This window comes from Parasteatoda tepidariorum, chromosome 1 (assembly GCF_982258835.1).
Source record: "Parasteatoda tepidariorum strain Cologne lab strain chromosome 1, Ptep-v5.0, whole genome shotgun sequence".
Lineage (NCBI taxonomy): Eukaryota > Metazoa > Arthropoda > Arachnida > Araneae > Theridiidae > Parasteatoda > Parasteatoda tepidariorum.
In genome coordinates, this window is record NC_141755.1 from 77,012,078 (window position 1) to 77,083,329 (window position 71,252).

At 29.4% G+C, this 71,252-nt stretch overlaps 1 protein-coding gene across 2 annotated transcripts; it reads right to left on the reverse strand.

Annotated features, from left to right (window-relative positions):
* Window positions 1-2,780: 2,780 nt before the first annotated feature.
* On the reverse strand, window positions 2,781-20,835 carry Prosalpha5 (proteasome alpha5 subunit). Of its 2 annotated transcripts, none has more exons than XM_043044161.3 (9): window positions 20,699-20,835; window positions 19,802-19,898; window positions 18,135-18,261; window positions 14,675-14,742; window positions 14,341-14,448; window positions 11,539-11,600; window positions 9,811-9,913; window positions 5,577-5,663; window positions 2,781-2,943 (listed from the first exon to the last, which is right to left on the reverse strand). In XM_043044161.3, exons 2-9 carry the CDS (start codon window positions 19,895-19,897, stop codon window positions 2,866-2,868), a joined length of 729 nt encoding a protein of 242 aa, XP_042900095.1. In that variant the 5' UTR covers window position 19,898; window positions 20,699-20,835; the 3' UTR covers window positions 2,781-2,865. The 2 variants fall into 2 exon arrangements, with proteins under 2 accessions (XP_042900095.1, XP_087023258.1); XM_087167132.1 differs by having other exon boundaries at window positions 20,589-20,727.
* Window positions 20,836-71,252: the final 50,417 nt, after the last annotated feature.

Genomic DNA, 71,252 nt, shown 5'->3' on the forward strand with positions numbered 1-71,252 from the left:
TTGACGAAATGTTTGCTCAGAGCGTTTCCTAAGAAATGGTTTCGACACAAACAAAGATCTGGCGAATTTTGAATATCCATAAATTTTAGTGCAAAGGTTTCAAACCAAGGTTTTTTTTCTTCTTTTTTTAAGGATTATTTTTGCATTGCAACAAAACTAACGACTGTATCGGGTTTCTAATCTAGCAAATCATTGAAATCAAAGCGTATTTTTTTACTGGTACCAATCAATTTTGTTACAAAAATACCGTAACTGTACTTACTATAATTTTTTTTTTTAAATCTCCTTCTTGAATATAACTAGTAGAATTTAAAAGCTAATTTAAATACGCTTGCAAAAAAATAGAGAACAGATCATAAAAAAAGAAGCATTTAGTGTATAGATTAATACCAAATGTGATAACAAAATGATTTACAAAACTATCATTTGGTGAACTAAATAAAGAATTGATAGAAAATAAATGCAAAAAACAAGAGGAAAAATCAGGTTTTTCTATGAAAAACATACAGCAGGAATTATTTTTACCAAAGGACATTGAGTAAAGAACTACTATTTCATTCCACTAAAATTAAAATAAATGATAAAAGGAAATCATAATTATTAGTGTGAGTGTAAAAATGTTGTATAAATCCCTCTATCGTGAGAGTAAAAATCTGTGCCATCAATGGAGCATCTACTTTTTCCAGAATTTTGTGCAGCCACCTTATTTGTGGTTCTACTAACATTTCTTTTTCAAATACTAGAGTTTACAAGTCAATTTTCATTTCACTTTAATTTTTTTACAGAACATATTTCCCATTTGTCTTCTGAAAACAAAATTGTAATACGACTAATAACTTAATCACAGCAAATTTTTTATTACAGTAATTATCTTATTTAATCACAGTAATTTTCTTTTTCCTTCTCAACTTGGATATAATACATTTGATATTAAATATATAAGCAAAACAAAAGCAAATATTTAATTGCTTAATATTACAGCTCCAATTAAACAGATAAAAAAATGAAAATTTTAGATTTCCAATCATACTTACAACTACAATAAATAAGAAAGAAATAATTTTTGACACATTTTTTTTACCTCTCTTAAATAAAGCTTAACATTTTTTACTTGTCATTTTTGATAACTTATTTTTGCATAACAAGTGTTATAAGTTCACTTTTCAAACATTGTAAAAATGTATCTAATATAGCCCAAGTGAGGTGAATATCCTCCTTACTTTTTCCACCTAAACTACTACTTAATAGATTGCAAAGTGCTTTCGTAGTGGAGTTCCACGAGTGTTTTAGCACTCTAATGACGCATTCCATGAATTGAATTCTAAAACTTTGTACTAAAATCAATAAACCCAGAACTTACTGAAGTTAGCTTTCTCAATTTTTAATGTGTCAAATCACTTACAAACAAATACAGTCGGACCTCTATTTAACGAAGTCGCTAAATCCGATAACAAGTTTCGTTATATGGAAAATTTGTTAAAATAGAAAATCACCTTCTGAAATGCTTAAACACAAACTAGACGTAGCTAACATAGCAATGGATGCACCTTTACCTTGTAAACTAGTACATATCTACCATTTATTTTATAAATATTAACCATAAAAGAAAGCTGCATGGAAAACAAGAAAAGAGCAAAAACATTATTCAGTGCTACATTCTACATACATTTTCATGCTACATACACTATCATGTTACATGCATGTTCAACTAAAAATAAGCTTAATTTATGTTTAAAATTACAGCTGAATTTATTGTAAAAGTAATTTTAAGCATACATTAACACATGCATTCTTAAGTTTAATTGCTACAAATAAAATCCGCTAAATAGGTCTGAGTTTTTCGTTTGAAATGCTAACAAAAAAAGGAAAGGGGTTTTACTGCTTTCTCTAAAAGTTATGCAGCTTCAAAAATCAATTCAAGGTCATTTCCCCCATAAAATGAGTTAACAAGTTTCAAATGTTCTGAAATATTTTGGGAAATAGGGAAAGTGGATCTCAAAGAAAAGTTCGTTAAATAGAAAATTCCCTTCGCTATTGGGAAGCTATTTCACAAAGAAATTTCCAAAATGTTCTTGATTCCTCGAAAAAAATTTGCAAACTAGAGAAATTCGCTAAATGGAAGTCCAGCTGCACTCACATTAGCATCATTCCTTGGGGCTAGTCTAAAATAAGGTTCAGCTTATTTACCCGAACTTTCTGGAGTTGCGGCACCGTTACGAAAATTGAAATTGTCTCAAGGCGCTAGTCTATGATATTTATCTGCAGTATATTATCCACATACAAAAATGTATGTTTCATTTGTATAAGACTATAAAACAGAAACTAGGATATAAACACAATGAATATAACTCTTACTTAAAATTTATAGAAGTACTCTAATTGCAATTAAAAAGGTATTAACTCTAATGCATATTATAGACATTAATAATATTAAAAAAAATATGATTAATAATTAGCCACATTTAAAGTTAAAGTGAATTTATCTAGTGCTGCGGGTGAGCTAAATTTTAAAATCATAGAGTCAGCTATACAAAACTGCTCGCATTGTTTTTCCATTATGTTAGGGGTTTTTTAAATTCAAAACAGATAAAAACTCAACTTAGCATTAGTAACTCCCCAACTCCTTTTACTAAAAGCTTTCTTTATTTAAAAAAAAGAAAGATAAATTACAATTTGAAAAAAGAATTTAAACAAATTTAAAATAGATTTTTTTTAAACATACCTTTTTAACAAATATTAATACATTACTAAAATACTTGAACTTAAAAAGAAAGACAACATTTGGTAGAAAAAGCAGAGCTATTTATTAGTTGATCACTTTCTTAACAGACATATTACTAAAAAAATAAAACAAACACAAAAAAATTAAATTCCTTTAATAACTTCTTCAACTTCTTCTTTTGTGAACATATGATAACCTACTGTTTTGGTTACTGTAGCAACCTGGAAATAAATGATGAAAGTATGTAAAAAAATTTCACATCTTCAGCATAAACATGTTTAAGATAAATTTGCTGTAGAAAAGAAAGTTGGTTAACATGCTTACATAGTCAATTCGAAATAACACTCAGTCTATCTCACTTCTGCATAAAACTCAATCTCTTTATTTTTATTTCCTTGTAATTTCACTGTTTTCTATTTATTTTGATTATTTGAAGTTTAGAGCTTGATTAATTTGGTCGATTTTTCATTGAATGTGACAAGATACTTCAGAAGCAAAATTGGACACTTGCTGAAGGAATTACGCATTGCAGAATCTTTTATTTGATAGCATTTATATTATTTATCCTCACAACTGGTAAGGTAATCAATTTTAATCACTAAAGATTAACTTTAAAACTATATTAAATCAATTAGTCCTTATAATTTAAAAAATAATAAAATATTGATATATATTTTTATAACATTCAATCTGTACCTCACTTCTGTTTAAAACTCAATCTCTTTATTTTCATTTCCTTGTTATTTTCGTGTTTTCTTTTTATTTAGATTATTTGAAGTTTAGAGCATGATCAAGTTCTTCATTGAATGTGACAAGATTCTTGAAATGAAAAATTGGGCACTTGCTGCAAGAATTACACATTGCCGAATCCTCAATTTGATAGCATTTATATTATTAATCCCCACAACCAACTGGTAAGGCAATTAGTTTTCATCGCTAAAGATCAACTATACAACTACAATAAACCAATTAGTCCTAATCAATGTGGGTAAGTAACGCAATTTAACATGAAAGGAAATTGCATACATTTTATATACACTTATGATCCTGTATAAACAGGAAATAGTTTATAAATGTTAGAGGAGATTGTTAAATATTTTTTTAATGAGATTTATGAACAAATTATGATGCATTGCAATTCATTGAAAAATGCAATAAAAAAAACAAGAACAAAAAACCTGAACAAATGTAATTGAGCAGTTTGTTGCTGTGATCTACCAAAGGGAAAAACAAGTTATTTTAGGTGTGAGGTGAGGACTTCCATTTGATGTTGTAGTTCATTGACGTTGCACTAGAGTTGCACAAAGGGGTATTGGCTGGGAAACATCCCTGAGGATGATTCAAAGACATGCTATCAAAATTTTGATCCTCTGCAGAGGGTATGGACCCCAGCTTCGGAAGTCCGACGACTTGCGTGCGAAGTCTAGCACTTTATAGTAGAACAGTTTAATGAGGACCAATATACTGCACACCCTCGGACCCTACACAGACTGAACCAAGTGGTCACCCACCATCACACCGACCGCAGCGAGTGATGCCCGACTTCAGTGATCTGCTGGGATTAATCAGTCCACTGTTGGACGATTTCCTTTTGAATTCACATTCAAAGAGTAATGGTTTCCCTCACAAATTATTCAATCTTTTATTTTTAAATAACATATTTGTAAGCAAGTTATGATACGATAAGAGTAATGTTTTCAGGGGTCTGTCTAGGTTTTTCTGTGAGGTACCTATTTTGTAAAAATTTAGATATAATGTGTAAAAATTAAAAATTATATCAAAAATTCAACACAAAAATTTGGTAAAAATATAGATTTATCGTTTCTGACGGGATACACAAATAAAATTTTAAGAAAAAGTATTTTGTGAAATTTTCTGAAGTTGAATTTGTGGAGGTACTGCTAAACGGCAGTAAATTTGGCCTGGACAGACCCCTGGTCTTCCATCATGGACCAATCTTTATTTTCACATTTGTACTCAAGGCTGGATACAGGTTTTACTGGTCCCTTCCTTATAGCACAAAAAGTCTTATTTTTTATTAATAAATAAAAACTAAGATTATTCAAAATTGTAGTTTTTATTTAAATATATATATAAGTAATACTCAGACATTTTCTTTCAAAAAAAAAAAATAATTTAAAAACACCGCATTTTTGTAAGAAACTTTTAACCGCACTCCTGGGCCTTGAGACAATTGTCCCAGTCTTCCCCCTTCAGAATGATCATGTTTGTACTCATTTTAAACACATTGAAACAATATAATAATTTCAGACACATAATAAAGTTTAAAATGAATGTCAAATTAAAAATTCAAACTTTTCAGAAAAACAATATCTAAACACAACTAAAAAATATGAATGTCAAATTAAAATTCAAACTTTTCAGAAAAACAATGATAGCTGAACACAACTAAAAAAATATATCAAAATCACATCATCAATTTCCCTTTTTATTTAGTAAAAAGCGTGACAAGACAAATCGTGAGCTTGAATTTGTAAAACTGGTCTACAGCTTTAATAGTATTTAGATGTATCTAGATATTTAAAAAAATATAATATATATAATGCATTCAATAACTCTATTCATCAATTTAAATGTACATACATTTCTGTTAAGTTACCTAACTAATAAATAAACAAATAAATAGATAATAAACAAATAAATGTATAACAAGATCATTTGTATTGACAATATAAATTTATATTTTAAAAAACATACTTCCAACACAGTTTTTTTACAAAATTTTTTAAAAAAAAAACATTTTAATTTAAACTTGCTTAAAAATATATGATGAAATCAAATTAGCAATTCTAAAATACCATTTTAATAATTTTTTTTTAAGACGAGTACTCACTTCAACATTAGAAGAATTCAATTTTTCTTCCATTACTTGCTTCAGTATAGTAAGAGCTGCTTTTAAGGCCTCATTTAATGTCATGCGCTAAAATAAACAATATTCTTTGAAATATTAATCATTATACAGGGTATCTGTTACATTTTAGATTTTCAAATTCATGACTTTCTATGACTAATTCCAAGAATTTTTCATGACTTAACGAAGTTTCTATTTTCTCTGACAAAAACACAATAAATTTAAAAAAGCATTATAATAACATTAATTGAAATGATAGGTATAACCAAAACTGTTATACTCTGCATCTTCATATTTATAGATTTTAAATTTAAAAAACAGAGTAAAGAAAGAGTTGAAGCAATAAGATAGATAAAAAAAATACAAAAGCAAAAAAAAAAAAATTTCTGCAGAATTATATTCTAAAGATACTTTTCTTGTTCATCGGAAAGGAAAGAAATACTCCTGATTTTTCTATTCTCATTTCGGAATTTTAAAAAATTCACCAATGACTGGCTTACTTCAGCTAGAATTTTAAATTTATAAAATAGAATTTTTGTTATTATTTATTTTTTCTGAAATCACAGAAGTTTAAAAGATAATTTTCTTTAGAAATGTTTTTGCTTTCATTTTTGGAAAGAACATAAGTTTTAAAGAACATGATAAAAACATTTTATATTTTAATAAAATATAACTGTGAGTGGAGATTTTGTTACAAATTCAGATATTCAGAACACCATGAAATGGGGGAGGGTAAATTCCAATCTAAAAATTAGATTTTTCGGCAACCTAAATCCATGACTTTCCTCGACTTTTTTTTTAAAAAAATAGTTAAAATCATGACATTTCATGACAAATTTTGTTCAATACCAAAATTCATGACTTTCCATGATTTTTCATGACTTTCCAGGTGCGCAGATACATTGATTATAACTCCTTTCAGATAGTTTTATTTACAAGAATTCAAAAAATTTTAAACCTCCATTATTTCTTGATCTTTAAGGCATTTTAAAAAAGAATCAGAAAGCTTACGAAAATAAAGATCAGTTATTCTCTATTAGCCAAGTCAATGTTGCATCTGTCTTAGAAAATGAGCTAAAATATATCTTCCAAAGAAAAACATGAACAAAAATTTTTTGTTTAAAAGATGACACGGTTATAGAATCTGATGCTGAATCTTTAATGGGAGCAATTTGTACAGTACCAATATGGATTCCCAGATATACAATTGATAATAGTTTCAGTAGTTCCTGCAATCAAGTGAAAAAAGAATTTTTTTTAAAAAAAAACTTGGATTTTTTTTTTAAAAAAAAGAAGTTACTCAAAATTCTTTTTGGTTCTTTTTTTGCAAAAAAAAGGAGAAAATTGTAAATCTAAATATAAAAAATCGCTAAGTCGTAGCAAAATAAAAATACGAGGACTCTCTTTTGAAAAATAGTAGAGTATGCACTGATGAGGAGGGAGTAAAGAGATAAAACTTTTTTCCCCACCATCCAATGCTTTTACACCATCAAATTACGAGTAATTGTCTTTAATACTGAAAGTAGATTAATATAGTACCTGGACACGCTAGGAAAACTTTATCGTTCATTTTGTTATTTACTTTGTTTCATAGCATATAACATGATTTTTGAATTTGAATTTTCTTCAATTCTTTTTTAGATAATATTTTCCCTTCCTGTTAAATTTCAACAAAAGTTTTGGAAAATCAAACATTTCCGGACATTTATTGAAATGCTTAATAATTGAGGACATATAAGGACAACTTTGAGCCCTGGTGATAAATCAAGAAATAATGAAAACCAGAATGCCAGTAAACAAACATTCTCCTAAGACAATAAACTCAATATTATAATAATGGCTAGGTTAACTATTAAATATACCTAGCATTTTAAAAACATCATAATTACATAAACAGACGTGCCAACCTAGCAAAATTAACATTCAGGAGTTTCCCTAACAAGAATTCAGGAGATTTCAGGAGGGGTAAAAAAAGGTGCATGGTATGCAACATTTGGCACTTCTAAGGAATTTTAAGTAAAAAATTTATTAAATATAAGAATGCAAGAAATTTTACACACTAATAGAGCAATAATTGTTTAAAAATATTAAATGGAAATAAAATAATTAAACACAGATTTAGCAACACAAAACTATATTAGGTAGATACTCTTTAAATAAATACCATTTCCTTAATAAAACATTATTCAAAAACCATTGACACTGTAATAAAAATACACAAAAACTTTTAAAAAATAAACAAATTGAATAAGTATTTTATTTTAAAAAACCAATTCAATACTAATGTCTGTACAATAAAGAACCAATTATCCGGGATGCTCGGGACCATCGCTATCCCGGATGTCTTAATTTCCCGGTTTCCTGGATCGACAAAAAAGTGTCGTTAATCGATGTTTTATCAAACCCAAATTACAAGGATAAAATGTAAACACATTTTAAAGTAAGAAAAAAAAAGAAAAGCACTCCTAAATCTAAAAAGGAAAAAAATTGTAGAAAAATAAAATTTAAAAGAATAAAAAAATTTGCAAGTTTAGACAAGAAAAACAAGTTTAAAAAATAATTACGATTCCTAAATCAACTAATAAACAAAACCAATGATTAAATAACGCAATATATTTCATGGGGGGGGGCGAAAATAAAAGGAAAACCTATTAATCTAAATAAAAACAACACTTGAAAATTATCGAACCGAAACGATAGTTAAAAAACGGCACTAGCATAAATATTAAAACCTAGAACAAGGCAAGATCAACGGACTTAGAAAAAAAAATAATGAAAAAATTTGGTAATACAAATAATTTTATTGAGTGCAAAATTTATCATGAAAAAGAAAAAAAAAAAAAAACGTAGTGGAATCAGAAAAACGAAACTGCAATCTGCTTCATAAAATAATTTTATGCTTAAATTAATAAACAATTCTCCTTTTTCTTTTTTTTTTATAAAAATGCGATTTTTAATTAAAGCAGGTGTGATTCCACATCAAGAAAAACTTGCGAATGATACCGCACTTCCAAAGAATCAGAATTTATTCAAAAGAAAAACATTTTATTTTTATTAATCGATGTCAAATAGATAAATATATTTTTCTCTTTCATCTTCTGTTCACTGATATGCATGTGCAATGCATTTTCCCCATCCCTTCGTAAATCAAACTAGCTAACGGAATCATCATACCACTCCTTTGAGTTTAACGACCTAAAAGAGAATAAAGATCTAAAATCTTCAAGGTCGCGGAAGTAATGACGTTTCTCTGGGTAAACGGGGAAAAAAATTCTTCCTCACATTTTCCTCTACTCAACTTCAAGGATTAGTCCAGTTTCCGCTTTTTTTTTCATATTGTTTTAGTTCAAAATGGCGGGAGAACCGAGCAAATTTTTTTTCCGGATTATCTGGATACCAGATAAATGGTTCTCTACTGTATGCATGAAAAAAAGAGTTGCAGACTTAGCTCTCCGCAATTAAGTCTTGCTAAAGTCATTGGTACATGATTTGTTGAAATTGATCCATACTTCCGTTTCGACTTAAGACATCCTTGAAATTTTTTTTTTTTAAATATACGAAGACTAAACGAATAATTGATACCACGTTGCTAGTTTACGAGCTTGTTGCCAACCGTGGAAAAATACGCATTAAAAACTATAAAAACAGCCAGATACAATATCAATTCCAACTATCGAGAGTACGAGTTTCCCCACTCCTGAACGGACGTCACTCGATAACGACATGTGACGTCATTGCATTCAACTCCACACGAAAGAAGAGGAAGATTTCACCCGCCCCCAGTGTAAGGGGGCGGGTGAAATAGGAGTGTTAAGAGGTAACGTTGAAGAGGGGGGAAAATAAAGCATGTTCAGCTACGCTTCAGGCAGATGGTAGTTTGATAAGAAGGGATGGAATTCAAGCTGAAAGAAAAACTTACCTTCGCACTCGCGGAAAAATTAGGTATTTTTGAGTTTGGCCGTCGATCGCAGTAAAATTCGGGAGTTTTTCAAATCAATTCCAGAGGGCGGGAGAATAACTCAAAATTCGGGAGACTCCCGCAAAATGCGGGAGAGTTGGCACGTCTGCATAAATATTATAGCTGTTTCTATTTATTCAGCTGTTTTGATTTATTTCTCTAATGATAAGATTGATTCTAAGCCAAATAATAAAAATAAAAGAATTGCTAATAAAATACAATTAATCTAACAACACTAACGAAAAACATTTTTAATACCTTATCATAGCGTTCTTGCAAAGCTTGCTGTGCTCCTTCAGAGCCGGAACCAATTGCTTTAGCATCGTATTGAACATAAGTACCAGAAGGATCCATATGAAATCTAGGCATAATAAAACAAACACTAAATTACAAAATCCTTTAGATACATAGTATAATAATTATAACATAATATATAACACAAAATATCTCACAACTGATCCTTCAGAAATGACACATTTCATTAAAAACAATTATTATATTTACTGCACTGATGTGAAATCTATTTTTAGCATAAAAATTTAGGATATTTCTAAAAAAAGCTCCAAATGAGAATTATAAAAAATTAACAAGAAACCAAGCCATTTATAAAATTGTAACAGCAATTATATGTGTCATTTTCCTCTCTTATTTTTTTCTTTTTTTGAAAATCTGCCAATTGCAAACTGTTGAGAGATTTAAGTATATGTTACAAAATAAAAAAGTTTTAAAAAGATGTAACACATGCTATTATATAATCTTTAATGCATCAAACTTTATTTATCTGTATAATATACATGCTTCTGATAAGACGAACTATTTTCAAAAAGAACACCATGAGTACATATTTTTAAAAACTACATCAAATATTTCTTTTGGTTATTTTTTTTTATTTTACCTTATCATTATACATTTGATTTCATTAGCAGATTCTCTTCAAAATTAAAAATTTAACACTCACATTAAACTGTTGTAGATTAACAAGACACAGAAACTGAATGCTGGTAGGCCACATACAGCCCTCCAGCCATGCATTGTGCAGGCCAGATTTCTGGGGCTCGTGTATCAGTAATTTATTTATGATTAAAAACGCAGGCCAAAAAGTGCACTAGTCTTAAAACCGCAAGTAGGAAAACGGTGCTTACAAACAGTCTTTCTAACAGTTACATCTCTAATTACCAACTGCTGCATTGCCAACTTTTTAGGACAGCTTTTTTACCTGCCACAATTTTATAACATAATTTTACTTCAATTTTTCATTTTTATTTATCTATCTTTCATTTCTTTTTTCATTTAATGAAAATTGATGACAAGCTCTTAACACTCATTTGCTTACACATGTAACAATCTTTTCATTCAACTATAGCCAAGCACACATCCCATTTTCTAAAACTTAGCAATCAAAAATTTAGAACTTGGTAAGGTGACATGGTTGGTGTCTGAATTAACCATTTTCTAAAGACATTTGGTGACTATAGATTTATAGATTTGATGAATACACATTCCAAAACTAGTAGGATTTTAATATCAATGAAAGATATGAGCTAAACTCAAAAATAAAGAAAGGCTTTTGTTTTTAGATTTAGGACAACACTTAAAAAATGCTATAAATTTGAATATAACCCTTCAAAACTTTGAATTTTTTTTTTTTAAGTTATGCATTTGAGCAAAATTTAATGATTAATTTTAAATTTGTTAAAATAGTATAAAAACTGAAAATTTGAGTAACACTGACTGCATCTGTATCAAAAAAATTTTTATTAAACTTTAAATTAATCTTTTTTACACTCTGAACACAGCACATTAAAAAAAATCCTTTCTTCAATGCACTAACTTTCTTTAATGTGTATTTTAAAATTTTTATATTTATTAAACTTTATTATGTTTTACTTATGTTTTTTGTTGCTTTCACATTTTACTTACAAAGGAAAAGCAATAACAATAGAGAATATTAACTGAAATAAAAAAAATGCAATGAAAATTACATACAGCTGTGGATCTGACTTAGCATCTGCTCCTCCAAGCAATATAGCTACACCAAAAGGACGGCTCTACAAAATAAAATTTAAAAGTCATCAGAAAAAATAAAATCAATCAATAAAGATATGCACTACATAGAAACAAATCTCATTAAGACAACAACATTTCTTATTTTGAAAAATTGCACTTTTTTTGGAAAATTTGAAAAATTATCTTTTGTTATGTTTTCTTCAAATTGAAAATAAATACAACTGAAACATTTAAATATGTAATGGTATGAGTAACAATTGAGTAAAAATTAATTTTATCCTCAACATTTCGGCAATCAAAAAAGCTAAGTGCTGAAGAGTCAATTAAGGGCACATTAACAAAAAAAAAAGATAGAGTAGGGCCTGCCCACAGTGAAGTTCCCCTATAATTAAATTTTTAATTGGAGCATAAAATAATGTTCAAAATATTCGCCATCTGATGAAGTGGTTATCGTCCTATGATTAATTTTTCAGAGTTTTTTTTTTTTCGATTTTCATCCAGTCTAAAAATATTTCAGGACTGAACTTATTTTTGAAAATTAACACTGCCTAGCATCATTTAACAGAATTTTTCAGAAATCAACAGCTTGTGTGTCATGAGAAAAACCTAGATATTACACCAAAAACTTGTTTTTTTTTTTTGTTTTTTTTAAAATAATGATTTTTATTAGTCTATTTTTAAGAGTAAAGCAAACAAAACAAAAACTACAGCTAATCTTGTATATTCTTTTAAACCAATTTTTGAATTACATAACAAACTTTTTCTTGGAGTTATTAACCCCTTCCTTTTCACTCCCGTTAAAATGACGACGGGGTGAGGTTTCGCCCTCTATTTCTCGCTCCTGTGATATTCCCGAGTTGGAGTGTTCAGTAGTAACGCGCCAATAAGAATAAAACTAATTCATTTCTTTTGCCCAGAAAACATTTTATTTCTCATTTTACACACCAGCTTGCAGTACCAGGATATTTTTAAGGTAATTGCAAGTAGTTAGTCTATTTTAAACTAGATGTCAGCACTAATCAAATACGTGTATAAAATATAGGCACTTTTACGATTGCTTTCTTGAAAATTAACCGATCGTTAAGGGGTTAATATCTTCACTTACTTTTCACTTCATGATCATTAATGTTTTGTCCTAGATCTATAAATTTCATTTTTTTTAAATGATCTTAATTCATTTATGCCCAGTATCTCATAATGTCAGGAAAGAATACAAACTTACTCCTTGTGGCAGAATCGGGGCAAACATGGCGACATTGTCGCAGAGCGTTACTGAGTTCTTGCAGAAAGATCATTCCCTTCGGAAGAAAAAAACTTTGGTTTTCGTTTTGGCAGAAATAGTCGAAAGATTTTTTCTTTTCTTCAGTATTATATTCAAAAGATTACTTTTCTTGAGCATAGGAGTGGGGGGAAAAAATGCTTGTGACTCTTCTGTTCTTATTTAAGAATAATGAAAAATAAAGAGTAATGAAGTAAAAAGTTTTTTTTTTTTTCTGCAGAAACTTCCGTTCTACTTTTTTATGCAATTATCACTATTGATATCCACATAGCTTTTAAAATCAAATATTTTTAATACTGCATTATTTATTACAATAACTGGATCTCAAACTGAAAACAAGCATTTAATAACCCCTTTTTGAAGAGTCCGATTTGTGTGATTTTGCAGCCGATCTGTTTTTTTTTTCAGAAGTTACTGCTACGGATTTCAAGATTTTATTTAATGTGATTATGATTTACTAAAGACGAAAAAAAATTTTTGTCTTTTCCCCTACAAAATGAAAGTATATCAACATAATATTAGAATAAAAACGCTTCTGTTACTTTAAATTAGTAACATGTATATTTGTCATTTTTAAAAGTGTCTTGCAGAAAGATATTAGAATTAGAGAGGTATGTCGTAGAAAGCTCGAAAAAATCTGCCACAGGGCTTAAGCAAATTTAGATTTAACAATACAAATTTTGTTTATCCAAAAAGATGTTAAAATTTAGTAAATTCTATTGTTTCACTGGGGTGTGGCATCATTACTTGATCATTTTTCATAAATTATATTTAAAAAAATTCATAAAAAAAATTCTTTCTTCTTGATTTATTTTAACAGAAAATAATTATTACATTGCTATAAAGAAAAGAAGAATGTATTTTTCTTTTGTTAAACTTAACTTAACAAACAAATTGAAAATGAATTTTATTTAGCTCTTTTCTCAAGACTAATTTCAGCCCTCAGGACTGAAGAGTGGTACCCAGGATCATCATTAACGAAGAAAACTGCAATTAAAAGTTTGGACTTTGGAATCAGTATAGATATTAAAAATGACAGGAAAAATAACAGTGGTGAACAAAGAACTGTTAACTGCCTCATCACCTATAGATAAAGAGATTTTGAACAGTCTAGAGGACAATATGAGCCTGACTCTATTTTTTAAGCTCATAAATTTTCATAAAAATTTAACATTTGACAAGTAAAATAAACTACATGTTAGAACATATACTCTAAATAGATAAAAATTGTCTACACTTTTGAACTTTTTATTTACAAAATAAGTATTAAAGGCCTTAATGAATTTATAATGAGCATTAACTTCATTATTTATTAAAAATCGTAATTATATACTTTCGAATTTATCACATTAACTTAGGATTTTGTACCATCAACTTATATAACTGCAAAGGTCTCTAAACCTAAAATAATGATATTTTCTCTATGGCAAATTTTTTAACTGGCATCCATTCATCTTAGAATATAAGGACTTCTTTGGTATATTCAAAATAACAAGACTTACCATAGCATTACCATCATCATCACTGTCACCAAATTGAATAGCTACATTAGATACAGATTGTGCAATACTTTCAACTTCCATTGGTTCCTCATAAACAAACACATGGTTCTGCATAGAAAAAAATAAAATATTTAAAAAATTATGTACATTCAGAACTTAAAAAAATTAAATAACACTAAAAAGTGGGAAATTAAAAACAGTCATAAAAAAATTAGCACTAAAATTATTCTTCCTCATAAATTGTCCTTAAATGTTGAAAATGGACATTAACAAGATAAATTCAAGTTTAATGACTAACATAGCAAACAATTATTATCAACTAACAGATACTCACTTGAGCTTCAACTCTGGCTCTGTCAATCAAAGTTCTTGAATCAGCCATCAACCCACTTACAGCACAACCTAACAGTAAAAGAATTAAACATTAAGACATAAACTTATGATTAACGCAATGAAACCTCACTTTACAGACACTCCTCAAAGATGGATACTAAACAAATTTTTTTTTAAACCTAGCAGCCTACTATGCATAAACAATTATACAAACATTCACAAAGCAGACAGTGTCTGCCTTTTAATGTGATCTCTTGGTATCCAAAAGTTTTGATTCCAATAAGTGAATATATATTTCGATTTGGAAATGAAATAATATTTTTGCAGTTTTTCACAGCATTAAGAGTAAGCGCACACATCTTTTTTGAGTAAAGGGCTACACGCATATTTAGGCACATTGACGGCAAGTATGATAATTTTTATAAAAACATAAGCGCTCATAGCACTATTTTTTTTTCAGGAAACTAAGTAACATATTTGCAGAAAATTTAAATATATTTAATAATTAGAAGGCACCTAAATATAATCATATTTAGGCACATTGGCGGCAAGTATGATAATTTTTAAAACAACATAAGCTTTCATACCACATTTTTTTTCAGGAAACTTTTTTTTTTATTTCCAATGGCAGATTATAGACAGTAACAGCATACATAAACATTTAAAAATAAGAACAGAAACAAAAGATGCTGCAACAGAGTCTATTAATCACAACATGTCTCTAGCTTCCCAATAGCGCTCAGTGATATAATTCCCGCAAAGTGCAGGGCAGTTGACAAGGTGCGTGGAGTCCATGTCCTCACCAGAACTGCAAAGAGTGCATACCGGGGAAGGAACGATACCAAATTTAGACAGATGTTTCCGCAGACAGTCATGACCGGTGGCCAAGCGGAATTCAGCCACCACTCTTTGTCTTGGGCCATTTCGCAAATTTAGGATGGTAGTCCTCCAAGACTTAGTAGCAGTACGGTCGATAAGTTCTTCATGAGCACAGGTCTTAAAGGTCCTCTTAATAAGCTGTTTGATGAAAAAGAAGGCTATAATGTGCGCAGAAGTTTGAATAATAAGGGCCCCCTTTTTGCTAAGTAGTCTGCATTTTCATTACCCGTAACCCCGCAATGGGGAGGAACCCACTGGAGAACAAAGGTTTTCTTAAGGGATGCTAGGTATTCAAGTTGGAGGCGGCAATCCAAAATGTCTCAAGTTAAGGGATTATTTAAGGATGCAATGGCAAGCATAGCAGCTCAAGTCACAAAGAACAACAGCTTTTTCAAAAAGATCGATATGACACTGTATCGATCTTTTTGAAAAAGCTGTTGTCCTTTGTGACTCAAGAGCTGCTTGCTTTTCAGGAAACTAAGTAACGTATTTGCAGAAAATTTAAATATATTTAATAATCAGAATTTATTCAAAAATGAAAAAACTGATACTATTTTTTTTAAAAAAATTGTTTCTTAACAATAACTGATTTAGCAAAAAATATATATATAAATATTGGGGAAAAAATTTAATGCTCATAGAATGAAAGTGTAGAAAGATACATACATACATATTTTAATAAATAATACAAATTTGAATTATATACTTTAATTAAAGGAAATTTATAGGGCTTAAACCAAAATCAAAAATTAAACAAAACTATTATAGTACAAAATAAGATTCAATATATTCATTTGGTATTATACTTCAGATATTATTTCTATTTCTTGAATTATTAGAGATCTTAGGCATTTTAAATGGGAAATCTTTTTTTTTTTTTCCTAGAAAATCACATAAGATACAGAAAAATAACAGATTAACAAAAAGTGAGCAGTTTAAAATTTCGAGTTTTTCTCCACTTTTATTTCAATTTCTTCAAATAAAAGTAGAGGAACACAATATATACAAAAAAAAACATTTTAAAAATATTAAACTATTAGAAAAAAATATTAAACTTCTGAATACATATATAATTTTTTTTTTTGTAATTGTAGAGGCACTTATTTGTGTCAGCTTGCTGAGTAATAAACGGGGCACAGAAACATGAAAAGCACAGATCAAAGAAACCATGAAAGTCCGAGGTAGGTGGATCAAGGATTGTGGTTGAGGTTCGGAAGTAAGAAGATCAAGGATTGTGGTTGAGGTCCGGAGGTAAGAAGATCAAGGATTGTGGTTGAGGTCCAGAGGTAAGAAGATTAAGGAGTGTAGTTCCTACGCAGAAGGATACTGGTGGAGGAACGAGACTGATAAGCTACAGATAGGAGTGAACAATCTTCTCTCTGCTATTTAAGCAGTTGATCTTTTGCTATCATTTGCTTTTACAATTGTTACAAAGCTTTGTCGATTTGCTTTTACAGTTTCAGGAATCTCATCCCGATACTCTGTTTTCCTGCTGACACCCACCTTTAGAGGAAATGCTCGCAGTCAACCAGTTTAAGTTTTTAATCGCTTTTAATAACCAGTTTTTAAATGTTTTATGAATAACCTTTTTAGAGTTTTATTAGTTGTTAGATTGTTAGCTTTATATTAAAGAATGATGCTCCAGTGCACTAGTATTTTTATTGACATCTCCCAAGCTACCACTAAACAGTAATATATCAAATTAAAAACATAAATTTTCTTAAAATTGACTATAATAATTAAGACAATTAAATGTTTTAAATATCACTTAAAATTGGCTTCCAAAAATATTTGTCCTGATCCCCAAGTAAAAATAAAGTAATCAAAAGAACAAATTTTTAGAAGAACAAAGGAGAGAGAATAACAGTGCAAAAGCAAGGCATCTTTACATATAGTATTTGAATTATATTTGATAGCATAGTAAATTACAACTCATCTTTAAAGTAAATATACAAGAGCCCATAAAGACCTTTCACAAAAATCCAAGCACTTGGAGAAAAAAAACATTAAAAAGCTTTTAATAAATTAGGTTTTTCGGCAAAAATCCTAAGACTCTATCAAAATGCAACAGAGCTGCATGCATAAAGTGCAGGAATTCCCAATAAATTCAGTTCAATGCATGCACAATTAAATTACAGCGACAGGTAACAGTAAGCCAAAACAAACTGCAGATTAGTGACTCATGACATGATTATGGAAACTATGCTTTTTGGGTAATTCATGGTAACAATCGGCTCGGTAATGAAGAAATTTATTTTTGGGAAAAAGAAAATTAAGCACTTTTAAAAAACAAAAATAAGTATTTTTGCAATGCACCCTGCTTCTGTGGAAATATCTTATTCCCTAAAAATAGGACTTAAGACTTTAACAGCTTTCATGAAATTCAAAATTTCAGACTGTGGCATGAAAACTAAGATACTGAATGTACATTTTGCTTAAATCAGAATTTTGGATATATCACATTATTTTTCCTTCCTCTTCGTGTTTAAATTAGCAGACATGCAGAATGTATTGAGCAAAAATAAGAAATATTTAGACAATAAAAAAGACAATATTGACAGTAAAAAAAATTATATACGAACCAATGTGTTTATCTATTTCAACAATTTTTTCAATAGTAACTGGTTTCATCAAAGGAGATGTCACTCGCTTTTCTACAGCTAAAACAATACCTTCACTTGTTTGAATTCCAATAGCAGTTGATCCCAGCTAAATGTAAAATATCTTTTAGTAAAAAATATTGATTTATCAAAATTAGATATTTAATTCTCTGTATACACTTTAACAAATGAAGCATCAAAACAAATATTTATTAAAAATGTGAATGATTTAAAAAAATTTTTAAAGTATATACTATTTTGAAATACAGTAGAGAACCGATTATCCGGAACGATCGGGACTATCGCTATTCCGGATAACAGCTTTTTCCGGTTTTCTGAATCACTACAAAAAGCCGTTTTTTTTAGTGTTAAACCTAACTAAAAAATATATATATTTGAAAATAAACTTAAAAATAAGAAAAAACGATGAGGTAATACATTAATGATTATTTCTGAAATGATGGTAATGTAAACATCTTTCAAAAAAGACAGAAAAATCCTAAAATCTTATGAGGAAAAAAATTTTCTTTTTAAAAATTGCGGGAAAATTTATCGAATATCGTTCCGGTTTTTTGGTTTTCCGGATAACGGGTTCCGTACTGTAGAACATTTTAAAACAAAATTTAGCCTGGTTTTTAGCTGTGCACAATTGCAATGTTACAATTTAAAAACACCAGCTATTAACAGATTAAATAAACCCAATATTAATTACGTATAGCATTTCTTTTTCTCAAAATAAGGTAAACATTACTAGTGTTATTTCTAAAATGAAAGAAAAATATTAGAAACTTCATGAAATAAAGTAATTTAAAATAACTGCAATAATTCCATACTTACTGAGAAAAATAATAAAATTCCCATACAGTGAATATTCAACAACAGTAATAAATGAGTGATAACTAGCAGCAATTGTTTAATTGGCCACCAGACTTCGATAAACAAAAAAAACTTTTTTTCAAATACAAAATCTCAATCAAAAAAATTTCTGTAAGTAATATATTGACTATTGTATTTAGTTTCAACACTTTTGTTGACAAAATTTGTTCAAAAATCACTGTTTTTTTTTATTTCTTTTATTTTACCGAAACTATTTTTATAATCATAATTTAGTTTATTTGAAACTTTTGAGTGAAAGGACCACTTGCATAACAGGTAGATTAACGAGGAGCGGCTCACATATTTAGTCTTGTTAGCGGCAAATATGATAATTTTTATATAAACATTAGTGTTCTAAGCACTAAGTATTTTTTTATCAGTAAACTTAATAACATATTTGCAGAAAATTAAATACTTTGAATTAGTTGAATTTATTTAAAACTAAAAAGAATTGATACTTTTCTAAAAAAAAAACTTTTTCCATTTTTCACAATAATTATTTGACCAAATATATGTATATATATTAACATTGGGGGGAGGATATAAATTCTAACCAATAAGATGTTTACAGAATGAAAGTGCAAAAAATCAACGCGTTATGTAGAGTGATATAAATTTGAACTAAGTGTTTTAATTAAAGAACATTTATAATGTTATTAAAACAAATTAAAATAAACTTTTTAATTGCTTTCAGAAGCTCACGCGGGCCACACATCAACAATCGGTGGGCCGCATGTGGCCCTCGGGCCTCAGGTTGCGCAACCCTAACTTACCTTAATAGCTTCTATAGCATATTCTACTTGAAATAAACGTCCTTCAGGTGAAAAAGTATTTACACCTCTATCGTATTCAGAGCGTGTCATAAACATTCTAGAAATAAAAAAAATTTCATTACTCAATGATGAAATCATTAGATAAATAAATGTATACAATAATTACAATTCAAAATTAAAATCTTCATAATTTATTAATTAGTACATATTTCTCTCAATCATGCAGAGTTTAAAATAGACTAATAATAAATAATCCTGATTACGAAAGAACTTAACATATTCTTAACATAGAAACTTAACATAGTTTGTTAGATTATGTTTAAAAAATTATAATAGTTTAGATTCGAAAAACACTATTAAAACGTTTTGTTTACATTTGCCTTGATGCATCATTTTTTAAATTTTAGAAATTACTTTTTTTAAACATCAACTCCCTCAAATATCAGTTTTTGCAAACTATGTTTCAACACTAGATAATCTTTCCATAGGTAAATCTCTCAACTTCTAACCAAAGTATTTAAACTAAATATTGATTCAATTAGAAAAATTCAGTCATTCAGCAAATTAATGACAATAGTGGTGTATCGATACATTTCTCATAAATCAACAAGTTTCTACAACAGATTAAGAAAACCAAAGTAATGTATTTGGAAGAAACACATTCTTCGTAACAAATTAAACTATAGAGTTGAATAAACTAAACCAAAAAATATAAGCATGCACATGACACAACACTTAAAATTAAAAAGAACATATTAATAGTAGTTTTAGAAAAAAAAAATCACACATCAAATTTTAGTTAAACTAATTCGTAACATCAACCAATTTACGATCAATTAATATCTTAAAGAACTTTTTAAAAGCACTCTTCAAAATTCATTAGAAATTATAACATACTTTTACAAATATTAATAGAACGGGACTATAAATATGAAATATTTAATTTCTAAAAAGGTAAACTGTAAACTTAAAATGACACAACAATAAAATTCTTCACAAAATTACAGTTAAAATACCGGTGTTCAAAAAAAAAATTATAAGAAACCAATAAATGGCATCATGAGTTACAGGGTCAATTCCACTGATGTGATAAGGAACATTCACACTGTATGGGAAAAACTCACGCATGCGAATTCCAAATAAGAATCTCATTAATTAAATTATTAATAGTGAGTGCACTGTGTTAATTAGGATTGGTCAATTAGGATAAGTGAACACTGAGTGCTTAATAGTAAGCTCTATTTACCTGATTGATTAAACAGTGAAAAAGACCATTAGTTAAACTAAGGAATCATTCTCACTGGATGCAATTTATTTGGCATGCGAGAGGATGGGCCATTTACACTTAATGCGACTAGCGCACCTCTGATCGCCATCGGAAGATGGCAATAGGAATGAGCTATATTGTTGTAGTTCATTTACGTCGCTTTAGAGCTGCACTATGGGCTATTGGCGATGGTTGGGAAGCATCCCTGAGTATAATCCGAAGACATGCCATCACAATTTTGATCCTCTGCAGAGAGGGTAGCACTACCGCTTCGTTAGTCCGAAGATCTGCACGCGAAGTCGAGCACTTTACGGTAGATCAGTTTAGCGAGGACCAATACCGCACTCCCTCGGTCCCTACGCATACTGATCCAAGTCACTGACAGCGGCCAGTGATTCTTGACTTCGGTGATCTGCTGGGAGCCGTGTCTTAACGATCAGTCCACTGCGGGACGATCATGGGCTACATGCGGGACGAGAAATGGGCCACAGGTAGCGTGCAGCAGACCTCGTTACTTATGGCAAAACTTCGCATACTTTCACCATTAGCGTGTAGAGAGTCATAGAAGAAGGAAGTACATTAGTTTCTGTATTGATTTTCGAATATATTAAAATCGTTTAAGTTAGGAAACTTCATGGAACTGAAAGCTACATCAAACATGTTTCTAAAACAGTGGTTATCAACTGGCTGCGCGCGGACCACATCTGGCCCGCGAAGCCTTTTTTTTGTGGCCCGCGAACTAAAATATATTATTTGTCATTTTTGAGGGACAATTTTCGTAAAAACTCTATATGGGTTTAAAAAGAAAAAAAATTTTTCGTTAAAAAGAAAAAAGAAACTAATTTCTTCGTTTCTGTGAAATTTAACATACCAACGGTGCAAAAAAGTTTATTTCTGTTTTATAGGGTTTACATCCGAGAAAATATTTATTCAAATACAAAATTTATCCTGCATGTTTCTTAAAAATCTACTTCTTATTTTAATTTGTAATTCAATGCGTTTGTTTTGTAAAACTTGATAAAAATCTGATAGTTATATTTAATGTTCCTTCAAACATACAACAGTCCCATATAAAATGTTGATAAAGTTGCTGCCCGCCATTTGGCTGGTGCTTTAATTGCGGCCCCCGGCCTCATGTAAGTTGGAAACCCCTGTTCTAAAAGAAAGCATCATGGAAATTTAAAAAATATTTTTAACAATTAAATACGAAAAACATCAACAACAAAAATTCTTATACAACTGACAAGAGGAGGAGAGGGAAGGGCCACAGGCCCAAAGGCATGGAACCAGTCTTCTCCCCAGATGGCGAATTCAAGCGTTGCGATCGCCTATTTCATACAAATAAACAAAATTTTTAATTCAATTTAAATTTAGCCACGTCAAAAAAAAAAAAGAAGAAAAAAAAACAGAAAACTTTGGAAAGATTAATTATTTTTAGGTACTTAATAAATAGAAGAAAAAATTTTCAATTTTTGAAATTTTGAGAACTAATTTAGTTGAATCCCCCTAAAAAATTGAAGACCTGGGAAGCCCATAAAAATTTACCTCCCATATACGTCATGCTCCCTGCTCACTGACTCAGTGCGCAGACAGCCTTAAGTCGCTCCCTCAAAGTGCAGCTAAACCGCAAAATAACTCAAATATTTTAAAAGTTATTAAAAAAAATTTAAGAAATCACCATTTTTTTAGTATGAGAAAACTAAAAAATTGGAGAATTAAAATCAGTTAAACTTTCAGAAAATTGCTTGATTTCAATTTGATTTTCAACGTGGTTTATCACGATATAACTAGTACAAGCTCTTAAAACCACAATATTAAAATAATTTCATTAATGGTAATTGTCAAAAGTGTAGCTCAACCTCTGGCTTGAATATCCTTATTGATTGAATGATAATAGTCAAGTGTTATAATTTAACCTCTGACTTGGACATTCTTATTAGCATTCAGTCAATGACCTATTGCTATTGTTACTGACAAGAAGTTCTTTACACTATTTTAGTTTGTTTGAAATGAAACGTATTCCAATAAGTCACTTGTTCAGTAACTGATTGATGATTGATACATTTTCTTTAGGCAGGTAAGTGATGTGACGTCAGCTAGGACATCTCTATCAATCATTTTTTATATATTTTAGTGTAAATAGAATAAAAATTGAAGAAATTATAGGGATCGAAGTAGGGGAAAGTGAACAATACTATGAACAATTTTTATGAATCTGAAAAAAATCTTACTAACTATTATTTTGGTTGGTTGGTTCTAATGTCACTTGTCACACAGGCAAGCCTGTTTGGTGAAACCGAGCAAGTTTAAGGCAGAGTATGCGATTCCTGTTTTTCAATGGCGCCATCTATGGCCAAGAATTCGACTTCGCCACATCATACGTCACACCTGCTTATAAGGCGGACCCATTCATATATCCATTCATTCATCCACAGATCGTAATTTTGACCTGAATCAGAGAACGATCGATCCAGTACCCCCAAAGGTATTGATTTGCTATGGGAACATGGAGGACTTTTGCGACTCGACAAATTTAACGCGCATCAGTCACTTTACTACACGGGGAGTCTTCGGCTTGAGGGGTTCGAACCCACGAACTCTCGGACATGGGCCTAGCGCCCTACCGACCAGGCTATCCCGGCCTCACTATTATTTTGAACCTACCCAACAATTTTTGTAAATCAAAATTTGAATGTTTGACTTAAATTTGTAGGATACATAAGCTAATCTGGATCGATATTTTTTTGATAATTTTTTTTTCAAAAAATATTCACTTTAGTCCACACTGGCCTCATATAACGGGACTAAAGTGGACATGCCTTGAAGCTAGTGTGGACGAGTCATAAAGTCAATTATTAAATATATTAAATGTAAATAAAAAGTAAAGATGTGTATTAAAAATAAAATTAAAAATGGATCTTATTTTAGTCTAAAAATACTGTCTTGAGTAAATAAGCTTTAAGTGAACGATTTTAATTCATGATTAAGCACTATATATACGCTGAAATACCAACTTCACTCGGTTTAACGGGTGATTTTACTTGAATATATAAAGTGGTAACCAATGTTAAATAAAGTGGAAACCAATGCTATGACATTTCATTTTAATAAAATTGATATGAAATGATTTTTAATCCATCATTACTTATGAATAATTTAAGCAAATATATAAGACCTAATAATAGTTCGGTGAAAATTATAAGCACTTACAAAGTTTGCTTGCTTTAATCGTTATTATGCAACGACTTTAAATATTGTAGAAATCTACAACTCTTCAGATTCATAAATATTAATTTATACTTAATAACAGAAACTATATTTCAACTATGCAAGAAAAAAAAACTGTTTTATTAGCAAATGACAGCGTTAAGACTGTACATTTTATATTTATTTAGTGAAAAAAAATATTTTTATTTGAATTGAATTCGGAATTTATTTTGATAAATCAATATTAAATGTCGGCTGAGAGTTGCAAAATTATCCATTTAACAACTTATAAAAAATTTAATAAATTCCAAATATATATTTTAATTAATATATATTCAGCATGTATTTTTTAAAAAAAAATATTAAAATGTGTAAAAGCATTAGTTTTTCCTAATTTTGTAATTTTGAAAGTAAATAAATTGAATATAATACAAAGATAGCATAAATTAGTAAATAATAAGTGATGCGTTCAAAATTGCCTCACGATTTTGTTATAGAAAGATTAATCAGGGTGTTATCTTTAAAAAAATTCTAATAATGGTACCGAATCTGCGACGAATCACGCTCATTTAATACCATTTCTTATTATTAGAGCCCGGATTTTGATGACCTAAAAATTCTCAATTAATGCCCTTAAAAAGTGCAAAAAATGCCCTTATGAACTGCAAAAAATGCCCTTAAAAGTGCAAAAAATGCCCTTAAAATGCGAAAATTGCGCTAAAAATGCCTTATGACATGACTTAAATAGAAGTAAAAATATTGAACTAAAACAATGTTTTACTCTTCAAAATTATTATGAGTCGTTTCAAAAAATATAAAGCAATGCAATACTTGTTCTACGTTCATTAAAGTTCGACAAATATGTTTCATATCCAAAAATAACAAAAAAAGGAAAATATATTGACTCCAAAACATTTTCATTTTGTATAGAAACTTAAATTAATATAACAACTTCCATCTCATAATATTACTAAATATCAGAATTACAGTGGATTATTAATTTTTTTTTTTAATATTTTGAAATGTAAACGAGCGTCTCTTGTCTGAAAGCAAATTTTTATAACAGGAGAAGCTTCTTTCAACGTCTACTGATGTTATTGGTGCATACTTGAAAAGGACGGTCACACTTACTGACAATTCTTCTTCAATTTGAAAAGATGTTGCTTCACCTGTTAATATCCTAGAAATTTTCTTCATTGTTTGGAAGGCAGTGTAATATTAAAAAATTATAAAAAATAATGAAAATTAGAAAAACTTATCAAAAAATTTTAAAAAATGCTTAAAAATGCAAAATACGCCCCAAAATTTTAAAGAAAATGCCCTATCAATCTCAAAAAATGCTCTAAAAGACAAAGAATGTCCAAAAATGCAAAAAATGCAAATGTCATCAAAATCCGGGCCTTACTTATTATATTGTTAAGAATACGAATGAACATTATCCTAACAAATATACGAACGTTATCCTAACAAACACTTAAACGTTAAAGTGGTATCTTGAAAATTAGGAGCTTATTCATTTCTAATATATTGTCAAAAACAACGAATAAAAATAGTTTAACGTTGCAATTAAAGCAAAAATTTCTACCATAAAAACTACTTGTTTTTTATTTGCTTCAGAACAATTTACTGTTTTGTCCTGTAACCACATGTGAAAGTGTAGTGCAATTTTGCTAAATTTCCAAAACGTACACAGAATTTTTGAGTGATAAATAAAAGAAATATCATATTTATCTACTTTAGCCCTCGCCAGCATAAAAGGTAAAATATTTTATTTATTTCTAATTATGCATGAGTTTGGCACCCCTCTGAGGCTTTGCGCTGATAGATTCCCTCTATAACCCCTTTGGCTACGAAACTGGCCACAACTACTTAAACAGTCAGCTGTCATTAATTTTAAAAAAATTTCCCAAATAAACAGTATTTAAGTAATATTAAAGTAATTCTGAATAAAAGCCTATACTTTACATTGGAATCTTTTTAAATTGAGTACTTTTTATATACTTTTCAAACTACGTACACGTGCATAAAAATAACATGCATTAATAAATAAAAGCTTGCAGAGAATAAAATTCTATTCATTTTCAAATTTAAAAAAAAATCCAAAGGCATAAAACAAGTTCACTAGCCTAAATAAAGTCCTCAATAATGTATATATTTTATTCTCAAATCAAATCAATTCCGATTCCAAATGTAAACGAATAATAAAAACATGACCTTTTGTTATTGAAGTTCTCTGAAAAAGAAATTACATTTGCAAAAGACGAATTTAGAGAAGGGGGGGGGGGCAACAAATACAAAGTTGAGCGGTCGTCATGGCAACATCTCTCATTCATCTATTTTTGGTGAGAAATCGATAGTAAGCGACAGACCACCGTACTCCGCCCCATTTCACCGTTGCCAAAAAAGAAAATTGCAACTCTCCAGGGAGTTTTTCCTTATCCATTTTTTCCGGGAAGGAGAAAGCTGGATATTTTTGTTTTTGTCATTCTAATAAAGTCTGATTTCACTTGAGATTGATCGACAAAGGAGAGTTTCGTCTTTTGATGTTTTTCTCTTAAGGTCATATTTTTTTTATTTTTAATCTTATTATTTTGAAGTAATATAAAATTTTATTTGAACATTTTAAATTTCTGTAAAATAATTATTTAAATTGGGCAGAAAATATTTGAAAAAAATTCTGCGCAACATCTATTTTTAAATTAATTTTAGCACGACAACTCTAATACACGACAATTAAATAACTCACATACAAATTTATTCCATTTATGCCAAACCACAAACATTAAAATGATGTGAAAAATGCTTTAACGAAATAATTTATAGCACATATCACATGCAACATACAAATTAAGTGAATAGTTCGTGCTATTAATTACCACTTTAACCTTGAAAAAGTACTTTTTACTGCAGTAATAATCCAATACAATTAGGGCTGAATTATATATATATCTGTCTCTCTGTGTGTAAGGAAATTATTTCATAATTCATGATAACTTGTTTTCGAGAACATTCAAATAACTATTACGACCAAGATTTTTTAAACAATTTTAACTTATCTATAGGGCTTTTTTAAACCTTAAATGAACAGTTTATAAATAAGAATAGTAGAGTTTAGCATCGACGCAACAGCCTATTGTGGGCCAGTGGGGTCATGGAAGTTAAGGCTCCACAATTTCGTGACTGATGGTATGATGGTGTCGATGTGGTAATCATTGCGCACTGGCCGCTTTCCACTCAAGCTGGTACCCCAAAGATCTGAAGTTGGGGGCTTCAAGCAGCCACCAGTCACTGTCCGCAGTCCAATGCCTTAACTACTGAACCATCGTGGCTCAATTAAGAATAGTAAGAGTTTATTTTACTCCTTACCGAAACCAGCTATAAATGAAATGGTTTTGCAACTGGTTTTTCTTCTTTTCCGTTTTACTTTGAGCAATTATTCTACTCAATATAATTATTATATGATAATGAATAACATAGGGTTACCACAGTCTGGAAAACATTTTTTGAAAAAAGGTAGAAAAAATACCGGAAACACGGAGTTTTAACTAATTACTACCGGCCGAAAAGCATTTGTGTAATTTAAATAAAATATGCAGAATGACCAATTGAATTCCTAAAATTTAATTAAAATTAAAACTTATAAATTTTCCAACATTCTCACTATAAAACATTTGTTCAAACTTCTTTTTTTTCTTCTCTAGTCTGTGGCCATTCAAATATTACGTAAGCAGATTTTCGGCAGTTTTGGATTCCTCCTTCCCCTTACCCCTCCCATGCTTACTTAAGAGATATGCAATCTTCTGCTTCTGGTTTTTGCTTTGACTTTTACTGCAGCAGTCTAGTCTTAGGATTAAATTCAAACAAAAATATGTAACTTTGCGTCAAACAAAGCTTACATTTTAATGCATTTTGTAAAATTTTGATTAGAAATTCTTTAAGAACCTTTTGTGTCAAAAATTGTTGACCTTTCAAACTCTTCGAATATTTTTTTTTTTTTTAATTTATTTATTTTCGCTACCCGGATTCAATTTTTATTCTATATTTAAAATTTTTCATGTATAATTCTTTCTGAAAATTTTTTATTTTGTTTCTAAATAATAACCGGTAAAAGTGATAAATATTTTTATAGATAATTCACTTTTATCGATTTACTTGGTTATTATTAATAATAACAGATGATAATTAATATTTATTGATTAGTTACAGTGATGGTAACATATGTTAGAAATATTTATAAGGCGTGGTAGTAAAAATCATTTTAATGAATCCCATTTATTTGAACAAAAATGAGATTTCAAAGGATTAATTTTGCTGCTCATCTTCTTAAAAAATATGCGAAGACTGCTTTTACACTCTGTCTGTGAGATAAAGTGAAAGAAAGTTTACAGCAGGTTAATGTAAATTTATTTTTTAAGATATATAAATAAAAAATCAAATTTGTAAAAAATTTGTTTAACATTTTAATAATTTATTCATATGACGGTGTCTTTTCTTGCTGTTAAAAGTTGTGTTTTCCTAGTTAAATCTTCCAAACAAAGCTTACTTCCAAACAAAAATTTTTCAAATTTGCACCTTCTTTGTAGTTATTTCGATCTAAGAAAAACAGTTATTCGTCATTGAAATTTCTTTAATTTACGAAATCAAATATTGATAAATGTTTGAATATGAATTAAAAAAAAAAAAATTTCAAACTACTTTATTTAATTTTATATATTAGTACAAATTCAATTCGGATAACCTAACATATTTTTTTTTTTTTAGTAACTATTAGACTTTTTTTTAATAATACATATATATGTAATATCTGTGTCAAAAAGTAAAAAGTTCCTTGATTTTCTACGTTCCATAAAAAAGTTCTCCACGAAGGCTAGGTTATACCACTGATTAATCCAGGAGTTCCCTTGTCTTCCTAGTTAGGTTCAAAATTACAAGGTTATGGAGTTGAACATTGACTACGATAAATTCACAAATGGGTCAAATTCTTAAGCCGAAAATAAAATGTTAACTTAAGTCGTTGTTACATTCAAAATTATCAAGTTACTTAAAGGTTCTTTTTGCATTTTATATCATTAACAAGCGTTGTGTTAGCGCAACGTCAGGGCGGAATAGGTAAACATACATTTAATTCTTGGCAACTGAAAGTGATGCTGAGCTGGGAAAAAAACCTCTAAACATCGTAGATTGTTTCTTTTTTATTAGTGAGTTCATATAATAGCAGAAAAAATTTTATTTCTTATCAGCTAATTTGAATAATAAAACTGTAATTTATAGAATTGAAACGGTAGCTAATGGATAAAGTTCCTTTTTTGCTATATTTACTTTTAAACGATGCAAAGATGCGTTTTCCATAGCTTAATAACCTTAAGATTTTTTAATTAATACAAAAGTAGAGGACAAAAAAAAAAAACTTTTGTTAGATTTATGATTGCATATTATCTTTTCTACTTTACAAACCTAACAAAAAAAAGAGGCTTTATCATCGCTTTTTGGTTCGGAACTTGTAATGCAATGATTAAATATTGATATCAAAATAAAAATGAATGATGAAAAACAAATATCGTCAACATGACATCATGCAGAGACAGAAATTATTTACCGTGAAGAATTATTATGACAATAGATGGCGCAACAAGTCTGATAGTCTAGCCCATGTATTCAGACACGAGACACGTGCTCATTGAGTCTACTCGGTGAAAATTCGATATTTTTTATTTTTATCTTCCACCTTCCAATCTAGAACAAAACAAAAACAGCAATGCTGTTTTTATTTCTCGGAAATTGATTATTGATTGATGATGATAATTCATTCAGATTGATTGATGATAATTCATTCAAAAATCACATTATGATAGATTACAAAATCACAATAGTAAAATGTTAAGAAAAGGTAAAAAATATTTGCAAAGCACTCAGACTAAAATTTCATTAATAATAATATTTTATTAAATTATATTGTAAAATGCGTAACAGATATTTTAATTATTTTATAATCTTTTTAAGAAATTAAATTATTTTATTATTACGATCATTTTCATTTATTGACATTAAATTCATATATTGGTATTCATATATTTCATAATTCATATAAAATCTTTTAATTTAATTCCATCATAATAATTAAAAGTCTTTATTTAAATTTTATTTAAACTTAATCACGAATTGAGTTAGCCTAAGTGTATAACAAATTCAAGCGTTAAATATGTTACATCAAAATAACATTAAATATGCTGCATCAGTTTTCCGGCTATTATTTATTTTATTTTTTTTCTTCGTGATTTCCTAAAATAATTTTTCATAACAGTTGCTAAACTGTTAAATTAACAAATTCTTTTTTAAAACACCTTATGCTAATGCTATCTGTTAACTAATTTACCCGATAACATTATAAAATCTGAACTAAGGAGATTTATGGAAAATAATTTTTCATTATTATTATTTCAGTAGGTTTTTAACATTATTATTATTTTTTTTTAACTACTTGTGTTCGAAAACTAAACAATTCGTCAGTTGCCACAATTCTCCGATATAATGAAACATTCATGTTACCGTTTTAAAACTTAATTAGATCACTTAACTTGTTGGTATTTAACTATTTGCAAGATTAACTTGCTTCACCGATATTGCAGCCATACTTTTATAATAACTTTGAACAATACTGATCAGATCACTCAAATCGTTAGGCTTTAGAAATTCATATAATTAATATTTTGAAAATTATGTTCAAGCGTATTAGCCTTCTAAAAAAATATTATATTTTCTTCCTTTCCAGCCTATTATGTTTGTTCAACAAAAAATAATTCCGACTAGCATGGCAACTGCATAACTGTCAATTTAGGCGCATTTTGGGAAACTTTTTATTTTTATATTTAAAGTGGCAGAAAAATTTATACTTCCTATTTATTTTTCGGATTTAAAAGTTAAATTTAGAATGATTTTTATATATAACCCCCCACAATATTTAAAAAATTAAGTATGTGTATGTAAGTGCCTGAGAATTACCCGATGTTATTTTTGAACAAAAAAGCAAAATGTAACGTAAAGCAAAAAAAGCGAGAAAAAAATCATAAGAAAAACACTTAAAATTACAATAACTTTCGAATAAATTGGAATTTCAGAGAAAAAAAAATAATAAACTCTATAAGTTTTGTAAACAAATATATGCAGCATATTGAATTTCTAATTAGTATTTACATTCTTGCAGCCTGTAAAGGTAATGTAATAACTTCAGACAAGTGTAACAGTTGATAATTCTCGAATTAATAAAAGCCTTTTTTTTTCCCTAGTACTTTTTTTCCTCTGTACATTTTTCTGCAAACTAGCGTAATTTTGAGATTTTAAGTCGTATATTTTATGCGCAGCAAAACAAAATGTTACATCAAGTTGAACACCGAAAACAGCTGAGGGGTAGGACCTTGCGATTTTTTAATACAGAGAAGAACAATAAATTAGACACAATGCTGTTTCGGAGATAAATTGTATCCTATTTTAAATTTTGCAAAAAAAAAAAATGGAACTGGTTTTATTTCGTGTTTTAAATTATCCTTAAAGATGTACCTTGTAATAAAAATGTCCATATTTTATTCTTTACCAGTGTGCAAAACTTCAGGAAGTCACAAACTAGATTAGCACATCTTTGTGGTTAATTCATAGTGCTGAATAACCATTATTATAGGAATAATAGAAATCGAAAACGAATATTTTAGATAAACTTGTAGTTTCATTTTTATGCAGCAATATTTTATTCGAATGAAGTTAGCAGAACTAACTTTTTTTTATATTTTATTTTTCCCCATGAAGATAAAAACCAGGTTAACGTTTCTGCTATCTCTCCACAATTGTTAATAGAAGGAAGAAAATTCCAACAGAAAATGAAGACACCGTGACATTTTAAAAAATAATACTCATTATTATTCAGAGTAGTTGCTTTTCTAAGCGAAACAGGTTTTTTTTTTTCCCACCAGAAAAGAACCTTGGAAAAGGTGGGTAGACGATTTCTTTTCCATTCAATTTCACAGGACTCGAATGACAACATTATTTTCCATTTCTCGATCGTTTGCTTTGTCGTGAGAGTTTAGTTGTAGCCTAAAGACAATAGAACGTCTTAAAATTATCTGTTTTTTTTCTCTCTCTTTGTCTATAAATCACTCAAATTCGTTTTGCTACCGATTTCCACAAAATTTCTTGCTGATTTACGACTTGGAATAGTGAACAGGTCTAAGAAAAATGGTGAGAGTTGAGTTGCGCGGTTGAAAATGGCTTCCAAATAAATCGTGGCTGGTATCAATCATTCTAAGTTTTATATTTTACAGTTGTAAAAATTTTGTTTTGTTTTTTTATTCGCCACATAAGAGGATGACGATTTTGAGTCCTTGAGTTTACGGGGCAATGATTCGTCATTTTGCACGCGATAATGGCAGGTGGATAGGAAAGTAGGGAGGGAGAAAGTCAAGTCATAAATGGCAAACTTCCGTTTTTGGCCGTCAAACGTGTCGTCCGAATGATCTAATAACACGAAAGAACTTTTTCCCCTCTCAACCATTGTTTGAAAACGTTGTTGATGGACCGTCACCTTTTGAAAAGAATGTTTGAAAGTGCTCTTTTCTTTTTGTCTGTTTAGCTTTGATCTCCGCTATCGAACATAAATAGAAAAACTGTGTATCTGTATCTGTTTGAATGAAAAATATGTTTGATAATCACCCGGGAGAGTTAGCACATTATACTGAAAATGTATCCGACCTCGTTTCGAACGTTCAGGATGGTTGAAGTTAGAACAAGAACTACCAACCGTTATGCAATGTGATAAAAAAAGAAAAAACTATCGTTGGAAGCAATGCAATTGTATTTCTTTTGAACAAATTTTAATTCTCGCTGATGTTTCCAGCGATAAAAAAAATAAAAGGCAATTGTTCTACCTCGCGTGAAGATGAATAAACCAGCAAGAAGGCACTGATAACGTATGATATTGAGTAAGTGACCTTTTGACCTTGGAAGACTCAACAACACTTTATTGCGTAATAAACTTTACGAAATGTAGTGTTATGATGATAAAAATATTTTTGTAAAGCTGTATACGTAATATGGAAGTTTCACAATTTCCAGAAATAAGAATTACGTTCAGAAAACATATAAGACATGAATCAATCATGCTCTGACACACCCTTCAATGACCTTGAATTTTTTTCGTAATGAATTGTACGTTTAGGTATTGTTTCATTCCAACTTTCATCCTTCCTTTTAATAAAAAAAACGTAAGTAATACGTCGATATGTATATATTATATCGATTAGATAAACTATGTATCAATGTAATCGAAAAATAGATCTATGAAATCAACCTTGGATAAAATTATCATACTCGAATTAATTAGGCTTAACCTAAGAATGATATACATAAGAATGATTTACATAAGAATTAGGACGATCGAAAGCTTGTTTAGATTATAATTCTTACGATTTGATAAAAGAACACCTCATCTAACATTTTTCTCTTGGATTAAATTCCTTGCATCACAGTGAACTTCGCACTTAAATAAATAAATACAAAATGGCGGCACGTTCATATTTTAATTAACGTAAGTTTCGAAATTTCAAATATATATAAAGACAAAAAGGAATAAGAGAAAAGATAGATTACCGAAGAATTCTATTTTAATACAATGTTAGAATGCACGCTTTTTAGCGGATATAATCATGTGAGATGACTAGTCTCTTTTCCTTATTTTCTTTTCCGGCTTTTTAAGTTTCTCTTTTTAAAATATTTTATTTATTAGCAATTTTTCGACTTCTCATTACAAAATGTATGTATTTTTTTCCATGTCTTCGTATATTAAACTCGTATACATATGCATACACACGGCTTCCAACTACTACGATTTTTGCAAAACATTTTTTTAAAGTAGTAGGCAATCAAAGACTGAATCGTTCAAACTTTGCGAACATTTCAAAAGCCTCATCAATAGGGAGCGCTGGAACAAAGTGGTATTTATGTAAGTTTTTCAATAATTTACTCACAGTGGTGTCGAAAAATAACTTTAAATCAAATTTACAAAACAAGGAATAATACATTTAAAAAAAAACTACACTTAAAATTCACTAGGAGAAATTTTCCAAATAATCGTAGAAAGTTGACAACGTTTGTAAGTCTATCGGGAAAGTTAGAAACTACTCTAGTCAAGATCAAGTACTGAGTATTCTCTGTTTTTGAGAAAAGTAGTTTCTAAAGACTAAATTTATGTAAATTTTAAACAAAAAAATATATTTATTTTTTCTTAATAGTATATACAACATGTCAAGAATATTTAAATCAAATTAACAAAACAAAGAATAATACATTAAAAAAACTAAACTTAGAATTCACTGGAAGAAATTTTCCAAAGAATCGTAGAAAATGGCAACGTTTGTAAGTCAATTGGGAAAGTTGGAAACTACTCTTGTCAAGATCAAGTACTGAGTATTCTCTGTTTTTGAGATAAGTAGTTTCTAAAGACTAAATTTATGTAAATTTTAAGCAAAAAAAATATATTTAATATTTCTTAATAGTATATACAACGTGTCAAGAATATTTTCCCAAAGTTGTAAGTTAATCCGGGTAAAGCTGCATTCTTCTAAAGTAAAATAATTATGATCAGGTCAGATAGAGTTTTCTAAAACAAGTCCAAGTAACGCATTCAACCAGCTTCTCCCAGATAATAATTAAAAAAATACATAGATACAAAGAGGAAAGAAGTACATACATCACTACATTATATTCAAAAACAACATTAAAAAAAAAAAAAAAAAACTATCTCTTTTTTTTCCTTGTATGTATATCAACTTCATCATCATTATTAAAAATCAAAAAAGAAAAAAAAGTATACATTCACACGACCAGTTATTAAATACATCTCATACTATTAATACCCTGAAGCCCTCTTCAACCTTGTGAGTGGTCCATTCAAACTCTTGAAGAGTTCAAATGTTTAAACAGGTAACTGCCTTGCTGTAATCGCTTTAGTTGTCAAACTTATGATTTATCTAACGTATCTATGAATTCTGGCATTGCTGGAGGGTTAGCAGATACATATAACTATTTTACTCTTTTCTTTTTAATGGTTGGCATAAAACTTGAGTGGCTGGTTTTTTTTTCTAATTTAGATAAATTTCACCCTTCAAGGCTAGCTGTTACTTAAAAATTCACAAATTCATTATAAGAATTTAAAAATTAGTTTTATAGGAGACGTCGTGTCGTCTGACTTTTTGAACCCTTGCCTCCATTAAAATTTTCATTATGAATATTGAAAATTTAATTACATTTAGTCAGTGAGTGAAACCGGTTGTATGCGTCTAGTGATAGACCAGCCCCGAAAGGCCATGGAAATTTGAATGGGGATAGAAACTACTCTCCTGTCAAATGTACAGAAAAAAACAGATGACCCCAAATAACTTTTGATCTAATTATCGGATCTAATGATTACACGTTAGGACTCATTCTTAATGGTCCGAGGGGGTGACCTCAAAGAAGCTAATTAATTCATGCAAATAATATTTTAAGGTACAAGATGAGACACAAAAAACGCACTTTATCTGAATAAACATACCTTTTTTTCAACGGATTCGGATTCCTAACCCCAGAAATATAAAGGGTAGCCGCAATCTGGAAAATATAGTCCCCATAGTTTGGTCATATAGTTAGTTTTTTGCAGTTTCGAAAGTTATCAGCCACTGAAAATGAAATTTAAAAATCGTCTGCAATTTAAAATTTTTATATCTTAATATTTTGCAGTAGCTACGTTAATTTATGATTGTTAGTTATTATATGTAAAAAAAAAAAATACCTAGACCCTAGAAATATAAAGGGTAGCCGCAATCTGGAATATATGGTCCCCATAGTTTGGTCATATAGTTAGTTTTTCGCAGTTTCGAAAGTTTGCAGCCACTGAAAAGGAAATTCGAAAATCGTCTGCAATTTTAAATTTTTATATCTTAATATTTTGCAGTAGCTACATTATTTTATGATTGTTAGTTATTATATGTAAAATATATATATATATATATATATATATATATATATATATATATATATATAATATATATATATATATATTGCATTACTTTATACGATTTATTGCTTGCTTTAAATAGCATTTGAAAGTTCTTGGATGGAAAAGGGTACATTATAGAGTGAAAACAATGCAATCAATGATGATATTATGAACTCGGTGATATAATTGCATGTTGGGTTACCTCAGATTTGGAAGTACACTAAATAATAATGGACTAAAAAAACTAACGGTTCAAAAGACTTTTCGTGATACGAAGAATCGAAGAAAATAGGTTCTGAGAAGTTCCAATCCTCTCAGTTAACCAACCGAAAATTGTGGTACTAGAGTTTAATCCACAGTTCAAAGATCTGTGATAAAAAAGAAGAAAAAAAGGCGCACGCCAATTTATTCTCCTCTACTTCAGAAGACAATGAATAAAACATACGGTTGAAGGACAGAAGAAAAGAATCATGTTGTAAAACCTTAGTCTAATATGGAAAAAAAAAAGATTCATTCTTTATCCTACATTGTTCTTTTTCCCATTAAAGCACAGCGTTATAGTAAAAAGGGCAAGCCTTTTATTGTATTCCAAAAAATAGTTAAAAGTTGTAAAACAATTATTACGTTTCGAGATAGTAACTATTTCTGCTTGAAATAGTTCTCAAAATGAGATATAGATGGCAGCACAATATCACGTGGTTAGCAAATGTTTATTTATGTAATATGTTGTTTAGTTCTCTCATGGCAATTCCAAAGTTATTGTTTCCCCGAGAAGGAAGGATTCCCTTTTATATTTTAAAATATAAAAGGGAATCCTATCCATCTCGGGGAAATGTTTTGGAAGATTTTACATGATCTAACTGTTGGCACAATTTAAAAGATCATGCTTTTAGATATGGTGTCCTTTTAACCCATGCAAAATTTGGATCGAAGCGAGGCAGTTATTAACTTCTTTCTAGCTTTAATATCAGGAATTTTAAAATCATTCTAGTGGATTGCAATACTTATTTTAGAATGTTTTTTACTCATTTAAGTCGTTGCAAATTTTGCATGGATGAAAAGAACACCATTTCTAAAATCTTCAAAGAAGTTCTTTCAAATCGTGCCAACAGTTTTGCCATGTAAAATCTTGCAAAAACATTTGCTGCTAAAATAAAAATTGATTATATAGAGTTAGAATAGAAGCGTTGCCATATTTTTGTTCTATCCATCTATTTGTAAGTCTACTTCTCACTAATTTATTGTTAAAAACAGATGTATTCATTCCTTCCGAAAATCAACAATAAAAGAAATGTTGTCTACCAGTTCATTTTATTTTCTGTCTCACTTTTAGACCTACCCAGAAAAATAAAAAAACTAGTAGTAAAGACAATTTTAAATCTAGATAGGAGTAAAGCAGTAGAAAGTACCACCTATATATAAATTTAATTCATTCATAGGTAGTGGTTATTAAAATCACTCTAAATTTAATATATTAAACCAAGAATGAAACAGATAGGCACGAGTTTTGCTAGCACTTTAAATCTATAAGAATAAAATAATTCGTGTGTGGGTGTCAATGTGTATAATAAATAGATCAACAATCATTATTTAAAGCCAAAAACTTTTTTTAAAAAAAAACGAAACAAATTTGTGAAAAAGCACTTAATATGTAATATTTAAACAAACTGGAATTCAAAAAAAAAAAAAAAAAACTCATGTTAAGTATATAAATAAAAAATTATCTTTTCAGCTCGACTTCAGAGCTGCATGCATGGTATTTTTTACTACAAGTTTAACTGTTAATTTTCAAACTAATTATCGAGTGTTAAATTTTTTATTCCGTGATACTCCCTATACTTCTTAGCTCAGTGTAACAAAGTGTAACGTCAAGTTGAACGTTCAAAACAACGGCGTCGGTCGGTGCTTACGATTTTTTAATGTAGAAGACAAAGTGGTAGTTACGAGAAGAAATAAAACATAAATTTATATTTCTTTGATACAAATTTTATACAGATTTTTTAATTTTGATTATTAATTGCTGATCAACAATCCGCAATATTTAAAATAAAGCAATGCAATCGATTCTTGATGTTGAAATAAATAAAATTTGACTGTTAAAAATGGCAAGAGAACAAAAGAAATTCAATTCTCTGAATTGAGACTTCCATAAGGTAACCAGACGAAAATTGTTATACTATAATTTTAATCCATAAGTTCAAAGATCTCTAGAAAAAAAAAATGGCGCACGTCAGTTTATTCTCCTATACTTAAAGACAATGAATAAAACACGTGACTGAAAGACAGTGAAAAGGAGAGTAAATATGCCATAAATTATAAGTCTAGTTTGGAAGAAAAAAATATGCATTCTTAATTCTATATTGTTGTTCTGATCTTTTTAAAGCCGCCCTCTCTGGCAAGTAAGTGCATTATTCGAATTCGAAATGGGTTTTGACATTTGCTCGCCATTGTCAATATACAAAAGATAAAAGCTTTAAAACAATTGAGTTATAGTGAAGAGTTAAATTGAATTATGGGATAGTGCTATCGTAGATATGCCATCTAACTATCGACAAATTTCAACTTATATTTGCTTGAGATCTTTTAAGGACATAGCTTTCGCATTTCCTAAATAAAATGCACCGGAGATTTGTAAATGGCTGTTTCAATATTTATAGAATTTTGTATGAAGATATGACTTATTTGTTTGTTGATTTCATACATGGTTTTAAAATAATAATAATAATAAAAGATATTAGATGATCAATATTTTTTCCCGTAACATTCAACATTTCATAGTTCAAGTTGAGTTACTAGCAAAATTAAAGTCTTTTTTTTATTAAGACTAGTTTAATGTATTGATACATAAAGAAATTTTTGACTTGAGAGAAAAAATAATTTTTCTTTCTTTGTTTTCTTTATTTTAATTTAATTTTTTTACATTCCAAACGAGTTTTTTTTTCTCTTTTTTTACAGATAAGATCTAATGTCATTTAAATCTAATAGATCACAATATTAGCAGATGGAATAAGTTTATCTAAAATACTTTTGTGCCATTTTGCAAAATTTGAGAAAAATTTAGTTGCGTTTTCATATCATGAAAAATTAAAAATTAGCATATTAATATAATTACCACCATTTTTTTTTAAAAATTTAATTCTTACACCTCGCGATTTTCTGAGACATCAATTTTTTTTTTAGCTAGAGATAGTAAAGTTTTTGTTTGAGTGTATGATTCCTAGTTTATCAAGTTTGATATCAAATTATATCGCTCACCGCTACAGATAATTTACAAACCCTTTAAAAAAAATTTCTTTTATCCAGCCATCTTGTGATAAGCCTGTATAAGACTAGTTTTATAAATTTTCTATCATTTTATAAATTCGGTTTTCAAAAATAAAATAGTTGACATTCAAGGATTTTTAGTGGCGAAAAAATTTTGATAAAGTTTGCCTGAACTATTTAGAAAATTGTTATTTTTATAGGTAAAAGGCACGGAGCTTCCTATTGAAATTTAAGCTCTCTAGGTAGACAGAAATTGGCTGAAATTTTGATTCTACAAGGTGATAAAATGGCTAGAAATTCGGATTTTAGAGATTTATAAAACGATTGCCATTTAGCACAGAGCTCCAGTAGAGATTTAAGAGGACGCTTACACATCGGACGAAACTTTTAATCGCAAATTCTACTTATCCTCTATAAATCATAACCATAACTAATTTAAAATTTAGATTATAGAATAAGGGAGTTCCGGAAAACCTTAAGTAAGAGCCGTTGTGGCTTAGGAGCGCTCGTCCCTCAATGGGGCTAAGCGAGTTCAAATCCTAGCAATGAAAGTTCGATACGAGTTCCGCACCCAGCTCGCACCGACCACAGTGCTGACGGAAAATATCCTTTGTGGTAGACGGATCATGGGTTAGAGTCTCCTTGCCGTCACGCAACCGTATGAGGTTTTCGTGATTTTTCTCCCCATGGAACGCAAACAGCGGCTTAGTTCCATCAAAAAATTTTCCACGAAAATAAAATTTCTCCCAATCCAGGAGTTTCCTTGTCTTCTGGATTGGGTTCAAAATTACAAGGGATCTGCTTTTTAACGACGGATATGATTAAAAAAATAAACCTAAAATAAATCATGAATTGCTGAAATATTTGTTTTGAAAAATGCAAATGAATTATGGTGGAAAAACTGGAAATTATCTTCCCATAATTTATTTTCATTTTGATAATTTCAGTATTTGAAACTTCATGTCTTACTCTAGGTTTAACTGAACTCATTTTTTTCTGTAACTTTGAATTTTTAATTAGAAGTGAAAGAGAATTTGTGATGGAAAGTTACTCCTGTGATGTAGCGTTCTCTTAAAATAAAAACGTAGTAAAAAGAAGAAAAAAAAACTTCGCCTAAGATAAATTTACATATTTGAAGAATATTTTTTTTTTTTTTAGTTATTTAAGCGACACGTAACAGTAAGTATTTTTCTTTCTAAGATAAGGCTTTCAAGGTCGCGTCTTTTTGCTACAACTTGAAATAAATAGCCTAGTCTTCAGTTAGTTAACTGATGTATAATTAAGTGGAAGAACAACTTTGTTGTTCATAAAAAAACGCTGCTATTATAAAGAGCAATGAAAACAAAGATCTCATAAGTCCTTGAGACGACTGGGACAGTTTTTTTTCTTCTTCTTTTTTTTAGTTATATATATATATAAAATTATTGGCTAACTGTCGCGCTATGCTGCTATAGAACTGGAGCTGCTGGGAGGATACTTGATTTAGGCTAATGCTTTTGCTTACCAGAATCCCGGCAACATTATGTATGTATAAAATAATGGCGATAAATTTTTTCAGCGCTGAGTATTCTAAATTGAAAATATAAATCAATGAGTTTTCGAATATTCTCCTAGAAACTTCTATATTAATTGCTTTTCCCTCTGCTCCTAACTAAAGCCAGAGAGAGAGAGACATTGATTTCACTACGATTTTTATGTATTTTAAAATTTCACAACCAAACTATTGAATAAACACGAAGGCCTTACTTGTAATATGTTTACTAATTTTTAAAAAGACCATCTTCGGCGTCTGTAAACGCGTCTCAAACATTTATGCCATTATCCACAACTCCAATTGATATTTTGTATACCTTGCTTAATAATATTGTAAGAAATTCCAAATTCTTATAAGCACAAGCCCTTGTCTCAAAGATGGATCAAACGGAAAAACCCATTGGATTCAAGTCTGGTGGATAAGATGGCCATTCTCGTGGCGTAAGAGAGTTCGGAAAATGTGTCTTGCACTATTCTTGAGAGTCTTTGATTAAAAACATAAGGAATTACCCGGAAAGCTTTTACGCACGTCAGGACTCTCACTAGTATCAATAATTTACATAAAAAATTTTAATATAATTTTCAAATTAAAAGCTTATTTATTTATTTTTTAGCATTTTAATAGTTTTTAAATTTTAAGGAACTTTCAACTTTATGAAATAAATTATCTTCAGGCAGATTTATTTTATAATATTAATTTCCCAATTGTTTTCACCACATTTAATTTAAAAAAAATATTCTAATTATAATAAATAAAGTTTTTATAATTAGTTAATAAAGTTGAATTCTAATAAAGTTAAGCATCGATTGATTTAGATTGATTAGATTTTTCAATTAGTGCTGGGTGATATCGGAATTATAATATTAATATACATGGAATTATCGGAATTTTAATACATCCAAATCCGAATGTCGGAATTATAATATCAATACATGGAATTATCAGAATTTTAATACATCCGAATGTCGGAATTATAATATCAATACATGGAGTTATCGGAATTTTAATATATCCGAATCCGAATGTCGGAATTTTAATATCAGTATCCATAATATTAAACATACAATAGACATCAGAAAATATCAATTTACACATTTTGCGAAATTTCTAGAATCTAATTAACATTGATGATGTTACCTAATTGAAAATTTTTAACGCTCACAATAATATCGCACTCGATAATGATCGTTATAAATATATAATACTCGCAATATATTTGTATTCATTATTTATCGTTGTCAATAATTTTCACGATGTTATCATTGTAGATAATTAGAATATAAAAGAAAGATATATTACTCACGATACATCGAGAGAATACTTTTTAAAAATTATCGTTATCACGATTCTTAAAAAACATCAATTTTTCACGATATATTTCATACTTTCAGTTGGCCTTGATCGTGGCATTATCGTTGTTAATAATCATCGTGCATTCGGTATTTTTTAGTAGAAAATGATATTCACGACATATCGTGAGAATAATGTAATCGCAATGAACAAAAATATCAATATTTCACGCTGCATCCCAAAACTCTATTCGCTAATGGCATTATCGTTCTCGATAATTTTCGCATTTATTAAAATATCATTGATAATTTTCGTATTTATTAAAATATCATTGATAATTTTCGTATTTATTAAAATATCATTGATAATTTTCGTATTTATTAAAATATCATATATGTTGTTCATGGTGAGCACACTTTTTAATACATCATTATCACGATGTTTAAAAAAATACCGATATTCCACGATATATATCCCACATTTCTAACTGAGATCTAACCTTGAAACACGAAGTCAACGTACAAAGGAAGGTAAAGTGATCTTATTTAAAGGTGGAGCATGGAAATAGTTTTCCTGCGCATTTTTGATGAAATTCAATTATGACATTCTTTAAGGTAGGTGTTCCGACCGCCAAAATCATTTCATCAAACCGCCAACACTTCCTACATTTAGATACATAATCGCTGCCTATTTTATAAACTACGTAACCGACGACGTCTATTCTTTTTCCTTTTTTTAAGATAGAAAGTGAGTTACGTGACCTCAAACTCAGGTAATTTCAGAGCTGATAGGGTGTGTCCAAATAAATTGCTATTCAGTAAAAGAAGTGTTCTGTTCCATGATTCTGTTAACTAAAAGGTAAATAAAGGAAGAAAAAAAAGTTTAAAGTTAGCTGCGTTAACCTACAGGAATCGGGCGTGTCTTCGATTTTGCTGTTTTCGTATGTTTTTTCTCTTTATTTCATCGTACATCAATGTCAGTTACATCAACATAAAAATCGTTTGAGCTCGTGACCGGATAAACCGAGTTGCTGCACTGCATTTAGAATGAAGAGCGCTCACCGGTTCGAAGCAGGTGTGCGGGATAATTAGAACGCGTTTCTTGACCAATGGTCAGATGAAACTTGCTATGCAAAAAAATGTGAATTTAAATTGAATCATAATTATTGGACCTTGAACCAAATCAGAATATCGTTTAATTTTAGTGGTATTGTGAGCGGTAAAATACGGTTGGTTGTTGACTGGTTGCCTAACCAACTCACTTTGCTGACTTCTCTAAATGATTAAGATTGATCAGCACAGCTTACGAATGCCCAGCAATCTAAACTAGTGCTAAAGCTCCTCGAAGGAAGTTTTTTTACATTTAATCCCTAATCTACTGCATTATGAAGTGCAGAAATTTTTTTCATAAATATATATTTTTTTCAGCTGCCGTATTGATAATTAAAGAATATACAAGTAAAAAAAATCTCCCCGGTGCAAAATTTAACTTGTTAGAACTAACTAATTAAAGTGGTACTTAAAAGTACCACTTTAATTAATTAGTTTAAAGTGATTGGTACTTATAAGTACCGTCAGTAGACAAAGGGTTAAACTGGACTGAAACCATTGTGAACCGACGTGGCCCTGTCATATTCTATATAGAACAAAGTTCACCAAACTTATAAGGATTTGAGCTACCGTACCCTTTTTAAAATCCTACTGTGTGCTACCGTACCGTTTTTAAATCTTACTGTGTGCTACTGTACCATTTTTAAATCTTACTGTGTGTTACTGTACCGTTTTTAAATCCTACTGCAAGGTACCAACTGAAAAAAAAAACTACTCACATTTCTTTATTTTTTTTTCTAATTTTAATGATTCAAATCTTACGTTTAGTGTATCAACTTAATTGAAGAATCAAGCTTAACGAACCGAAGCATTAAACTACAGAAAATGTTCTCGCAAGCTACTAGTAGCTCGCGTCAGAAAAACAGGCGGTGTTCAAGAACCTTAATTTCGTCCTAGGAAGTCTGCCACTTTTGTTCATTTTCTAAAAAAGTATGGAGCATGGAACATAGAATTGGTTAAATGATATTAAGAACGAATCTAAAACGATAGCACCTTGCATACCAATAGCTGTGATAAGGATCCGGGCATGGCACGCGACACCATAATTCAAGATGTGAAGAAATAATTTAATGAAAAATACTTTAAATGTACTGTAAAGGAAGGGCCACGGCAATAAAGGTACCTTAGTTCACATCAACAAGAATAAAAATTACACAAATAACGTAAATTGTTACAAAAAAGGCTTTACCCCAATAGAACGTGACAAAATGGCTTAAAAACACTCGAAATGCGATGGTTTTTCTCTAATCGTCATTTTAAACCAAAATATCAGATACAGTAAAAATTGAATGTCACAAATGCACTAAATATTGCTTTGATATTATTTGAAATTTAGTCATTATTAAAAACGACCTTCTAAGCTGAGCCAATTATGATCCAAAAAATATTATATAACTAGACTCCAGAACGATTATGAAACGAGAACTATTACCAGAAAAAAAAAGAGACATTTCAATGCCATTATGAAAAGACAAATTGTGATATAACAACGATTAATTTTGTAAGTTAGAAACTTCAGATATTATTCATCGTCTGCAGACTACCCTGTTACATAGAATTAATTTATAAATCGTTTTATACCTTTCTTTTTACTATTATTTTTTTCCCCTTTTGTTTTATTACGTTTTTCATATCTCGTTATTTTTCCCATATTTTTGCAGTTAAAACTGGTTCATAATGAGTCAATATCCCGGGATTTTTTTCCTTGGATTCACGTGAACTAGTGACTCGTGTTTTTCTCCTTTCAAGTGAGTCACGTTCTCTTCTCATTGCCAGATTTTCCAAATAGTTTATTCGTTTTGACATTTAACTTCGTTACGTTTCCTAGGAGACAGATAATGAGAAAATTTATTCGTCGAATTATGTGAAAATGCAAGAAAAACGTCTCTCGAGCTTCACATAATGGCAAAAAAATATGATTTTTACTTAGAAATACGTAGTTTAAAAGTTTCAAAATTTTGTTTCTTCAATCTTTTCTTACCACTTCTTAAAATTTCCCCTGTTGTGGCCAACCTCGTTAAAAACTCTAAAACAAAAAATGGACACTGGTACTTTTTTTTTAATAAAAAAATATTAGTTTTGTGTTTTCATTTAAAATAATAAACACAAATGCTTAGTTTGAAACATTAAAATCGTGACATTTTAATTTTTAGTAAAATTTACGCGGTAAATTGTGCTAACTTTAAATTTTCGAATATATTTAGTAGTTAATGACCTTATTAATAGCTAGTGTTTCAAGAAATATATTTGTTTTTAAATGTGGAAACAACCATATGCCTAGAAGATATTCAATCTGTCATTTCCTGTTTGTTTTACCAACTGACTCAGTTTCCCACATCGAAAACGGAAATATACATGCAGGCGTTACGTCTGCAACCATGTCTGTCTGTCTGAAAACCCTTTTTCACAATGAATCTCATTAAAATAACTTTGAGAAAATAAATAAATCCGTTTATTTGATACCAGCAACTGTTTCAAACGGGCGATTTTTTATTTTTTCAAACATGTAAATTTGTGCCAAAATAATACTTAGTAACCGTTTTTTTCCCAGTGTTCTTATTTCGAGCATTCTTAAAAAAAAAATCAAGCAAAATGGTTATAATCTTTTCCCCTCAAATATATAAATTTGTTGCATTTTGTACTTAAGCCTTTTTCATATGTTTAATTCCGAGCATTCTTTTAAATGTATGGTTATAATTTTTCTCTCTCAAATACATAAATTTGTAGCAAAAAATAATTAACCATTTTTTTTCATTGTTTTAATTCCGAGCATTCTTTTAGTGTTTAGTTATAGTTTTTTCCCTCAAATATATAAATTCCCAACAAAATAATATTTAATTATTTGTTTATTGTATTAATTCCGAGCATCTTAAAAATAAGGTTATAATTTTTTCCTTAATTTTCAAATACATAAATCTGTAGCAAAATAATGTTTAAACCATTTTTTTTTCCATAAGGATCTCGGAATACCGAGATCCTTTAAAAAGCATGATTATAATTTTTTCCCCCAAACACATAAATTTGTAGCAAAATAATACTTTTTTTCACTAAATTTATACCGAGCATTGTTTTAAAAGTATGTTAATAATTTTTTTTTTCTTAAAAAAATGGTAGGGCAAGTGTTACATTTCTAACATTCATTTTTTAAAAAAAATAGAATGTACTGTCTAACCAAAAGATATTAATAAAATAAATATTTACTTTTGAAGTTAAGTAAATATTCATTAATAATCAGTTAGCATTTTACTTAATTTTTTCTTTCAGGATCGTTAGGTATTACGTGAAAAATAATTTAAGGTTGTGTTTATTCGTTAATTTAAATTTTTAATAAATTATTTAAATTTTTGATTCGGTAATTGTATTTTTTAAAACAATTTTTCGCAATTAAATTTTCTATTTAATAATTTAATTTTTTAGCATTATTTTAATTATATAAATAATTTTAGTCCGTTATTTAAATAATCTTAAAGCAGAGGGTTAATATCTATAAAGCTATCTGTAAATCATCAGGTTAATAAATAAAAACCAAAAATATAGTAAATAGTTTATTTAATAAATTAATTTTATTTTATTTATTTATTTTCTATTATTATTTCAAATTTTATTTAATATCGAACGAAAAGTCGATTCTTATAAATTCTTCAATTTCAAAATAAAAATGGATGCAACGCTTTTTTTTTTTTTTTCCTCTTTCCTTTTGAAATAAAATAAATATATTTTGTTGTAAAACTTATTCCGAAGTTAGAAGATTTCAAAAGCGCTAATACATGAAATTAAAAATAGCCCAGAGCAATTGTATTCTTTTTCCAAAGTCGCCTTAGCAATTTAGATTACAGTTATGAAAAAAATAAATTACATCCACCTTTAAAGCTAGAATGTAATGTGAAAATTGATTTTCTTACATTTCCTTCACCAACTTATTTTCAAAAATTTTTATTTTTAAATTCATTTATGTTCGTAATATAAGTTAAAAAAGAATTCCTTGCTTTGCTCGCTGGTTTATATTTATATAAGAAAAGCTTTGACTTTTTATTCTTTGACTTGAAGTCTTTCATATTTATTTATTTTTCATTTTCTTTTAGAAAAGAATTCAGGAAGAAACTTCAAAGAGAACACAAACCTATAAATAATTTATTTTAATGATTGATGTAATGAAGAAAATAAATCATTTAATTCACCAACTTTTTTTTCTCTCCCATAAATAAATATTCTCTAAAAAACTAATTGAAAATGTACATTTTATTCCCATACATATAAAATCTTTTCTTGTCTTCAAATATAATAATGAATTCACCAGTTTTCAGGGAGATTTTAAATTGTTCTTCCACGGATAGTTGTTTCTTTGTTTATTTCAAATCTTTGTGACTATAGTTTGTCTACGGTAAGAACTCCCCCCGCCACAAAGTCTGAGGCAGTCTGCTGCTATGGAAACAAGAATAGTTCATTCACTTCTCTTCACTATAGGGCTAACACAATAGACCAGAGAAAAATATTCCCTTTCTCTCCCCGACCTTACACCCCAATTTGAAATAGTTATACCCCGTTACCATAGTCACCGCGACTAGTTCAGACGAATGGCTAGGGGAGTTCTTATTTTAGACAAACTACATTATTACAACTAATTTCATTATTCTCCCTAAGCATTTTTTGAAGGGCGGTCCAACCTGCTTGCCCTTTGATCCAAGGAAATCAAATGCGCCCTTTTTGTGAAAATAAGCCACCATCCCTTAAAAACACAGCCGTTTTATTCATATTCCATTTTGAAAATAATTAATTCACTGCTTAAATCATAAATACTCGCTGGTAAAATTGCCTGTGTTCATAGGCTTAATTCTAATTACTGTTACAAATATTTACTTTGCTAGGATTGTTCTCAACTGGTCACTTTTCTACAAATATCTTTTTTCGGAGGAGGAAATATTGATAAATTTTTCAAGAGATTTTAAATTTTAAAATTTTTATTTGCTTTAAAAAAATACGCCTTTAAATGTTCATTTTCTCATACTTTTCAGTTTAAATTATGGAAAAAAGCTTTCAAGTTGTTTATCAATTAATCATTTTTTGTTAGTTCACTTTTTTTAAAAAAATATATGCACAGAGATTGCCTTTTATCATGCCTTTAATTATTTTTATAAACTACAAATTTTTCTCTTATTTTGATAATGAGATAGAATTAATTATCTTTTGAAATAAACACATAAAATAGTACACGAGGGTAATTTAAAAATTGTTGAGGGTAAAATTCAATTTTCGCACAATATTACTCATTTTGATAAATTTTTACGGTGTTAAATTACCCTTTCAAAACTCAAAGTGCCATTCTCAGAACGTAACTTGCCTTGCTAATTTAAATAAAAGGTCTCACATTTCTACAGTATTTTAAACAAGTTAAAAAGTTTTCTGTTTACGAATGTCAATATCGTTGAAAAAAAAGCATCGAGAAAAAAAAAAGGTACCTCGTTATTATTTATATGAATTTCTGGGGGCCAGATTTTTCAGTGAGAATTCAATGTAATTAATTATTTGCACGAAAGAAAAAATATATTTTTTTTAAAAATTATTTATCAGTATTAATTTAAAGTTAACGGAAAACAACTTTCTCCACTGAAATTTTTCTTAATTTCAATAATTACAGTTATTGTATTGTGGTGTAATAAGATACATATATAATGCGTTTTCAAATAGTAGTTTTTTTTTAATTGTATTAATTTGAAATACTTAATCCTATTTTGTCAATAATTTTAGTTCATCAAAAGATTAAGTCCTGAGAAACTACTGTGGAATCAACAGCCCAAAACGGAAAGCACATAAGTTGCCAGCGATATATTCGAAACAAAATATCTCATCATTTTCCATAAACAAACTTAACACATTCGATGTGAAAAATTCTATCATGAAATAAGTGACACTAGTACATTAATGTTTAAATTATCTTAATTATTGCTATCTAAATTTAAAAAATCACTATTCCATATAACAGATCAGCATTATTTTCAGCATTACATCATTATTTTTTTGTAATGTAATACAGTAGAACTCCAATTATCCGAACTCCAACTATCCGAATCGTCGATTATCCGAATCTCTTTCAGAATTCGTATGGAAATATGAAAATATAGTAAAAAGATAAGTTTCTCTTTTTTTATATGAATAAAATAAAATTTTAGTAAAGCCAAGGAAAGATTTATGCAGAGAAAGTTTACAGGATAGGACAAAGATTTGTGGAAAAGCTAAGATCTTTGCTGAAAAGCTGGGTTATTTATCTTTCAAAGCAAGTAACGACTGGCTAAGGACTTTTAAGTCTAGGCACGGTATTCGTGAGCTAGATTTAAGTGGTGAAAAGTTATCTGCAGACTCCAAAGCTTCTGACGAGTTTATTGAAAAATTTATAGCAGCCTCATACGATTCTGACTTCTTATACAACGCCGATGAGTCTGGTCTAATATGGAAAGCTTTACCCAAAACCACTTTAGCCTCTAAAAGAGTGCAGTGCCAAAGCCTCCTAGTGCTCCAGGGCATAAAGCTAGTAAAGACCGCGTTACTGTGCTTAACTGCCCGAACTCAACTGGGAGCCATAAAATACCCCTTCTGTTAATAGGGAAGTCAAAACGCCCAAGAGCATTTAAAAATGTCAAAAAACTTCCCCTATTTTATAAAAACCAATACAAAGCTTGGATGACTGCAGCACTGTTTACAGAGTGGTACGATGAAATTTTCATTCCTGAAGTGAAAAAACTCCAAAAATCTGTTGGAAGTCCTGTGCTTTTGATTGTTGATAATGCACCAACTCATCCCACAGAAGAATTGTTGAAATCCTTAAGAATCCTTAAAAATCCTTAGAAGAAATCCTTAAAAACATTTTCCCCCTCATTTCCACTATACATACAGTAATTATTTAAAATAAGCATTTTTTTAAAATAAAATCCAGTTATCCGAATTTTTGATTATCCGAACGGGGTCTGGTCCCAATTGATTCGGATAATTGGAGTTCTACTGTATATATAAAACAAAAATACCTTAATAGGCGAGGCTATTTTGTTAAGAAGAAGAAGAAAAAAGGATCTCAGTATAAATGCTTTACACTTGAGGCAAAATTATAAATTTAAACTACTATAGTTCGTTCACCAGGAGTTGAGACTTGGCTCCACCTCCTCGAACGCAGAGTTCATTTCAGCGCGGGGGAGTAAGAGGAAAAACATCTCCGTTGTTGAAATTGAGACAACCCTTAATTTGCGCCAAACACAGAAAGTGAATTCTTTTTCACTTACTTTGCTTTATCATCTGCTAATATACCTTTCGTTACACTAGCTAATTAAATATAGTTTAAATTTAAAAACTGTTGTTCTTCCAGCGAAATGTCTCATAAAGGACAAACTATTCACTCAAAAGAAAGAAATATCATAAAAAATAGTGTAAAATATCATCAAATTTATGAAAGATTCATTGTTAAAAAAATGCACATAAAGTTTGCGAAATAAATATTTTTGCCAAACGATCGCCAAATAGCAACATTGTTCAGGATTGCTCACAACCTTCTCCCAAAAATAGCGAAATAGTATCGTCGCATACCACGTGATGAAGGCGGAGCCAAGTGCCAACTCCTGGTGAACAAGCTATATACCATCTTGCCATAGAGAATTATCTGAGATTTAGAACAGACAAATAACTTAAATATTTTGAAAGTTATTAAACTTTTTTAAAAAATCGCCAATTTGGCTAGATTTTTCAAACCAGATGAAAAATATCAACGAATAATTCTCAATATCCACGATCTCACTAACTCTCATTCTAATATCTCCTCAATATTTTATGAGCTCATATAAATGCATCGTTAGAGTCACTTTTTAGATATTAAAACAAAAATCGATTTTACAAAAATATGTTGGTTTTTTCACATTGTGAACCAGACTGGGTAAAGATATAGGCTAAACAATAGTCCTGCTTAACTGTTGCAAACTCTAATCAGGGTTGAAAAACATAGCATATTATTCACAAAAAAAGCTTTATTTCTAGTGACGGCATAGCCTTCGAAAAGCAGTCATACCTAATACCCCTCCCTAGAGGCGGAGTGACTGTCTGGTGTGAGGGTGGGTCCGAATTAAATTTTAAAAAATGCAAACGTAGGTTTGTTTAAAAGAAATCATCAAGCTTGTCGACTTCTATTTTTTTTTTCAGTAGGACATGTAACTCCCTATATATCTCCACTTTAAATAAATTTAAACCCCATTTTTATTTTGTGATTACAGCGTCATCTGTAAACAGAATTGCAAAAACCTGTATAAATTAAATTGAGGTATTTTGTTCCTTCCTAAGAATTCCAAATCTGCTACAAAAACTTCTAATTGTAGCAAACTCCAATATCGATGTTTAACTTGAACGGATGCATGCAAATTAGGTTATTAAGGTTGGAATTATTAGGTTAGTATGCAAATTGGGTTCGTAGTTTCAGTTTATGCAATGGGTTAGCAGATACTACAATAATTTTTAAATTAGCAGGATGGAAATTAGGTTATTAAGGCTAAATTTATTAGGTATTATTCAAATTATGTTATTATGCAAATTGGGTTAATTAATAATTTTTTAAATAACACCATGCAAAATATGTTATTAAGCTTGCAGGTAATTTGAACTGCATTATGGTTCTAGGTACTGATATTATGGTCCAAGGTTGATGTTTATGCGTCTTCATTTACATAACATCTAAGCGGCTTCATTTTAGAATGATTTTTCTCCAAGGATTGCTAAGGGAAACTTCCATAAAAGTTAAACATTAACTTGATTTTTATCATGGCTTGGTTTTAGTGTACAACTAGAAAAAGCAAAGATGATTTAATTTAACACCATGTGAATTAGGTTACTCAGGTTGCACCGAATTATGGTTTAATTTTGAACCAAAGTTTCTGAGAGTTCATTTACACTTAAAGAGCAATTATGTACTTTAGAACATTGTTTCTCGAAAATTGCCAAATAATTTTCTGAGAATGTATTCATTTGTACTTCATTTGTACTTTAAGGGTAATTATGTTCTTAAGAATAATGTTTCTCTTAGTATGCTAAAGTGAAGCTTCCATGAAAGAATTTTCTGAAAGGTTACATTTTCACTTCAAGGGCAATTTTGTACTTTATAACAATGTATCTCGAAGTTTGCTAGAGTGAAAGTTCATCATTACCTATCAATGAATAAAAATCGACGAGAAATGTTTGGAATTTCTGGACAACAAGGTGAACTTGATAGATTTTTTCTCAGAAATATCTTATAAGATAAGCCAAACGATCTCCAACCCCTACACATCTCAACTCCAAAGTCACGATAAGATAGTAGAATAATCCATTTCAGACGATTATATTAAGGTACATAATAAAAAGAATCTTCTCTATGCCTTCCCGCCCGCCTTTTCCACCCTTTGATTCAACCTTGTTTCGTATTGAAATATACCTTGTTACAGAGCATGGCTGATAAATAGAAGGTATCAGGTCGGAGGTTTTTCCAAGGTTAGTTTCCAATGGAAAAGAATGATTAGCAAATTAAAGAAGAAAACAAAATGAAAAATAAAACTTGTAGCTCTCAAGGACAACCGGGTGCAATTTTGCGCCCGACCAATGTGAAGAAATGCGGTAATTCAAACGTGAGGCACGCGCTGTGTAACCTTTTCTTCTCTGTCTTTTCATTCTTCTTTCTTTTCCCATTTACATTCTTTATTTGTTTATTTCGTTTTGTAATTTTTCCATGTGCTTTCCCTGATCTTGACCTGTCAAAGACATTAAAAAAAAAAAGTAGTGTTAATAAAAAAAGAACCATAGCTTCTAGAAAGAAGGGTAACGGGATTTTGAATAAATGACAAGGAGAAAAACAAAATTGTCTCAAAGGTAATTATTGTGTATTTATTTATTTATTATTTTTTTTTAGAAAGCCGTATCCTTGACAGAGTGTGTGTATTTCATTATTTATAGCTCATTTTCTTTGTCCTTGGCGATTTTTATCTCGTTTCCTGAGCAAAGAGAACGTAATTCGTGCAATCATATGTTCGACAAATAATCGCCATTTTAACAAAGCATTCAGATACATTCTTTTAAGCGGTTTCTATCAACGCGAAGAATGTAATTTCTTTGTTCCAAATATGTTATCTCAACAATACAGTAAAATTTATTTTAAAGGATAATTGCGTAGGAGTTATTGTTTATGTCTTTGGTATCTGCACATATTGATTTAGTATACACGCATTATTACGTGTATGTCACATTAATCAACTGCCAAAAGTTTAAAATGGATAGTAAAATTATGTTTAAATTAGTAGACATTTTTTTCTGTTAAATATTACTTCAATTTTCAGGGTGCGTAGCGTTTTTAAAAAGTGCTTAAAGGTGCTTATTTTCGATTTTCGTTTTCTAAAAGCTGCTTTTTTTCTTTTGCTAAAAGCTGCTTCTGCTTTTTTCATTGGGTGTTTTCTAAAAAGTGCTTAATTTTCCCTTTCTCAAAATGAAATTTTTCCTTTACTATGTTGATTTTCGCTTCGAATTATGCAAAAAGACACAGTTCACATTGTTCTATTCAACGTTTTCATATTAATTCAACCTCAATCTATTTCGGCGTACTGTCAGTCCGTAGCGTATGAAAACACCATTCGTTTTACATGAATCAAAATTTCATATTTTTTTGACAATTGTCAAAAACAATGCCAAAAGGTTTTTTTTTTTTTTTGACTTGACGGTTAAAACAAGATAAAACCTTCAATTGTCAAAAACTTTCCAACCCTGCCTAATTAGGATATTTTTTAAAGTGCTCAAAAATATTTATTGAGTGCTTAAAAGGTGCTTATTTGTTGTTGAATAATTTGGCTATTCACTCTGATTTTAAAAATTAAAATTTTGAAATCTCTATCAGCTATATTATATTAATAAATTATAAATCACCATTTAAAAGTTAAATTAATCAGCATTATGTATTTTAAAATTTAATCAAAATAATATGATCACATAGTTTGAACAAAACTTAGTTAGAACAACTATCAATTTTAACCATTTCAAAAATCATTTGTATCGTTCGTTAATAAAACACTGGGTAAAAAAAGAGTTACTAGTTTAAACTATATATCAATTTTTTTTTTTTTTTTTTTTTTTTTGCGTTGAAAGGTAAAACAAAGTAGAAACCTGTTTAAAAATAAGAATGTAACGAAGCTAGAATAGGTTTTCTCAAAATTTAAACCTGTTTTTCACGTTACTTCATTCGTCAACAAATTATTGTCAAAAATGACAAAATGCAGCTTAAAAAAATTTAGATGATGCCTTTTTTTTTTAATCTAAGTTTTTTTCAATCGTCAAAATCTATGAATCCTGGACACTTATTGACTTTTTCAAACTGTTCGAAACATAACGTTTGCACTCAATGCGTTCTAATATTGCCAAAAGAAAGATTTCCTAAGGCTGCTGACTGAATATTTATTGCGCAACCAAATGGACCTGGAATTTTTTTCTGAAAATACAAAAAGTGCTTTTATCAACATAGCTGTAAAATTTAAAGACTTGGAAAAATTAATGTTATATAGTGTAATTAGCATTGTATGTTGTGTCCCCTAATTAATTCAGTATTTTAAAAAAATCTTTCCTAGAGAAATGTCGATTTTTTTTCAGAAATATTACTTGGAATCTCTTCTCCTCTAAATTTCTCAATTATTAATTGTGAGAAAATACAAATTTTACTTACAAAACATTAAAATAATATTAAAACTTTGATAAGAATATTAGGTCAAGTATCAGTATCATTAAACTTAATTGATTTTCAAATAGAAAATCGTGCTACATCGTTATGCATAAACGAGGTTATCGAGAGTTTCCGAAAATTTTAATAGAAAAATCGCTGGGAGAAATTTTATTTGTTAAGGTACATTTTTATAGAAACGTTGTAGGATAGAATTAGAATTATACACACACAAATAATGTGCATTGGTGGTCGCAAATATTTAACTATTTTTATGTTTATTCCATTTTTGCTGCCACACTATTCAAATTTTATAAGAGAACAAACCCTGTTTAAAAGAACAATGCAAATCAAGCTTTTTCAAGAAGGCAAAATATATTGATTTGCATAGTAAGTGAAAAAAAAGTTTTAGGGTATTGCATTGTGATAAAGCAGTGTTTCATCTTCAATGCCGAGAACAAAAAACCATTAAAATCCATTGTATTGAAAGTATTCTTTTTATAGACAACTATGTATGTAACTATTCTAAGTAAAAAAAAATATGTTTTGAAAAAAAAAAAGAATCCGTATCTGAATATAAAAAGTAATACGATGATAGTAAACTGCATACATTTAAAAACTGAACCTTAAAACTCAAAATGAATTAATTGTATGCAGATTGTTATTGTTTCTTCGTCAGCGCCATTTACAAGAAAGCAATTACACTAAAACCAAAACAAAGTATACGCAACAAAATGATTAATGGCATAGCTTTAGCATCTTTTATAAACTGTTATTTCTAAGTGGTATTTTCGAATTTTTTTTTATTATTTTGTATAAAATAAAACCTCCACGGGTATTTTTATTCAAATCAAAATTAGATAGGAATCCAGCTGCGTTATAAATAATGGAAGAAAACATCTTTGTTTTGAAACAATTTTGATATTAATTTTTTTTTCTACTTGTTTTCCTTATGTAGTTTTAAGAGTTCCCGGATTTTGAAGTTCGTGACCTTTTTAGGCTCTGCACAGCAGGTTCACTACATTGCTTTTAATCATTAAACCTGTTCGTATCCGGTCGGTTGAGTACTGGCTTTGAGCCTTTGTATCCTCACTTATCCCCCCCCCCCTGGAAATGTATAGAAAAGTTTTAATTCTACTATTAATGGGGAAGGGTAATGAAAATAAAAAATCGTTCGTGATGAATGATATGGTAAAAGTTCAACTTGTTCTTTCTGCTTTTGTTTATCGTTATAGAATTTGGATTCCGCCCCCTCCCCTTAGACACAGGGTTCTATGTATTGGAACAATTTTAACACTTAATAATATTTTAATTTTTTTTTTCTGTTGGTATCCCTTTACAAAGCGTTTGCCAGTTATAAAGTCTAAAAATATTTAAAAAATAATTGGCTAGTAAAAGCATGAAGAAAAGTTAAAATTTTAAAAAATAACGGGCTAGCAAAAGCATGAATGAAATAAACAAAACACATAGAGATAAACAATAAAATTAAAGCAGACGATAAAATTAGAAGACCTTTTTAGAATAACAGAAAGTTGTTGGTTTTTTTTAAAATATTAGTTTTGTTTTGGAATTTTAGTTTTCAGTTTTCATATAACCCGTTACGGATTTTTCTAGTTTGTTCTCTAATATTTTAACAATCCCGTTACGGGGACTTCATATTTGTTACTGTTTATGAATAAAAGTTTTTTATAAGAAACAGAACTGTTATTTATATACGTAGCTTGATTCGTTACATTGTGTAAAAATATAACTGCAGTTATCCTCATTGTTCAGAGTTTTTAATTAGAATGAAAAATTATCAGAAAGATAAGAAATCCAAAGCTTTTATTGCTCTTACTTATTAGCTGCAAATTTGAAGGGGAAAAAATGTAGATACAGAGCTAAAAAAATATTTTTCGTAATAAATAAAAGTTTGTAAATCACATTTCATTTAACACTAAATTTTTTGTTTGCATTAAAAGAACAGAAGAATATCTCTGCTACAGAATGTTTAAATTGTAAACCTATTGAACAACTTTTTCAAATTTTACATGGCTGTATCTTTCGACTATTGCATAGCCGTATCAAGTTTAGAAAAAGTGGATCATGGTAAATACAGAGAACTGGCCATTAAAATTGCTACAGAATGCAAAACAGCAAGCGTTCAGCGCTAGTCCTTCAATTCTATGCTTCCTCCCTATTTAGAGTGAATTGTTACCTTTCTTTTGCAGGTTTAGAAGTAGGAAACGCAACATCATAGCTTTTTTTTTTTTTTTTGGTGTAAGGGCCTTTGTCCGATATTTCCTACCCTGAAATTTTTCAAGTCCAAATTGTATGAAATTAGTAGACACCTCCGGGTAAAGAAAATTATTTTAACTACTGAAGAAAAATAAAGGAATAAATAATAATATTAAATAAAAATTGATACTAAGCTTGGAAAATGCAAAGCGTCGAAATGCTTTATAGGCATTTTGTTATTATAAAGGTAATATTTTACTATTGACCTTCCAAATTCTGAAATCTATAACGAATTCTGTTTGCTATATTCTTTTCAAGAAAAATACTGACTTGCATAATTTACCTTGCACCACCTAAGGCTCCTATACTATCAGAGCTGACCTATCAAGCAATATTGGAGCAAACAAGTTCGCAAGTTAAAGTTATGTTAGTATTAGCTATGTTATGTGCTTATGTTAGCTCTTTGATCCAAAAATAAATGATAAGTCGGCCTGTCTAATTCAGGGGCTCTAGCACCACCTGCAAAACATATGAAACAATTTACTGCCATAGAGAAGCAGTTTGGTATTTAAGGACAAGCGAGCACGCTTGGTGTTTTATAATCTATAGCAACTTATTGTTAGCTTACTTACTGGCCAGAACTGTATTTTCTAAGGTCCACTTTTCCTAAACCTGACAGAGCTACGTAATAGTCGAAAATAAACTGTTGTATCATAAATTGTGACAAAAAGCAAGTGAGTCGTATAAGTTAAAACGGTTAAAACTGAACGAAAAATTGAAAAAGTTCAATCGGTTTTAACCCTCATTTGGTAGTATAGTAAACATATTATTTGTATCTCTTTTTCAAGTAAACAAAAAATTTCCGTGTTAAATAAAATGTTTTAATAACAAACTTTTATTTATAATGGAAAATATTTTTAGCGCTGTAACGACTTTAAATTTTTTCACTTAAAATTTATTGAAAATATATCTTGAGAATTATTAATAATAAAGAATCATGTCTGGTGGAAATTATAAACTGCATCGTTCGAAAAGTTTGCAGTTGAACAGTTGATTACATAAGTCGGAACAGGTCGAAGGGTGCTTCACTGTCCTTGTTGTCACAATAACTAAATTATATCCTCTCAGAAACTTCAATGTTCTCTGAATCACAGTATTTAAACTGTCTCAGAAACTTCACTGTTTTCCGCGTCACGATAACTATCTCTAAAACCCAATCTTTATCTGAGATTTCTGATTTTAAAATGACTCGACCGTCTCGGCACTGAAAATGCTTGCTGTAAGTTGTTAGAACGCCGATTTTTTTTTCTTCTTTCTCTTTTTCAACGCAATATTGATGTTTTTAATTTTCTTCTAAGCATTATCGCCTAAGGCATGATAAAAAGAACATTCATCAACTCTTAAACAACTTCTTACCCAACCCATCTTTATAAATCTTTTTACCTTTTCAAACACTCCTGTAAAAACCTTTGATTAAAAGTATAAAAAGGCATTCATTTTAAACACATCTTTTAACAGCACATAGACTTTTTCATACACCATGTGACTTCCAAATAAAAAAAAAACGAAAAAACATTATTCATATTCAGTGTTGCGTCAATCTTATTCCTTTTTTTATTGTGCGCATGCGCTATCTCATATCAGAACGACATTTTTTTGCTTGAGGCAGAAAACGAAAAAAAAAAAATTTAGATAAATAAAGAATCAAAAAAATATAGGTATATTTCGTTCCAAACCCTTGCGCTGTCTTATCTTTTCTTTTATGTGTAACTCATCTGCATATGCATTTTTTTTATTTTTCATAAAAATTCTTTTCTTTCTATTTAAACAGTGTCTGGAAAAGACAACTTTCAATACTTTTCTATTTTCTTTCACTCTTCCATCTTTAATGCTCTATAAACGTTACTAGAATAAAAACTTAAAATAAATAAGTCACAACACTCTATGGTTAGTAAATTCGAAACACATGAATGCTCAAATACAAACTACTGCATAAAATGGATTAAATTAGTTAAGAAATATTGTTTACTTATCCTAATTCTGTATTGTTGAATAAGGAATTGCGATGTTTAATCTATTAAAATTACACTAGCAAAAAGATTTGCTTCCAATAACAACGGTATCATTAATGAATAATATCTTACGCAAATAATATTATAGGTAGTCAGTCATATGTCATTTTAAACGTTTCGCATAATTTATGAAATCATTCAACCTAATATAACTGTTTTTTTCCTTAGGTAGAAAAATAATGAAATGATAGATAACAATTTAGAAAGACATTGTTTTCGTTTCCTGAAAGCACGTGCACAAATTAGTAATCCACATACATTTGTTATTTTATAACCGTCGTTGAACAGCCGACTCAATTTTTGGGTTTACCACTCCTAATGTTCAACTCAGTAGCCTTGTAATTTTGAAATCAATCCAGAAGACAAGGGAACTCCTGGATCAAGTATTGGGTAAAATTTTGCCTTCATGGAGGACTTTTTGGTGGAACTAACCCGCATTTCCTTTATATGCAGAGGGAAACCACGAGAACCGCCCACGGTTAGCCCGTCTGCAAAAAGGGACTCTAACCCATGATCCGTCTGCCACTCAGGATATTTCACGTCAGCACTGTGGTCGGTGCAAGCCGGAAGCGGATTCGTATCGACCAGCCATTGTAGGGATTCAAACTCCGTTTACCTCATTGGAAGGCGAATGCTCTATCCCCTAAGCCATCGCGACTGACATTTGTTATTTGAATAAACTAACACCATTAACAAATAAATAGTGTCGTTTTTCTTCTTCTTTGGAATAACAAAATCCACGTTCAGAATATTTAATCGTGCAGACTACTATTTAATGTTTTTTCAGTCCTCCGACTGAATAAAGTTGGTTTTAAAATAATTATCTTCAAAACAAAAATTGACGTGTTTCCGTGATTTTTAAAAATTACGGCCTAAGTTATCTAAGTTGCCTAATGAACACATATTATATTTTCAATAAATTTTCGTTTAAAATGATGACAAGGGAAAGTCAAAGTATGAGAGTGATTAATAAAAACAATAATATTCAATCTATATGAGTTTACAACTTCTTATCAGAGAGAAGTCAAGGAAATTCGACTTATCCTCAGAATTTGAAAAATCCATGTTCGATTAACATTTCTTCCACGGACCGACTATCTTTTACCGACCACTGGTTTGCAGCATGGATGACCTACGCGTGGCATGAGGCACAGATGAGTGGCACCCAAAGATTTATCAAAAAATTATAAAGAAATTGAAAAAAAAAATTTATATTTTTTTAAAAAACTTCGTCAAAATCCGTTTAAAAAAAAACTATTATACCCAATATTTATAGAATTTTGAAAATTTGTATCAAAAAGCAATTTTCCAAACATAAAAAAAAAATATTAATATTAAGAAATATTAAATAAATTTTAACATCTATTAAAAAAAATTCTGTCATTTTGGATTTTTGTCAAACTAAAATATTCTTATATAAATACAAAGTGCCCTAAATTACTACTAATTATAAGTTGTTTTTTTTAAATAAATGTAGTTTTCTATAATCGCCAACATAAATATGTATTTTTTAAATGTAAGGTACTCCATGGATACTTTTTAAATACAAGTTACTCCCTTAATATATATTTTTAGAATATGAAGTGTTCTATTATCACCACAAGTAATATATATTTCTAAAATTTGAGGGGCCCCATCCATAATCATTACTTTTAAAATACAAGGTGTACCATTAATATATATTTTATGACCATTATATCTGATAAAAATAATTTGATTATTATATCTGATAATGGTTCTATGACCATTAATCTTCTTTTTCTTGGGCACTACAGCCTATGACAGGCCAAGGCCATCTTGATCTATTCTGTGCCATGGCCTTCCAGTTAGTTATTCCTATTATCTTTAGGTCCCTCTCAACTGCGTCCAGCCACCTAGTCGGTGGACGACACCTTTTTCTTGTACTTTCTGGTTAGAAAAAGTTACTTTTTTTTGCCGGGTTTTGGTCTTCAAATCTATAAAGGTGTCCCAGCCATCAAATGCAATTGGCCTTAATAACATGAACTAAGTCTGGTTGTTGATACTTTTTTATATGGCTCATGATTGCAAAGGGTGTGCCATTTGTTATTCTCATAGACTGTACCAAAAATTCTTCTAAGTATCCCGCTCTCAAAAATCAGCATTTTGTTCTCTTTTTTGATTAAGAGTCCAGCACTCACTACCATATAGGATCACAGGCCATGGGAGTGTTTTGTATATGTTAATTTTTGTCTTTTGTTTAAGAAATTTACTTTTTAGTTGGCATTTTAAACCAAAGTAGCATTTGTTCGCCATTGCTAAATGGCTATCGATTTCGGTATTTATGCCATTTTTACAAGTTACAGTAGTCCCAAGATATTTAAATTCAGCAACAGCTTCAAATTCATAATCATCAATATCTGAAAACGAAATAAAAAATGCATGTTGTATAATTAATTTTAACATAAATGTTAATGTTTTTAAAAAATAGCATTTTATGCGTTAATATTTTTCTCTTTTCGAGTTTAATTACTTCTAATGGGTTATGAAATACACCGAAGATTTATCTTAACTATCAGTGAATTTATCATTTTTCTCGAGAAACAGGAAAACTACTCAATAACTACAAAGGGGTAAGTGACAACAAAAATGTATATTACAACATGAGATATACAGGACAAAAGGCTACTACAGCTACAACTACAACTACATTCTAAAAGCGTAGATGTCTCTTTTTTTAACAAGATCTTTTTACAGTTACGGTTACTATTTAATTAACAATAAACGCTGCCATCTATCGGTGGTCCAACAAGTATTTCCACAATGTTTGAATGTTCCAAAATAAGTTCTAATATTACTAACACAAAGGGGAAGAGATAAACAGACAGTATGCTGAAGTTATGTAACATAACGTTGCTGGGACAAGTTAATGTGCCATTGAAAATGACTCACGACTCAACAATTAACCGAGAAACTCAAGTATAAATCAGGCGTCGACGGTAAACACTTTCTTCACGCGTCACTTAATAGTCGTTTGCAAAACTATCATTAGGAATACAGTGTTACACTTTTTCAGAACAGATTCTTCTTTTTCTTAATGTTGCGTGTTACCATTAATATTTTTTTTTTTTTGTTCGATCACCGCTGCTGTGTTATGGAATTTGCGAGAAGAATAAGGAAAAGATATTATCCGAAGTTTGTTTATGGAATGATCAAAAACTGAAAATGGCGATCGTAAATTTCCTATTCGAATGAGTTTGGAAAAATTTCAGGTTACGCGTCAATACACGCTGAGGAAGTAGGGGTAAATTCTGTTTTCATTAAAATGTCGGATTCAGTGATGGGTTTCAAATGTAAGATATATAACGATTGATAGTAACGATTATAGATAAAATAGATAGATAACGAATATAGATGGATGAAACTCACGTTTCTTAATATTTTCTAGGGTAAAAAAACAATAAAAATGTCTATTCTTTTGACGCTTTTAATAATTTTTATACAAACATAAATTGCCTCGTAATCAACGTCATAAAAATTTATATTAAAAAAAGTATCAATGAAAAGGCATTTTTTTAAAAAAAATATATATTGCTGCTCGTTAAAGATAATGCTTAAATCCGTTTCTGATAAGACCGAAAAATTATCAAACGTCCCATAAAAAAACGACGATTTAAAAAGTAAATTAAAGAAAAACTGTTTACTTTATTTTGCTTCGGAAATAAAAATTTATTCTCACCAGATTGCGCAAAATTTCGTCAACAGAGGGCACTGCTAAATGAAATAACCATAATCTGCAGCAACAATCAAAATTAACAGATGCCGGTGCTGGTATTTTAATTGGTCTGAGATACATGAGAAAACACAGTAATATAAATTTTCTGTCTGCTGTGTCGTCTGTCGACGAACTGAAATGTTTGTCTTTTTTTGTTTAGTAAAAAAAATGCACTAGCTTTTAAATTTTTTTTTTTTTTTTTGGGTGCAGGAAGTATTTTTAGTTTTTATCACCGATTTAGTATGAAAAAAGTTTTCCACCTTCAATTTACATCTAAATGTATCTTTGAATAATTAATGAATTTTTATTTTGGACCAATACCGCTGAAAGAGATTAAGGTAAATGAAATAGCTAGAGCTGAAGATGAAGCACCAAAGACTAATAATGTTGTACTATGTGCAGTATTTTAACAATCTGTTCCCTAGACAAAGAATATAGAACTAATCCCCTCCATATTCTTGCTCTAATGCAGGGATGGGCAAACTACGGCCCGCGGGCCAACTGTGGCCCGCCGGAAGTTTTTATCCGGCCCGCGGATATAATTTTAATTTGCCGATCAGTGGCAATATACATAAACAATATACATCCATTTTCTTGTCAACTATTTAAAATTATTTCTGTTTTTTCTTTTTTAACAAAGTACTGATGACCTTTTTACTTTCTCTATTTTTGTTCTACAAAACATAAATTGATGGAAATAGTTAACACAGACAGCTTCAATTGGTAAAATGTTGAAAGCAGAAGTTCTTCATAGAATAGTCTTAGATTGGCTCTAACTAGCGTTTGTCTTTCTCGAGGAATCTAATATAGGTAAATTGTACTTCACATTTGGCAGACTACGCATTTTAAGATCCAACGAGCGGACAATCTAACAATCATCTGAAGCAGTTGTTTCTAAATATGCCAAAGTTTTACAAATCATTACCAAAAGCTAGTTTCCAAAATTTAATATTTCATGCCCAGAAAATCAGCTCTATGTTTGCTTAATATGTGAACAAGAGTTTTCAACTTTGAACCTTAGAAAGAATCATTTCAGAAGTGGACTAACAGAAAAGCATTTAGCCTTGTTCCGTAAAATAGGCACATCTCGCTTCGAACCTTAATATAAGGAACTTTTAAAAACGAAATCGCAATTTCATTCATCTCACTAAATATTTAAATTAAAACTTGTATATCGCTTTTTTTTTTAAAAAATTTTGAAAGTTTTATTTGTCCCACCAAACATATTTATTTCTCGATTTTTGGCCCTCGACCAAAAAAGTTTGCCCATCCCTGCTCTAATGCTTGCAAATTTCAAAGAGAGTGGAGAAACACCAGTATTTGGTAAGACCAAAGAAGTGAACATAGGCGAGACGCCGGATTTCGTTTTGTACAAGATGCATCAAATAATAAAAAAGGATCCCGCTTCCAAACTATTTTTTATAATAGTTTGCTCGATGTTTAAAATTTAATTATAAAAAGAGTAACTCATAACTATAAAATATAATACTTTTATTTTGGATTTTTTTTCCTAAATTTTTTTTAAACAAATCGTGTGTCGATATAAGATATTAAAAAGGTTTACTAAAATGCTAGACAAAATAATTTTTAACAGTTTAGAATAAACTTTTACAAACCACTTATAAAAAAAAAAAAAAAAAAAAAAAAAAAGAATTGTGCTGATACAGTTTGCAAAATATTCAGTGCTCTCCATAACAATGTAATCCAAAATAAAATCTCAAAAAGTGTCCCAAAGTAACCTCACTTTGCGGATCATAACATAAGAATTTACAGTAAAATAACACAGCAAATGATGTAACAAGCGTAATTAATTATCAAAAAATTTGTTCTCTTCTTTGCTTTATAGTTTAGAAACATGCTTACGAATACAAATTTCATACTGAATAAAAATTTGGTACAACAAAATAATAAAAAATAAAATATATATATATTTTTATGACAGTGCTTTTTTTTATACATACTTTTTACAACATACTTTTTAAACTTTAGAAATATACGTATACAAATATATATCCTGATACAAATATACATTTTAACACTATGAGAAAATCTAATATATAATTTTCAACAGAATGATAAAAAACCGTAAATCAAAGATAATAATTAATTAACTAGAAAAGTCCATCAGTTTTATGTACTTCACAACATTTGTTTAATACTTAAGAAATAAGAATACTTTCTATATTCTCTGAGCGATTTCTTTATATAAAAGTAATTTTTGATAAAATGCGACATTTTAAAAAATTAATTTTGATATTAAATGACTAATCAACTTTCCCAAAAAGAAAGACTTCTGTTTAAATATAACAACGAGCTGAAGTTGATAAATTTTTAAAAAAATTTGAACCTTGAATCAAATTTTTATTTCTTAAAATTTTATTCTCGCTTTTGGGTATTCAGTAATGAAATATAAATAGTAATAGAATTACACGATATGTGATATACTATTTCGAATAAATAAAAAAATATTTTTTTAAGTTCTAAAAATTGCTTTAACTATTTTAAAAACAAAGAGCAGAACAAAATTTAAAAAAAGAAAAGTTTAAGAGAAGTCTTTTCTAAAAATTATTTTTTCAGACTTTATTGCAAAATGACATTCAAAACGCTGTCAAGGTCAAAGTGAAATGAAACACTGCTCAGTCCATTATTAGCCAGGTAAGGAACGCATAAGCGATTTAAAAAAAATAGCAATAAAAAAATAAAAAAATGGCAGCAAAAGGAAAATATAAAGATAAAATAAAAATGGCTGCGGAGGAAGAAAAAAAAAAGAACAAAAAATAATAAATAAAATAACAGTTCATGATTACGAAGTGGAACCAACCAACGCAGCACCTGGCTTTTCCCCATCATTTTTTTATTTTATTTTTATTTGATTCATTCACCTTTTTCGTTTTCTTCCGAATTTAGTTCTTTTTTTTTTCTTTTTTCTCTTTTCATTTTTTATTTTTCCCCTCTATATCTTTCATCCTGGGTTTATATCCATGACCTTTTCATGCATTCCAGTTTAACTCACAAAGATGCAGGAAGTTTTTGCGGAATTTTTTTTTCTACTCCAAAAATTCTCCCTCTCTTTCATCGTGATATGATGCACCCGTCTTCTGTATAGCAATGTTATGCGCTTACGTTGATTTTTATTCTTCATCCTTCATCATATCATAACTACATTTCAAGGTCAAATAGGACAACAAAAATTCATCGCATGTTGCAACAAGACGACGAGTTTATTCCCTTCTTTCTTTATCTTTTGTTTTAATTTATTTTTTCCTCTCATTATTTATTGTTATTAGGTAATAAAGATTCTCAGCATGATTTATTTAAAATTCTTCATTACAAGAATATAAATATCCAGTAATAATAACATCATTGGATAGCAATGACAATTTTCTGTTTTTTAATAAAATGGACATTCCATTATCTGAGCACGAGTATTATCTGATAAGCAAAGAAAAAAAAAAAACGAATTACATTCTGTGTCTTAATATCTGGAATTATTTCAGTGTTTTGGTGAAATTTATGTAAATATTCTAAGTTTGAAACGTTATATGAAATTAAATTAATTATGAAAAGTAATTTCATAGCTTTTGTATTTTAAGGTCGTTCAAATATTACGTAAGCATTACGTCAATATTACGTAATTTAGGCAATTTTGGATCCTCTTCCCTCTTATTGTTGGCAAAAATAAAGAAATCACTAACTCCATATCATGTTTAGGTAATAAAGACGCGAAAGCTTCCCCTAAAGTTTTTTGCTTAAACTTTAACTTTCACTGTAGTAAATACATTTTAGAATTAAATTTAATAATGAAAGACGTAAATTTGCATAAGCAATTTTACTTTTATGTTTAATTTTATAAAATTTTGAGTATAATGCTCATTAGGAATGTTATGTGTTTTATCTTATTTTTTTCGGCAAAACTTGTTTTTTCTTTCACCAAATTTAACTTTTAAATTAAATTTGAAAATTTATAGAACGAGTGGGCTTTAAGATGTTAAGTTAAGGATTGCTCATACCCTTCTTTCCCTTTTGTCAGTAAAAATAAGCAAATCTGAAACCCCTGAATGCTTACGTAATATCTAAACGGCCCTTCTCCTGGTTTTCCGGGGGAATTTTATTTTATTTATTTATTTATTTGTTATTCAAAGTGAAAACAAAATTAATTCTTTCATATTTTACTATCGATTTAATAAAGCTTATTTAAATCTGATTTTATCTACCGCATACATATATAAAAATTATAATTTATAAAGACTGTTTATAAAGATTTGCGCCATTTTCAAATTGGCAGAGAAAGTGCTGGCTAAAAATGAGATAGACTTGACCTTAACAGTCACGAATAACTGTTGCAAATTCACAGCAGTTTTGAAAATAGCATATTATTCGCAAAAAATCGTTAATGCAAGGTTTACGAACAAAGCCTACAAAAATCAGACTTTTAAAACATACTTTTTCCAGACACGATATTTAAAAGTTCGAACACTTTCGTATACAGTACATAAATTATTCGTTTTAGTAAAAGTTAAATTTAAAAAAATAAATAAATTGTCCTTCGCTTTATTACTTCCAAGAAACAATGCTTTGCCGTTTATGTTTTTTTATTTATCTGTTTAGTTATTTTTATTTTACCTTTTCGATCTTCACGTTTTGAAATAAAACCATTTAAAGTCTACATAAACTATGGTTTTCGAATAAAACTGATAATAAAATATAAAAAATCATAGCGGGGCTAAGATAAATAAAAATGACGTGCGGGTTTTTGAATTAACGTCAAAATACGAGTTAGAGTATTGTAATGTGTCTCTTTGAAGGACATGTTCGACAATTTTTACAACTAGAATTCGAACAATTTCCGGTGGGAAACATCTTTCTTTCTTACTTTTACCTATCTTTCGTAAAATTACTTAAAAATCGAACACCACTGTTCATTAAAATTTATTGTTTCGATATTAACTAGTTATTTAAAAAAAATAGCTGTCATATCCCATTTTGTTTAGCTTATGAAGTTCCTACAAATACACTTATTTAAAGTAATATTTAAAGTTTCTTAATAAATAAATAAAAAGTTGTTAGTTAAGACATTTGGCTACAACAATTTAAAAATATTTCCTATTATTAGCTACCTATTTGATTCTTAACAAATTGTATTCTCATCATTTCAAATAAAATAAAATGTATATTATGGTGATCCTGAATGCTTGATTTCCTTTAGAAGAATTCTAAAAATGAATTAATTCAGCTACCAGTTTTTTTAAGTTTTTTAAAAAAGGTCGTGGGAACAATATTGCCCAATCCATAGCTGCTGGTGTTTACGACAATACTATGATGAATAACATAGCTAGCAACTTTTGTACTTTTTAAGGAAGTATTTCCTTAGTGTCACTGAAATAACAAAAAAATTCACAATGGTAAGTTGATATTCTTTTAATTTTCTTTTATCATATAAAATGATTTTCCGCCAAATAAGTTCAAATTGTCTATTTGTTGGCGAAATAGTATAAAAGTTAGCAACTATGAGAGTACGTTGGAATCATTTCCTTGTATAACCAAAGCAACAATTTTACCTTGGTCCCAGTTGGGCTCAAAATTGGCTCATTGTGGGTCCCACTACGAATATGCACCGAGGGGCCAATAGTGGGATGTTTAGATTTTTTAATATTGTTCCTAGCATGGCCTACATTGGCCTATTTACAACCTTTTGGCTAAATAATGGATGCAAAATATCGGGTGAATCTGGCAATTCTATATCGGTCCAATATCGGAAAAATAACGGCCCTTTGAACCCTTTTGAACCAAGATTCATAAATATTGGTCCAATAAGGGTCTATAAAGTCAAAAAATATTAAAAAAATAATTGGCTAGCAAAAGCATGAATAAAAGTAAAAATATTAAAAAAGTAACTGGCTAGTAAAAGCATGAATAAAATAAACTAAACACATAAAGAGATAAACAATAAAATAAAAGCAGACGATAAAATAGGAAGACCTTTTTTAGAACAACAGAAAGTTGTTGGTTTTTTTAGAGATTGGTTTTGTTTTGGAATTTAAGTTTTCATATTACCCGTTACGGGTTTTTCTAGTTTGTTTTATAATATTTTAACTATCCCGTTATACGGGTACTTCATATTTGTTACTGTTTGTGAATAAAAGTTTTTTATAAGAAACAGAACTGTTGTTTAGATAGCTTGATGCGTTACAGGCCCAAGTTATTTTGCTGGTAGGAAAGTTAAATCGATTTTACATCATATATGTTGTTTTTGTTTTTTTAAATCGAACCCTCGTCTAAACCAAAATGCGACAGGTATGTATGTTACTAATTTATTTAAATTTGATTAATTTGAAATGATATAAATAAACAAGGATTTTTAATAAATTTTAATTTCACAACTTTTCCCAAAAGATCGCTTAACATAAAGGTATTTTAACACAGTATCCAAGTGTTTAGAATGCATCACGCATTAAATCTCTTAGATTGGAGAGCTGATAATTAATAAAATGCGGTTAAAGAGACAGTTAAAAAAATAAAAACTCCCGAAAAATATCACGATGCTTTATAATCTGTCTCATTTCCACTCGTTACGCAATAATCATGGGAAGTTAGGGTTACGAAAAGATGAAATTCAACTAACCTTGACGTTCGAAATGTTTAGGAAGTAGACTTGCCTTACCTTATTGATATGCAGGATAGTTAGCCATGGATAACTTCTAAATCTAAACCATTCTTTGTTGAGAATGGTTCAGTAGTAGGAATATTTAGACAATGGAATAAGTCTCTTTAAATAATATAACCTCGTATGAGTGTGGATATGTATTGTCCGTACATGTTACTTTCGTAAGAGAGAGCAAAAAGGTGTCAAAAAGTTGTTATAGAATTCGAATATTTTAAAGTGAGAATATATTCGCGTCATCGTCTTACATTTTAGATTGTTCCATGAGACAAAGGAAGGTGTAGAAACGTTTTCGTAGAATTCGAATGTTTAAAATTGAAAATAGATTCGTTTAAAAGCTACATTTTTAGTTCTTTATTCTAACATAAACTCGTAAAAAATATATATATGTAAAATATATACACATGTAGTCGGACAGAGCAGGAGAACAGACACAGGACTTTAATGAAAGCAAATTAATTTTGTTTGATCATTTTCAAATGGATGACGAGCGAAAAGTGTAGTTTACTCTATCGATCGACGATATCAATATTTCTGGAAGGGAAAATCATGCAAAAAATCCGAAAATGTCTCTGTTTAGGGAAAAGAGGGAAATCTTAGAAATGATTATTGGTTTATTAAATAGGTTGCGCGATTCCCACAAAGAGTAAAGGGGAAAACGTCTTTACTTTTAATGAATGCATACTTGAGCCAAAAATTGATTTAAGGACAGGGTGAGAATTTAAAAGTGTGAGAAAGTGTTTTGATTGGAATAATAAATTAGGAATTGTTTTACAGAAAAGAACTAACATAAAAAGATTAATAGAAGCTTTTTATGTTACATATTTATAAAAAAATCAAGAAAATATTTAGAAAATGAAAAAAAAAGCATAATAATGAGAAATGTAAATGTGTCAGTGGATTTTAAAAAAAAATCCACTGAGTCAATCAGCAATCAGCTACGTGTTTCTGACCGAGCTCTGTAGGTAAAACGTATCTATGCGCTAATTTTTATGCATTATTAAAATTTAAACAGAAAAATTGATTCTTACGTTACCTGTGAACGTTAAGATGCATTTATTCTAACAAAAATACAGAACTGTTTGTTTGTAAAACCTATTCGCTTTTACCATTTCATTTCTTTCCAATTTATAGCTCGAATGGTTTTAACTATTCGTTGAAAGGGAAAAAATAATTTCGTTTTTTTTTTTTTTTGATTATATGCGAATAGTGTTTCATGGAACATCATTTGCGTCCCATAAACTGTAGTTCCCAATGATTTCCTTTTTTGAAAACAATTTATAAAATATGAAAAAAGGTAACTTGCAATTTGTATACCAACACAATTATTTTTAAAAATTAAATACTTATTGTCTGTTTTCAAAAGTAAAACTGAAAACAAAT

Bases quoted from the DNA above. Each gene is read 5' to 3' on its own strand.
- Prosalpha5 (XM_043044161.3), bottom strand. From the start codon at position 19,897: ATGTTTATGACACGCTCTGAATACGATAGAGGTGTAAATACTTTTTCA. The intron at 11,601-14,340 runs GTAAGTCTTGTT...TTTATTTTGTAG, and splicing joins ATGATGATGGTAATGCTATG to AGCCGTCCTTTTGGTGTAGC. The intron at 9,914-11,538 runs GTATGTAATTTT...TATTATGCCTAG, and splicing joins GCTAAGTCAGATCCACAGCT to ATTTCATATGGATCCTTCTG.